This window comes from Chionomys nivalis, chromosome 9 (genome assembly GCF_950005125.1).
Source record: "Chionomys nivalis chromosome 9, mChiNiv1.1, whole genome shotgun sequence".
In the NCBI taxonomy this organism is placed as follows: domain Eukaryota; kingdom Metazoa; phylum Chordata; class Mammalia; order Rodentia; family Cricetidae; genus Chionomys; species Chionomys nivalis.
The window spans coordinates 45127960-45199767 of record NC_080094.1 but is presented as its reverse complement, the minus strand read 5'-3'; the positions used below and the strand labels follow the sequence as shown (position 1 = coordinate 45199767).

General features: G+C 45.1%; 1 protein-coding gene across 2 annotated transcripts; it reads left to right on the top strand.

Moving 5' to 3' along the window:
* The first annotated feature begins 33880 nt into the window (after positions 1-33880).
* On the top strand, positions 33881-66372 carry Stk35 (serine/threonine kinase 35). 2 transcript variants are annotated; one of them, XM_057781248.1, is made up of 4 exons: positions 33881-34870; positions 35432-36032; positions 44888-45634; positions 61753-66372. In XM_057781248.1, the coding sequence occupies exons 1-3, from the start codon at positions 34370-34372 to the stop codon at positions 45598-45600; spliced, it is 1815 nt and encodes a 604-aa protein (XP_057637231.1). In that variant the 5' UTR covers positions 33881-34369; the 3' UTR covers positions 45601-45634; positions 61753-66372. The 2 variants fall into 2 exon arrangements, with proteins under 2 accessions (XP_057637231.1, XP_057637232.1); XM_057781249.1 differs by lacking the exon at positions 44888-45634.
* The last annotated feature ends 5436 nt before the right edge of the window (positions 66373-71808 follow it).

The window sequence follows — 71808 nt, the reverse complement described above, 5'->3', positions numbered from 1 at the left end:
TCTATTCTTCCGAGTGTACTTGGATACTGACAGAGAGAGACTGTCAAGCTGAACTCACACGGTGAGGTGAGAACCCTAACTGTTAAAAAGAATGAGTCGACTTATTATAGAGACATGACTGATACCGCCGAGAACAGAGTGAGAATTTAATTCTGCAGATTGCTGACTTTGAGTGTCAGTCAAATTATCCTTAGAAGTGCATGTGAAAATTATTAGGAGAGAATAAGGTGACTGAATATAGGGACTTCTGACTGGACCCAGATGAAACTGATAATCCCCAAGTCATTACAGGTACCCGGGAGAAGCAGCCACTTTCTGCCGTATTAGGACACCAGCATTTCTTTGCTTGGCAACCTGAGGTAGCCCTATCTGAGGCACAAGGTTTGGAAAGGACATAGTTCATTCTGTCTTAAACCCACCACTGCCCTTACCACTACTGGAATCCAAACTACTGGCAAATGTCAGCATGCTCTAAGAAACAGGGACACGCCGGGCGGTGGTGGCGCACGCCTTTAATCCCAGCACTCGGGAGGCAGAGGCAGGCGGATCTCTGTGAGTTCGAGACCAGCCTGGTCTACAAGAGCTAGTTCCAGGACAGGCTCCAAAACCACAGAGAAACCCTGTCTCGAAAAACCAAAAAAAAAAAAAAAAAAAAAAAAAAAAAAAACGGACACGTAATGAACTAGAAGGAAACAGCGCGAGTCCTAAGAGAACTACAGAAATGTTCTACTATGTAGCAGCATAAACCCGAGGACCTGACAAGGGCATTTGAGGGGTATCCGACCTACAAGGGTGAGCCTTAAACACTCCTGGGAGGAAATTCACTGTCACGAGAGAGCTTACCAGGTACTCCCGATTTCAGGTTATTTTGTGTGGCTGGGGGTTTGTGTAGCTGCTCAGTGGGTGGTTGACTAAAACTTGAGCGACGGGCGATTACATCTAGTGAGACTGAGATTCGGGGAGTTCTTGGGGCTGGAGAGATGGCTCAGTAGTTAAGAGCACTGTCTAGTCTTCCAGAGGTCCTGAGTTCAATTCCCAGCAAGCACATGGTGGCTCACAGCCATCTGTAATGAGATCTGGTGCCCTCTTGAGGAAGAGACCTGGTCAGTTGTCCTCATCAACTTAGACCATGAAACCCAATATGGACAAATTTCATATACGGGCTGCCCACGCATGCGTCAGCATTGCCAGGGTATAAATTTCAAATTTGGGGGTGGGAATCATATAGAGGAAGAAGCTCAAATGCCTGGGGCTAAGATTAGAAGGTTCAGTTCCATCAGTGAACTTCCAACAGTCAGTGGTGGCAAACTGTTGTGGAAAGAGGTCTATATATTCTCCTGGGCAGGTGCTGCCTCTTGAAGGGGCAATGAGCTAAAGGCAGGAACACATAAGCAAGGACCTGGGAGTGTGTGATGCTACAGTTTCCTTCTCTGTGACAAGACAGGTCAACCCAAATGAAGGTCAAAGATGACTTTGGTCTCGGTGTGTCCTGGGCTGATTCCAGTCCTTTTAGAACGTAGCCAGGTATGGTGGTGAGTTTTTAGCTCCAGCTTGCCAGAGACAGGCTGATCTCTGTGAACTCAAGGCCAGCAAGGGCTACATAATGAGAGACCCTGTCATAAAAACAAGCAAACAAACCCAAGCAGTGGTGGCTCATGCCTTTAATCCCTGCACTCAGGAGGCAGAGGCAGGCAGGTCTCTGAGTTCGAGGCCAGCCTGTCTACAGAGTGAGTTCCAGGACAGTCAAAGCTACGCAGATAAATATTCTCTCAAAAAACAAAAGCAGGGGCTGGAGAGATGGCTCAGTGATTAAGAGCATTGCCTGCTCTTCCAAAGATCCTGAGTTCAATTCCCAGCAACCACATGGTGGCTCACAACCATCTGTAATGAGGTCTGGTGCCCTCTTCTGGCCTTCAGGAATACACACAGACAGAACATTGTATACATAATAAATAAATATTTTAAAAAAACAAATAAAAAACAACCAACGGAAAACAAAAAACAAACAAACAAAATGAAACAGCTTCTGGTCCCCTAAGGCCTTGGTCAGAAGATGGCTCAACTTCCCCCATGTTGTTATTAGTTAAGCAGTCACTGTGTCTGCCCAGCTCGATTGGAGGAGCACGTACCCTCTTCTTGAACTGAAAATGGACAAAATTCCTTACATTCATTTTCGTGTGCTACAGGTTACAGGTGTTTTGTGTTCACCCTCCAGGTCACTGTTTCTCAGTGCCCTACTTAGATTCTGCTTCTCCAAGTCTAGGAAGAACCATCCAAAGAGAATAGAGGGCCCTCCACCTAGCCAGTCAGATTCTATCTGTAATTAAGATTTAACAGAGCGGGATCTGAAGGGCCATCTCCAAAAATCCCTGAATCAGGTACCTGCTCTCATCCAGGTGTCCCCGCTTCTCTCTCCCTGCAGCTGGTCAGGGGGTAGATAACAGCTTCCTCTAAGTATGCTCCCACATAGTAGATACAAAACCTACTGTTGTTCTGGGGGAAACTGTAAGTTAGGTTAGAGAGAGACACAGGCTGCGAAGCCACATGCAGTCTTCCCAAACTTTCAGTGTCTCCCTGGCAACAAGGTCATGAAATCAGGCATGATGCTAGATGTCTTGTCATCTCAGCACTCAGGGAGTTCACATAGCCAGAGCCTGCCCCAGGAGGCAGGGGTGGGGCCCCCCTACATGTTAAAGTCATTCAGAGGATTGAGGTTACAAATAGTTGAACAGAAGCAAATCAACAAGCCACAATTCAGATGGAGTTTTAGAAAACACGCATTTTTGTTACAGAATCAGAGCACCCTTCCATCCCAGTAGGCTGCGGTGAGTGAGCAGTCGTCAGGAGACTTTAAATGACCCATGCAAAATACACTTGAGATAGGAAACTGCATGCATGCTTAACATGATTTCAGTCATGTGGAGAGCAAGGACTAGAAAGGAAGCCACTCGGATGTCAACAGTGGCTCCCATTAGAGGGTGGAGCCACAGGCAATTTCCCCCCTGCTGTTGCTGTAGACTTTTCTGGTACATCTTTACATTTCAGCAACTTATGTGCAATTTTTATAATACAAAGATATAAAGGATAAACACATGATAGCAGCTGGGTGTGTGCACCCACCCACTCCCTCACAAGTACGTCTTCCTGCAAGGCGATGCTGATGCTATAGAGTCCTGGCAGACAGTTTGACCTTGAGATGGAGTGGCGGCAGGCTGCAGAACATAGGCTCTCTTCCCCTCGCCCACTTTAATGTCAATAACAGTCCCCAGTGTCAACCAAGAATACCCCATAGCATGCAGGACCCTGTGGTCGCCTTTTCAGAGATGCCTGTGGGGGAGATGTCAGGGTGTGTGTGATTTACTTTAAATTTTCTTCAGAAAACAATTGAGGCGTGGGTATCGTCTTCTTTCTACGTTCCTGCTTGAGCAGTTTTCAAGCAAACTTTGAAACTATGCATGGTGTTGAAGAGATGGCTCAGTGGTTAGGAATCCTGGCTGCTCTTGCAGAGGATCTGGGCTCAATCCCTAGCACTCACATGTTAGCTCACAGTTATTCCGTTCCAAGAGATCCAATGTCTTTTCTGACGTTCATTGTACTGAATGTGTGCAGAGGAAATACCCATACACATTAAATAAAAATAAACAAATCTTTTTTAAAAATCTCTCTCTCTCTCTTTCTCTCTCTCTCTGTGTATGTATGTGTATGTGTGTATATGTGTGTGTCTGTGGTGTGTGTGTGTGTGTGTGTGTATCCTCAGAGAAGAGGGCATCAGATCCTCTGGAGCAGAAGTTACAGGCTGTTCTGAACCTGGCTGACATGGGTGCTATGTTCGCTGTAGGAGCCAGAAAACTCACTTAATTGATGAGGTATCTCTCCAATCCCTTAAGTATGATGTGTATGTGTGTGTGTGTGTGTACACATGTGCGTGCACATGCACACATGTATACAAGTATAGTACACATTTCTTTGTTCAAGATGACTGGCCGAAAATGCTGAATCCCTCAGAGCTGGAGTTACAAGTGTTTGTGGGAAGCCACCTATTACATGGGCAATGAGATCAAAACTCCAATCTTTATGATTGCATAACAAGCGCTCTTAACCACTGAACAATTTTCCCAGCCCCTGCTTGAGTAATTTCACAATTTAAGAAAGCAGTGGGAAACGCTAGACCTGCCACCAAATGTCCTCTGTTGGTGTGGGTCCATTGGTTGATGCCTAACTCTTCAAAATTGGGTATGACGATCAGTTTGCAACACTTACAGACAGCAGGGGTGATGGTGCATGCCTGTCATCCCACCACTTGGAACTGAGACAGAAAGCTTGAGGTCAGTCTGGACTACATATGGAGAATCTATCTAAAATAATAATCATTCAAAAAGTTAAAATCCGCCGGGCGGTGGTGGCGCACGCCTTTAATCCCAGCACTCGGGAGGCAGAGGCAGGCGGATCTCTGTGAGTTCGAGACCAGCCTGGTCTACAAGAGCTAGTTCCAGGACAGGCTCCAAAACCACAGAGAAACCCTGTCTCGAAAAACCAAAAAAAAAAAAAAAAAAAAAAGTTAAAATCCTATAGAGCAATGGTTCTCAACCTTTCTAATGTGTGACCCTTTAATACAGTTCCTCGTGTTGTGGTTACCCCCACCATAAAATCATGTCACTGCTACTTCATAACTGTATTTTGCTACTGTTATGAATCCTAATGTAAATATCTGTGTTTTCCAATGGTCTTAGGCAACCCCATGAGAAGGTTGTTCAACCCCCTCCCCAAAGGATCATGGCCCACAGGTTGAGAAATCATGCTATAGAGGCTATTTGATTTTTCTCCAAAATGTTTCTACCCCTGCTTCCTTGTCCCTAAGACAACATAAGGAAAATATCCTCACGGCAATGTGAGGACATGGCCCTTGGGCTGCCTTCTGGGTTCTGGCTTGGTTCCTGAGATACCTCTTGTCCTGTCCAATCAATGGCAATCCAATTACGTCACCTGCTGAAACCCACAGCCACAGAAACTGAAGACTTGCTCCCACGGGCACTGGCTCAGACCCACCGTTCTCTTGGGAGCCTGAGGCCTTCTGAGGCCCACCTGGTCGTTCACTATGATGCAGGCTCACCGTTCCCCATCACTCTCATAATACCCCATCTTCACAGGAGAAACGGGAACTTTGGGATTGCTCCTATGTCATGGTCATCTTAAGATGAGCCCAAAGTCATGACAAGCAAGGATTGGCCAAGAAGTGAAGGGTGAGGACAATCACCTACCTGTTGTTTGCACGCAGTGGCATCCACTTTCTTTTCAGTAGACAACTCTGCTAGTTATCTTTGTCAACTTGACACAAACGGAGTCATCTGGGAAGAGGGAACTTCAATTGAGAAGATGCCTCCATCAAATTGGCCTGTAGGCAGGCCTGTGGAGGGGGGGGGGCATTTTCTTGCTGATTGATGGAAAGGGTCCAGCCTTCTGTGGGTGGGGCCATCCCGGAGGAGGTGGTCCTGGATGGTGTAGGAAAGCAGGTTGAGCAAACCACGGGGAGCAAGCTAGTAAGCAGCTCTCTTCTAGGCTCTCTGCCTCAGTCTCTGCCTTGAGCTCCTGTTATGTCTAACACAGTTCCAGGCAAGGGAATGAAGAAAAGACAGACAGACAAACAGTCAAATGGACACACAGACAGAAAGCTGGGATTGGGTGGTCCAGACTCTCTCCTGGAGAAACTGCAACATCCTGGAAGTGCAAAATGTCTGTTATATAGAGGTGAAGAGAGAGGCAGTTATTGCACACGGCTGGACAAGGAGGTGGGTTTATTACGAACAGATAAATAAGGAGGTGGGTGTTATCATATACAGATGGACCAAGAAGACAGGTGTAGCTAATCTTGGTAGGAGCAGTCTCTGTAGGAGACCAGTCTTAAGTCGGTAAACATTCAGGTCCACATCATTAGACCCTATAAGAGAGGAGAAGGGAAAAGGAGAGGGGAAAGAGCAGGAAGGCTGGGAAGGAGGGAGCTGAGAGACTGAACCTACCGACTGTCTTACCTATCAATAGATAATCACTTGCTCAAGAAGACACACCTCAAGGAGTTTGCCTCTCTGGGGCCATCACTCCAAAGCAATCAGTCCATAAACTCTGCCCAGTCATACTGTTCTTTGGGTCACTCACCATTTTTTTTTCAATTTTTAATTTTTTTTCCATTCAAAAATTTACACTTCCTCCCCTCCTCCCATTCCCCTCCCATTCCCCCACTCACTCTCTTCCCTCCCCCTCCCTCCTTAAGAGAGGGCAGGGAATCCTGCCCTGTGGGAAGTCCAAGGCCCTCCCTCCTACATCCAGGCCTAGGAAGCTTTGCATCCAAATAGACTAGGGTCCCAAAAAGCCAGTACATGCAGTAGAAACGAGTCCCAGCGCCTTTATCAATGACTTCTCAGTCAGTCCCCATTGTCAGCCACATTCAGAGAGTCCAGTTTGATCACATGGGTCACTCACCTTTAAATGATCCAGTGCAACCTTGTAAACATTCTTCCTTAATGTCTTCACTGTCAGAATTCCAGAAGTTGTCCTCTGTCTGCAGAAAACAGCGCATGAGCTTCCTTTGGATAATATTTATATTTCTGGGGGTTACCAGCTAGCCAGTGAAGAATAGTCATAACTGACTATGCACAGAGCACTTGCTCAAATGTTTTACACACTGATACCACTATTTAGTGATGGCTTTAGTGTTATTGTTCCCATTTTACACATGCAGTTGAGGAACAGAGTTGCACCAGCTTGTTAACAGTCACACAGGGAGTAAGTGACAGGTGGCACACTCAAACCTTGAGCTCCACAGACGGTTTCACCCTTTCATATTGCCCCCACTGTGGTCGTTAGCCTAGTAACAAATTACACAGAACCTCGGTGAAACACCACGTCTTTCATCTGTACACTTTCATTTCGGTAGGGCTTTGTGGGGCTAGCCTGTCTGTCCCGCAGCACCCCTGGGTGGTGGAACACTAGCCTGAATCGCCCCGGTGAATTATTCTTTCCCTTGGCTGGCTATTGTTGCAGATCAGCAGCTGGGATCTCGGCTGGGCTATCAGCCAGGACAGTCGTATGTACTCTTCATGGGGTCTGGGCTCCTTACAGGGTGGTTGCAGTGGCAGGCTTACCAGCGTGAGCACTCCAAGAGAAAAAAAACCCCAGGGAGCCAATTACTTTTTCTTTCATTTTGTTTCTGCTCTTTGAGGTAGTGTCTCATTATGTAGCTCAAACTGGACTGAAACTCACCATGTAGCCCAGGCTTACCTTGAGTTCCTTATCCTCTTGAGTTGAGAATCCTCTTCAGAATCCTCAGTGCTGGGAAGCCAGGCATAAGCTACCATGGCCAGCTCCGGTTATCTTTCCTGATCTTAGAATTCCCACAGCTTCACATCTGCCGCTACAGTCTGTTGAGGCAGTCACAAAGACCCTTTGCGAGTGCTGGCTACTTTTTGATCGCTGTGACAAACAACATCACCACAGGTATCTTAGAGAAGAAAAGATGTGTTTGGGTTGGTGGTTACAGAGCAGAGATAGCAACAGGCAGCAGGCACGGTGGCAGGAGCAGTCAGCAGAAAGCTCACATCTTAAACTGCAGCTATGATATCCGGGTATCCCATGTAATCAGCATTAGGTCTTAGGGAGGAAGAGGCCTACCCCCTTTCCAGTGTCTCTTTTTAAAACTTTTTAAAAGATTTATTTTATCTTATGTGTATGAGCATTTTTCCTGCATGTATATATATCCACCACATACATGCCTGGTGCCGTCAGATGTTAGAACAGGGTACAGTCCCCTGGAACCAGAGTTGTGGATGGTTGTGAGCCTCCACATGGGTGCTGGGAGCTGACCCTGGGTCATCTGCAAGAGCAATAAGTTCCCTTAACCACTGAACCATTCTCCAGGTCCCTTTGTATGCCTCTTTGAAAAGTAAAGAAATATTTCCTAAAACTCCTGCGCCTGCCAGTGGATGTCTCCTGACGTTTTATTGGCCCCAAACTGTGTCACATGTCCTGGTCCCCACCAGCGCCTGGCAAGTGGGGTAAGTCTGCATGGTCATAGTTGCCCTTTCTGCTGGTTAACATGGAGGAACACTTGCAAGAGTCAACCAAATGCTATGATTTCCTGGGCAAGGACTAGACGGCCCCGTGGACGTTCCCACATGAACACAGCGCAGCTAGGACCATCTGAAACCTTTTCCTGAGGGATCTCCGATTGTGCTTAATTCACTGCAAAATTCAACTAGTGATAGAAACTCGCCTGAAATTAATCATTCCCCTTCTCTACAAAGTAAAATTCTCTACACTAGTAAAAATTCAATCTAGTTTTCATTTTTCTTCATAAATAGTTCAACTTATATATTGTCCTAGCTTCTGTTTACATATTCTGTTATCTATTGTTATATTGTTATCTATTGTTATATTGTTATCTATTGTTATATTCTGTTATCTATTGTTATATTCTGTTATCTATTGTTATATTCTGTTACATATTGTTCTAGTCTGGTTTCTGTTGCTGCGGCAAACACTTTGACCAAAAGCAACTTAGGGAGGAAAGGGTTTATTTTATCTTATACTTCCAGGTAGCAGTCCATCTCTGAGGGAAGTCAGGGAAGGAACTCAAGACAGGAACCTGGAGGCAGGAACCACATGGAACATTGCTTATTGGCTTGCTTTTCCTGGCTTGCTCAGTTGCCCTTTTTATATAGCCTGTGCCCACCTTCCCAGTGGCTAGCTCTCCCACATCAATCAGCCATCAATACAATGTCCCACAGACACGTCCACAGAGCAGTCTGATGGAGACAATTCAATTGAGGCTCTCTGTTCCCAGGTAATTCTGCTTTGTTTTACGTTGACAGAAAGGAACTACTTAGCATACATATCTAAGCCTACAGAAATTGGAACATGCTGACTGTGCCCAGCATGAGAATTTGTCTATATGACAAATATTTGCTAGTCTTTTTTTTTCTAATGACCATGATAGTCTTCAGGTGTTTAGCAGCCAAATACTTTGAGAAACATGGCCCTCGTTGACTCCTGGCAGTGAGCTATGATTAATGCAAAGAGTGGGTCTGACCCTGCAGTCTATCAAAACAACCTAAAGAATTTTAAATGCCTGCAAAGCGTCCGTCCCACCGAGAGGTGTGCACTGTGCTGCTGGGTTCAGGAGGGAAGACGTGACAGACATTATTAGCGTTCTGCTGGGTTGAGATCTACTTGCCATAACTCTTTTGGATACTAATGTTCCCCTCACCCCTGGCATACTTGATAATGGGGCACATGACCCTGTGCTGGCTGCAGGCGATAAAGAAGAATCTGACAGATGATCTAGGAAAGTTTCCCCAGTCTCAAAAGGGGATGCAGTTAGGGTCTTGTTTGAATGTATTTGGCCCCCATAATCTCATAGGAAGTGGCACTATTAGGAGGCGTGGCTTTGTCGGAGGAGGTATGGCCTTGTTGGAGGAAGGGTGTCAGTCACTGTTAGGGGCGGGTTTTGAGATTTCCTATGATCGGGATACGGCCCAGTGTATCGTCAACTTCCTGTTTCCTACATGACGTAGCAGTCTCAGCTCCAGCACCACGTCCGCCTGTACTTCATTCACCATGCTCCCTGCTATGCTGATGATGGGTTGGACCTCTGAAACTGTAAGCGAGTCACCCCAATTAAATGTGTTACTTTATAAGAGTTGCCGTGGTCATGGTGTCTCTTCACAGCAATAGAAAATCCTAATTAAGACAGGTCTTTTTGGACTCTTTACATTGCCGGTGACATAGGATTGCCGCAACAATGGCAGCCATTGTGGGCTAAGAAGATGACCCTGCAACCTAGGGATAGCAAGCAGAAATATAGGAAGAACTTGACTCTTTGATAATGGGCCATGAAGCTGAATCAGCCACCTTCAGAAACACGATTTCTGTTCTTGGGTGAAAGAACATTTCAATTTCATTTTCACCAGGTGAGCTGTGCACAGCCAAAGCTTGCTAACTAAAATAGTATGCAATTTGTTTATGACATGCTTTCTAACTTAGTTTAAGTGTCTCCCATTTAATACCATTCAGGTTTTTTTTTTTAAAAAAAAATGTTCTTGGTGAAAATGCCAGAAGGAGACCCATTATATTAAATAAGAAAAATTATAATGTATTACACATCAGTCAAAAATCCAGCCAATTTTTTAAACCTTTACTGATATTCAGTGATATGCCTATATATCTTAAAAACAGTTCTATAAATCACAGAGGAGTTTCAAGGCAGTGAAACTACTCTATGTTCCTATCACATAGGCAAACCTGAAAGTGTGCAACCCCAACATTAAAGAGTAACATGAACAATGAACATCAGTTGATTAGGATGTCTCAGTGCAGGTTCAGTCAATATAACAAATATATCACTCTACAGGGAGCTGTTGATGGTGGGGTGAAGCTGCAAATAGTAGAGGCACAGGGTGCACAAAACTAAAGATTTTCTAAACAGTAAAGTCTATCACAGTAAAGCAACCTATCCTATAAAATGGAAGCATCAGGCTGGGGAGATGGCTTAGTAGGTAAGAGTGCTTGCTGAATGAATGGGCATGAAGACTTGAGTTTGGATTCCCCACGACTCATATAAAAAAACGGGTGTGGTTATACATGCCTGGAATTATAACACTGGGGGCCTGGGTGGGAATGGAGACAGGAAGATTGCTGGAGTTTGCAGTCAGCCTAGCTGAAAAATGGCAACCTTCAGGTTCAGTGAGAGATCTTATCAGAGAGAGAGAGAGAGAGAGAGAGAGAAAGAGAAAGAGAGAGAGAGAGAGAAGTGATAGAGATGGGGCTGGAGAGATGGCTCAGAGGTTAAGAACCTCTTCCAGAGGTCCTGAGTTCAATTCCTGGCAACCACATGGCAGCTCACAACCACCTGTAATGAGATCTGGTGCTTCCTTCTGTCATGCAGACATATATGCAGGCAGAACACTGTATACATAATAAATAAATCTTTAAAAAAAAGTGATAAAGACACAGATGTCTTCTGACTTCTGTATGCATGCATATGGGCACGTGTAACCACTATATGTGTCAACATGCATATAATTCACATACACAAACACACACATATATATATAATAACTGTCAATATCATGTCTGAATTTTCAATAATTGAAACGATTGTTAAACACTTGCCTTAAGGTTATGCATGATGACATATACTTGTAATTCTCTAGGCTTTCGCCAGAATCCTCTCTATCTATCCCTCAATCCACAGCTCCCCTCACCCTGTTCAGGTCATATCTAACCTTTCTGCAAAGACAGATCTACCCCACACTCCAGGACTGAACCAGGAAGCACATCCTTACACCAGCCTAGTTCCCTCTGTCACGTGACTTCATTCCACCCAAGACATTTTTGAGCTGAGGTCCAACCCATCTGCACACCCTCCTTTCTGCCCCAACCTGCTCGATCAGACACAGAACTACAGAAGAAGTCCACATGCCCGGATCTCATTGTAAAAAATCCAAACGATATGAAAGATCAAGCTAGGATCTTTTCTCCAAAAACTACGAATCCTGTAAAAAATTTTACCAATGAGAGAGACCTAGGTGAACCCCAGGACACAGAATTTAAAATAACAATCATAAACTTCATTAAAGGGTTTAAGGAATACACACACACACACAAAAAAAAAAAAAAAAAAAAAACAGCCGGGCGGTGGTGGCGCATGCCTTTAATCCCAGCACTTGGGAGGCAGAGGCAGGCGGATCTCTGTGAGTTCGAGGCCAGCCTGGTCTACAAGGGCTAGTTCCAGGACAGGCTCCAAAGCTACAGAGAAACTCTGTCTCAAATAATAATAATAAAAAAAAAAAGAACATACACGAAGTGTGGGACACCATGAAAAAGCCAAATCTTTGCATTATAGATATAAATAAGTGAGAAGAATCCCAAGTCAATGGCAGAGACCAGATCTCCAACAAGGCCACAGAATAAAACGTCTCTAAACCAAGAAAAGACACACCCACATGTATACAAGAAGTATGCAGAACACCAAATAGACAAGACCACAACAAACAAAAAATCAGAGCTGCCTGGTGGTGGTAGCACACAAATTTAATCCCAGCACTCAGGAGGCAGAGGCAGGAAGATCTCTATAGACTAGGCTGACCTGGATGACAGTCAGAGCTACACAGAGAAACCTATCTTGCAAAACAAAACAAGGCTGGACAGTGGTGGCGCATGCCTTTAATCCCAGCACTAGGGAGGCAGAGGCAGACAGATCTCTGTGAGTTTGAGGCCAGCCTAGTCTACAAGAGCTAGTTCCAGAACAGGCTCCAAAGCAACAGAGAAACTCTGTCTCAAAAAAATCAAAAAAAAAAAAAAAAAAGAAAAAAAAAGAAAAAAGAAAACAAAATGAAAATTTAACTAACTGCCTACATTAAAAAAAATCAAAAGATAGGTGTGGTGACACACACCTTTGATTCCTGTACTTGGGAGGCAGAAATGGGCAGATCTCTGAGTTCAAGGCCAGCCTGGTCCAAGAAAACCAGAGCTACACAGAGAAACCCTGTCTCAAAAAAAAAAAAAAAAAAAAGGATTGAGCAGGACAAGAAGGCCTACACGCAGGCCCAAGGTGGACTGTCTTAGGCTCCAATGAGAAAACATGGTCCTGCCCAGTCCAGAGCCTTGCAGTACTGAGCAGACAGACACTATTATGGTGAGCATGTGTATGGTGTGGTGGGGGAGAGAGAGAGAATGGTTCATTTCTGTGGGCAGAGGCGGATCTGAAGAGGTGGAAACAGTGAGGAACTGACTGAGGTGGGTGACTGATTCCCACCCAGGGCCATAGTGATGTCTGGGCCTTGGCTACTGTCAGAGCTCACATCTGGGTTCATGACCCTTGTGCAGCAGAGGTCTATGTTGATGTTAGTGGCTCCTGATACCCCTGAAGGCTGAGAGAATAGAGCTGTACAGAGTTGGTCCCGCCCCTTGCAAGCACACTGTTGGGTAGACAGACCATAACTGAAAGAAGTCAAACTACCCCTATTTGCAATGACTTGATACTATATTGAAAGAGCTTCCTCCGAAAAAGTAAAAAAAAATTCAAATGTGTACAATAATATGACCTCCCAATGCCTGCCGAGCCACAATACACAGTCTGTTTGTTGTTGTGAAGTTTACTTTTTAATCTTTCTTTCATATAATTTATTCAGGTATTGCCTATTAGCATGTGATACACTGTTATCATTTGGTTTTAGAACGAAGGAGAAAGGGGAAATGGTACCAACCAGACTAGGAATCATGTCATAACAAACAGCTGCCGTGCTCCCGTCTGAAGCGGGGCTCCTCTTCCCTCTGTTCCTCTATGACATAGTGTGAGGATGCTGGTCTTCAGGCCTTATACCCTTACAGTTGTGTGTCGCTTGCTGTGCATCTAGCAAGACGCTAATGTTCTAGATAGGAAGAACAGGGAATGGGCATCAGAGCCAAAGAAGGCAAGCACACAGGGTCCTCCCCGGTTTAAAGGGGCCCTAGGAGTTTGATCCACTTCAGCTGTGCCCTCTGACCATAATCCTTTGAAATTGAAAGACAAGGGTCACTCAAGCTATTTTTCTATACTTCTACAAATAATTGTGATTTTTCTTTTTCTTGAAAAATAACTTTTACATTTTCTGTAGGTTTAAGATATATAAGTATGTCTTTCTGTGCAAACATTTATCAGAGAAAAGTGTTGTTATTCTCTCTCTCTCTCACACACACACATGCACACACACACATGGCGGGTGAGGGTTGGGTATCATAAATTAAAAGTATTAAAAGTGACCACACAGATATGCCTGAACACTAGAGATATCTTTCCTTCCCAAGTTCTACTTTACTTTTATCAACAGCTGTACAGCAAGCACACTGTTGAGTAGACAGACCATAGCTGGTATGTCCTGTCCTCTATTTTTGGATGCTTAAAATGTTTTAAAATTTCATCATTATCAATAAAGCTGTATTGAACACCTTTACACAAATACTTTTACCCATTTGTTCAATTGTTTCTTTCAGATAAAAGTCCTTGAAGTTAAAACCAGTGGAATGTAGGATCTACAAATTTAAATGTTCGAGACATATCGCCAAATTGCTTTCCAGAAAGATTGTACCAATTCCACTAACTTTTCCGTTGCTGGGATGTGAGTATGCATCACGGTGACACCTTGGCCTGCTTACAAGGATGGATGGCTCTGTTCGCACCGTCTTTAGAGGCCAAGAGCTTCATAATTCAGGCACCAATTACATTTGGAAATAAGATTAGTAGAAGGGATCTTCTTACTCATCTCTCTGACAGTTTCAAGGTTCCGTTGCTGAGCATGTGAGACAATAAAGCAAAACCAGTGAGATGAAGTCAGTGTGGACCCAGAACATTTACCTTGATAGATGTCTCCATTTAGGACCAACTTTCAGGGTAATTTGCCTGCTCTGGCTGGAAGAAGCATCGCTGTGCTCCGTCCACAGCCTCTCATTAATGATCTTTATCTCTGTAGAACATACCTTGACGTTATCAATTCTGTCTTCTCAAAAGAAGTCATGAGGGGTTGGAGAGAAGGCTCAGTGGTTAAGAGCATTGCCTGCTCTTCCAAAGGTCCTGAGTTCAATTCCCAGCAACCACATGGTGGCTCACAACCATCTGTAATGAGGTCTGGTGCCCTCTTGTGGCCTGCAGACATACACACAGACAGAATATTGTATACATAATAAATAAATAAATACTTTTTAAAAAAAAGTAGTCATGATCCTCTCTCTGGTCGAAACACATGCTTGAGAATAGTACCCAATGTCTAATTAGAAAAATTGGGGGAACAGGCCTGGAGAATTGACTCAGCGCTTCCTGCTCTTGCAAAGGACCCAAGTTCAGTCCCCAGCAGTCACATTAGATGACTACAACCACCTGTAACTCCAACTCCAGGACATCAGACTCCTTCTGCTGGCTTCTATGGGCACCTACATACCCACACATAGACATGCATGCATCATACATACATCCTTAAAATAAAAACAAATCAGGGCCTAGAGAAACGGCTCAGCAATTAAGAGCACTGGATGCTCTTGCAGATAACCTGAGTTCGGTTCCAATATCCACATGGTGGCTCACAACCATCTGTAACTCAAGCTTCGGGCGACCTGACACTTAATCTGGCCTATGAGGGCACCAAGCACACAGGTACCTGCATCCAGGCAAAATAATCACACCCAGAAAATTAAAATAAAATAAAATTTAAATATATATACTGCAATTTTAACGTTAAAATGTTAGGTGTTGTGGTGCAAACCTTTTATCACAGCACTTGAAAGGCAGAGACAAGTGGATCTCTATGAGTTCTAGGCCAGTGAGGGCTACATATTGAGACCCTGTCTCAAAAAACAAACCAACAAGCTGGGCGGTGGTGGCGCACACCTTTAATCCCAGCACTCAGGAGGCAGAGGCAGGCTGATCTCTGTGAGTTCGAGGCCAGCCTGGTCTACAAGAGCTAGTTCCAGGACAGGAACCAAAAGCTACGGAGAAACCCTGTCTCGAAAAAAAAAAAAAAAACCAACAAGTAAAAATCTTGAGGAATAAAAGAAAATGTGTAGTTGTTTACCACATAATAATGATCAATGATCAATAATACTATAAAGCTGGCGCTTACTGGGGAATTAGTATGTAGCTCTAATTTCCAGTTTGGGGTGATGGCAGTCACTGGTGACATCACTGAATTAGGCACTACAAATAGTTAAATGGTAAATGTTTATGTTTCATATTTACATTAAATACTTTCAGAAATGAAAAAAAAAAAAACCTCACTGACCCTGGTTTCCAGTCCTGCATGTAATCCTAATCACCAGTGATCAACTGAGCAACCTCAGAAGTCAGTTGCTCTTCCTAGAGGAGAAGGGAGAGCATGACACACTGCTATCCCAAAGCTTGAGCAGCACACTGTAGATACAGTGAACCAGGATTCCTAAAACAAAATCTCTGAGCACAAAACGGTAGGATTGCCTGGGGGTGGTGCACACCTTGAATCCCAGCTCCGGAGGCAGAGGTGGGGGCCCTCTGTCAGTTCAAGCCATTGAAGCCTCTAGGGAGTGAGTTCCAGGACAGCTAAAGTTGTACAGAAAAACCCTGTCTTGAAAAAAACAAAAACAAACAAAAAAAAAAAAAAAAAGAGGAAAGAAAGATTGAGTGCCAGTGCCAGGAAAGCCTGTGTGGTGACTGACAAGTCACTTGCTGCAGGCTCCATCTAGACAAATAAGAGTTAAAAAACAGTCCAGGGGATGGGGAAAGGATTTTTTTTTTTTTTTTTTTTTTTTTATGAGTTTCTCTCCAGATTCTTGTGACTACTGAAGAGGAAAAAAAAAAAATCCCCTCATTATTCCTGCTTGGGGATGGAGAAAAGAACCATTCTAAAATACATTCAAATGTTCTTTTCTTTACAATGAAACCTGCTGATTGCCGGGCGGTGGTGGCGCACGCCTTTAATCCCAGCACTCAGGAGGCAGAGGCAGGCCGATCTCTGTGAGTTTGAGGCCAGCCTGGTCTACAAGAGCTAGTTCCAGGACAGGCTCCAAAGCTACAGAGAAACCCTATCTCGAAAAACCAAAATAAATAAATAAATAACCCTGCTGATTGATTGCTTACTTGTATATCATCAATTAATGGGTGGACTCTGGAATTCTAAAATGCAGTACTATTTATATTAACCTTAAAGTATAATAATCTAGTAAATCCAATATGTGAAGGGCAGAGCGAGTTTGGAGGACAAAATGCAGAAGTTGCCGCTCTCCTACACGTGGGTCTCAGAAGTTGAACTCAGATTCTACCTGCTGAGCCGCCTAGCGGACCTGATAAAATATTCTTTATTTGATTCAAGATGCGGTTAGGCTACTTGGAAGGAATACATGTCTACAAAAGTTAAATAATACATCAGTACCTGTCAGAATCACATAACATAGGGAAGTGGGGAGGATCTGGATGGAACTGGTGGAAGGGAAAGAAGAAGAAAAAATACATGAGGAAAACTACAGAACTCTGATGAAAGAAACCAAAGAACTAAGTCTGTGGAGAAGCAACCTATGTCCATGGTTAGAAAGGCTTAATATTGGCAAGGTGTGATCCTTTTCGACTTGATGTATAGATTAAATGCAATAAAAAATTAAAATTAGAGCAAATAGTTTTGTGGATGTCAACAAACTAAGAGGCAGAAGACTCAGAGAAAGTGACCCTGTGTTGAAGGAGAAAAGCTAGAAAGATGAACCTTACTTGATTTCAAAATTTACTATGAAATGAAAGCAATTAAGACATTTTGGCTAGGATTCAAAAATATATAAACAAATCCATCGATTGAATCAATAGCAGGGAAGTAGGCCCACATTGATGTAATTGCACTGACTGCTCTTGCAGCCGGCACAGATTCTGTTCCTAGCACCCACATGATGGCTTACAACCATCTGCAACTCCAGTTCCAAGGGATCTGATGCTATTTTCTGACTTCTGTGGGTACCAGGCACACACATAGTACAAACACATACCTGCAGACAAAACACTCACATACATAAAATAAAAATCTTAAGAAGAAAGTGGTTTTCAACAACCGATACTGAGACACGGAGCAAGCCAAAACAGAAGGTGAGCTTAGACATAGAGTTTACAGGCTTCACCGCAATTAACTCAGGGGGGAGCCTCTGCCTGAAGGTAAAACACGAAGCTAGACAAGGAAGTCAGAACTGTGGGGGGGAGAGGGGGAGAAGGGGGTTGGCCCACCCACTGAGACAGTGTGCCTGATCTAATGGGAGCTCACCAAAGCCAGCTGGACTGGGACAGAACGAGCATGGGATCAAACTGGACTCTCTGAATGTGGCTGACACTGGGAGCTGACTGAGAAGCCAATGATAATGGCCCTGGGATTTGTCGCTACTGCACGTACTGGCTTTTTGGGATCCTAGTCCGTTTGGATGCACACCTTCCTAGGCCTGGAGGGATGGAGGAGGGAGGGCCTTGGACTTCCCGCAGGGCAGAATACCCTGCCCTCTCTTAGGACTGGAGGGGGAGGGGGAGGAGAGCAGGAAGTGGAAATTTTGAATTGTATTATTTATAAAGTAATAATAACAACAACAACAACAAAAAAAAACACCCACAAAGCTGGAAGGTGCTATGCGTGTGACCTGAGGAGAACACCACTCACCAGTCTTACCAAGGTGTGAGCCCTGTGTGCTCTAATGATGACTGGCCTGACAAGACAAGCCCACTGGCACAACAGTGGCATGACCACCATAGGAGTAGCAAACCACTTGCTGGTTAGATTTAGGTCCTACTCCACAGGATGAAACCCATACCTGACGCCATGGATGAGCCAATAACCCATGACTAGATAGGTCATGGGACCTAGGAGAAAACTTACTAGCAGTATTCTGGTAAACGGACACCATAATAAACGGACTCCTAATGACATTGTTATGCCTCTCCCAACCTTCGTTAAAGACGTTTCTATTTCAAGTAGATGGTGATTAACATAGAGTTAAGTAGTTGTGATTAGCACCACTGGCCAAGGTATAGAGAATAATATCCAGCCCTAAATGTAACATCTATAGTCCTTATACCCAGGGATCATTGGGGAAGAGGAGGTGGGAAGATTGCAAGAGCCAGAGGTAGTGGATGACCACAAGGACACGGTGTCCTCTAGGTGTTGCAGGGTAACTACACATATGAAGTCACCGCGGTTATGACATGTGCGAGACCAGTGCAAGCTCAAACCAGACCAAATCCCCAGTGTGGAGAGGGGAGGTGGAGATGAAGTCCCACCCTAGCTGAGGATCAACTTCTAGGAGAGGAAGAGTCAGTGTTCTTTAAGAGCGCTGCCTATATCAGCTGACGATACTCCAGAAGAAATAGATATAGCAGACATAGTAGGAGGCAGAAGATGCGGTCTTCTAAGGAGATGGAGAAAGGACAAAGCTATCTGGGGTGAAGGGGCACTAAAGAATCCTCTACTGCAAATTGAAGTCTGAGTACCAAGAAAGATTTCCAGAGAAACCAGCCAACTAACAGGAATATCAGAAATCAGCCCGACCTAAGAGAGAAAATCTGGCTCCGTAAAAGTATCTATGTGTACAGAGGACAAAAGGCACAAGAGGACAAACACCTTAAGGAGCACACACGGGGAGAGCGCAGAGAGACACGGTTAAGAAGTGTTCTGTCACTTCTTAGGGGCTCTCAAAGAATCATAGCCTACCCCAGAACTAAGCTGGGGTCACAGAGACACAAACACAGGCCCCCATTGCCATGGGGTGCAGGAGTTCCAGGTGAAGAATCCACTGCGCAATCAATCCACACTGAGGCACGGCAAGGGGAGAGGCAGCCGGTGCAGACAAGCACGCACTCCCAAGGATGCTGTCCGTGGCTTCTCTCGCTCAGGTTGTATGTTTGCCTCGGGAGACTGACAATCTTTATGTCGAAGGAAAGCAAGTAAAAGTTGATTGGAATTCGTTCAAATATGGAGACGGAGCTACAACTAGCATATGTCATTGTTGAGTAACTTGACACCCAGCGAGCTCTTTCATGAAGCAGTCCCAAGGGCTATGACTACTGATCTTTCATCTGGAGTAGTTCAATTTCTTCATAAAAATGTACTTCAATCCATTGCCTGTGGGTGTCTATGGGAGCCTAAATATGGTGTGGATGAGCTTAGACACCTTCACACCGACTCTTCTCACCAAAGATATTCAGAAATCTCACCAAAAAGTACACTGAATCCAGTCATTGAAAAGTAGCAACTGGATCATGAAGGCTCTTTTGGAGGTGGGGACCTGCTTGAAGGTCACTGGGGAATGTGTTCTTGGGACTTTATTTTGTTTTTGTTTTGTTTTGTTTTTTCCAGACATGTTTTTCTGTGTAACAGTCCTAGCTGTCCTGGAACTAGCTCTTGTAGACTAGGCTGGCCTTGAACTCACAGAGATCTGCCTACCTCTGCCTCCCAAGTACTGGGCGTAAGGGCGTGAACCACCACCTCGTGGCTCTGCGCTCCTATTTCTATGTGACCTGGTACCATGAGGTGAGCAACTTTGCTCCACCATACACGCTATCACCGTGATATGCTGTATCATCACACCCATAGCAACGGAGTCAACTGAACCCTCCAAAGTTATGACCTACTTTCACGTTGTTCTCTTGAGTATTTCACACTGCAATGAAAGTCTAACTAAGACAGATGTGAAACTTCTGGAGCTGGTCTTCGAGTATCAGGGCCATCATTATTCAATAGCATCACATGGAAACCTGTCAGGCTCCACTAAACTTACTGCCTTGGTTTCTTTCCTTATTACTATGATAAAAATACTCTGACCACAGAACTTGAGGCAAAAAGATCTATTTGGCTTACAGCTCCAGGCTATACTCCATTGTTATGAGGAAGTCAGGCAGCAAGAACTTGGAGTAACTAGTTATATTGCATCCACAGTCAAGAGCATAGAGCAAGGAGTTAATGGCTGCCTGCTAGTGTCTAGCTCCCTTTCTCTGCTTTAATATAGTACAGAATCCCCTGCCTAGGGGATGGTATCACCCACAGTGATCAGGTCTTCCAACCTCAATTAATGTAATTGAGCGTTTCAATGCAATGAGAAGTCTAACACAGACATGACCCTTCTGGAGCTGATCTGTGAGTACGGGGACATCATCATTCAGGACACAGCATTTCAGTTAACTCCGACGTTTAGTTCTATACTCATAATTTCCCACTTGCTAGGACTGTCTGTCATCACTGAATCTGTAAACTGTGTGCTAAGTTCCTAGTGATTAGTCAAGAATGGTGTCATATTCCAGCACTCAGGGAGCCGAAGTAAGAGTATTTCCACTATTTCAAGGCCAGCTTGGGATACACTTAAACATACTGTCTCAAAGAAACAAAAGTTCCTAGAGATTAAGCCCGTATGACCTACGGGAACAGAAATAACTAACGTCATTGCATCAAGATGCCCCATCTCAAAGCCAGTCCTGTTGCTCGGGTACCCTACTTTCCCTTCATCTTCTCAACATCTGGTTCTGCCAACTCCTGAGTCTTATAGCATTCTAGATGAACTGGATGTTCCCCAGTATCTTCCCTTCTTGGACCATCAGGGATGTTCTTCTCTCACTCTGACAGTGTTTACCATTCCACATAGCCTGGTTCCCATCTTTATCCACACTGCTTCTGGCTGAGTAATTCCCACTACCTTTATCAAGGATGGAAAGGGTGATTCTGTTGCCTGCCTTATTACCTGAGGTGCATTTAGGGAGAGAGTGGCGGAAACAAGACTCAGTCATTTTTTTATTTTTTTTAAATTATCTATGTGTATGTGAGTACCAGTTCGCCTGGAGGCCAGAAGAGCCAGATCTGGAGTTTCAGGACATTGCAGGTGCTGGGAATCCAGCTCTAGTCTTCTGCAAGACAAGTGTATGCTCTTAACTGCTGAGTTCTTGCAAATTCCCTAAACTCGAGCAGTCTTAAATCTGCTTAACAGTACTGAGCTGTAACAAACAATGATTAAGATGGTACATTTTATGTTCTTTGTTTTTAAATTATAATTAAAAACAAGACAAGCAAAATATCTGCCATTTAAAAAAATACTCCCCATTAAATTTCTGTAAATTTCAGAAAGCAAACACAATAAGCCATGTTCTTTTGAGTCTTTCTACACAGAACGCGTCACCAGTTTTCTGCTGCTGTTTGCTACAGTACCTGACAAGAGTAAATTAAAGATAGGGCTTAGCCAGTTAGGGGTGGCACACACCGTTAATTCTAGAGCTTGGGAGGTAAAGGCAGGTGGATGGACTGTGAGTTCAAAGTCAGCCTGGTCTACAGAGAGAGTTCCAGGACAGCTAGAGCTACACAGAGAAACCCTATCTTCTAAAAAAAATGGAAAGAAGGAAGGAGGGAGAGAGGAAGGGAGGGACCGAGAGAGGAACGGAGGGAGGGAGGGAGGAAGAGAGGGAGAGATGGAGAAAGAAAGGAAGAAAGGGGCTGAAGAGATAGTTCAGTGGTTAAGAGCACTGATTGTTCTCTGAAAACACCTCCATGAAGAATACCCACGCACATACCATGCCCAGTTTTTTCTTTTCTTTTTTTTTTTTTTTTTTTTTTTTTTTTGGTTTTTCGAGACAGGGTTTCTCTGTGGTTTTGGAACCTGTCCTGGAACTAGCTCTTGTAGACCAGGCTGGTCTTGAACTCACAGAGATCCGCCTGCCTCTGCCTCCCGAGTGCTGGGATTAAAGGCGTGCGCCACCACCGCCCGGCTGTTTTTTTCTTTTGTTATGTGACGCTAACCAATCAAATCACTGCAGTGGTTGTAACACCAACCCCTGCAGAGAGTTAGCACATTTCAATCCCGTCTACACCGTTTATTCAAGTTATTACAAGAACTATCAGAAGTGGAACTTCTCAAAATGTGATTGTGTTGAGTCACGGTGACAAAATTCTGAGGTAAAACAGCAGAAAGGAGGAAAGTTATTTCTTCCAATTCATCATTTGAGAGGCAGGGAGGGTGTGGCAGGGTCAAGTCGCTACCAGCAGCAGGGAATAGTTATCCTGTGTTCTGCCCTGTTACCTCCCTACCCCCAAACCCCTGACCTATGGGATCATACTTCTCCATATTCAGACCGTGTTTTCTTCCTTAGCTAACCCTCTCTGTGTCTCCATGGACACACCCAGAAAGGTCTTACATCTCTCCACTAATGGAGCCAATAGTCACCAATACGGCTCCTAAACCATCAGTAGCAGCACGTGGGAACTTGTCAGAAGAGGGAATTATTCGGTTTCTCCCCAAGCCTACTGTCTTGGCTTCTTTTCTTGTTGCTAAGATAAAATACACTGACCACAAAACTTAAGGCAAGAAGGTTTATTTGGCTCATAATTCCAGGTTATTCTCCATCAGTAGGGGGAAGTCATGTGACAAGAACTTGAAGTAGCTAGCTAGATTACATCCACAGTCAATGCACGAGAGTATTTAGCTCATTTTTTCCCTACTTTTTAAAAAATTTCCTTATTTTTATGTGCATTGGTGTTTTGACTGTACATATGTTTGTGTGAAGGTGTCAGAACTTGGAGTTACAGTTATTAACAGTCATGTGGATGCTGGGAATTGAACCTGGGTCCTCAGGAAGAGCAGTCAGTCTCTTAATAGCCCCAGGTCTCCCGTGCCTAGGGAACAGCACCACACTCGATGTAAGCACAAAACCTGTTCCCCCAGGTGATTCCACATTCCCCCTAAGAGTCAAATCAGCAACTGAGTTTTAAGAAGCCCTCTACAGTCTGACCAACAGCCAGGGAGTCTACATGAGACTGACCTAGGCCCTCTGCATATGCGTGACAGTGGTGTAGCCTGGTCTATTTGTGGGACTCCTGGCCAATGGCTGTCCCTGGAGCTCTGGCTGACTCTTAGGAACCTATTCCTCATGTTGGATTGCCTCGTCCAGCCAGAATACAAGGGGAGGTGCATGCTAATACAGCAGCTTAATGTGCCATGCCTTGCTGATGCCCATTGGAGGCCTGCCCATTTCTGAGTGAATATGGAGGAGGGGTGAGTTCAGGGGGAGGTGGGGGAGGGGTGAAGGAGTGGGAGGAGAGAAGGGAAGGGAGGCTGTGATCAGGTGTAAAATATATAAATTTTTTTTTTTTTTTTTTTTTTTTTGAGACAGGGTTTCTCTGTAGCTTTGGAGCCTGTCCTGGAACTCCCTTTGTAGACCAGGCTGGCCTCGAACTCACAGAGATCCGCCTGCCTCTGCCTCCCAAGTGCTGGGATTAAAGACGTGCGCCACCACCGCCCGGCAATATATAAATTTTTTAAAAAAGAAAAACAGAAGCCCTCTACAATTGATTAGACATCAACTTGGGAAAAAGAATAAAATCAAGTACAGGTTGAACACCCAAGGAGAGTTCCACTCCCCAGCCTGGGAAGGAGGAAATGATGAAAGAAAAGGGACCAGCATCCTTCCAGCAGCTGCAGGTGCCAGGGGACATGCTTGCCAGTGTATGTTCTAATCAATGTTCATTCTCTTGTCCTCGAAACACCTGAAGTTTAGGGAAGGTAGGTAAGTTAGCTAGTCAAGGAAAACTAAACCATTAATCCATGAGTAGAACCATTCACCTCCCAAAAGGTCCCACAGATCGAATACCATTAATATGTGACTTCCAGGAATTTTGAACTCATGAAGTTTGAGGGATATATCCAAACCATAGCAATGTTCATAAATGAATATAAACTTCAAGCCTTATAAAAATCAAGTCAGACTGCATCAAAGTAAATTTGTCACCATGCAGAGAAAACAATGGGAGAATATGAAAGTAGTTAGATGACCCCAAAAGCATAACCCGTCAAAGAAAAAATGATGAGAACTGACCATTCCAAGTGAAAACCTTTGTTCTGGTAAAGATCCTGTGAAAGAGTTAGGACCAAAGGGAAAGCATCTGCAAACCACTCATCTGACAATGTACTGAAATGAGCACAAAGGATTCTCAAAATTAAAATAAAAAGCAATCAAAGCAGAAAATGGACAAAGGCTATAAGACGTTACTACCCTGGAAAATACCCATAGCTGCCGAGTAAGCGTGTGGAAGGATTCTCAGCATCGTTCCACGTTAGGGCAGTGCAAATCAAGGCCAGCGAAGGACCTGCCATCGCTACCAGGACTCTCTAAAAGACAGAGGTAACTCCGAATGCTGCTGGGGAAATGAGGAGAACAATGGGGAACCGGAGACAAGTGAGGAGGGCTCTCTCATAACAGCTGGGGATGTTAAGTGGCTCAGCCAGCTGGAATAAAGCATTGTCTCATAATATGACCTGGGTGTTCATAATACAGTCAGCGAGGGAGATGAATTGTTGAGGAGTTGTTGAATATAAGCACACACACACATATTAATTCATGTCCAACATGAACCTGGAGAAGGTAGGTGGGTTGTGTCCGTGTCAATTTTGTGGTAGTGGTATAGTACTAAATGGAGGTAAGGTGTTAGTTCCAGGGCAAACTGCTCTACAGGACTTCCTGTCTTGTTTCTTACAGTTGCATGTCAGCGTACAGTGGTCTCAAAAATCAAAAATATTTAAAAAAATGTTTTGAGACCCTCAATGATATTTACTACATTAGAAATTAGGCTGGGTGGTGGTGGCACACACCTTTAATCCCATCAGTTGGGAGGCAGAGGCAAACAGATCTCTGAGTTTGAGACCAACCTGGTCTACAGAGTGATTTCCAGTATAATAGCCAAAGCTACACAGAGAAATCCTGTCTCAAAAAAAGGAAAGAAAAAAGAAATTTAGTAACTTATTTTTCAATTAATAAGCACTTACATATTAATTCAAACATTTTTATGAGCTATAATTATATTTGGCATTATTCTGTAGTTTTTTTAAGTCTGTTTAATGTCTGATTTCACAAAGAACTGGGTCCTCCTTTTCCTTCCACAAAAATCCATGCCAAACAGCCTAGAAGGTTCTCTGGGGATGCATACACATACAGAGTGTGTAATTCTGGGATAGAATGAAAGGTAAGCAATGCCTTATCGTTACTATAAAAATAGTTTTCAGCCGGGCGGTGGTGGTGCACGCCTTTAATCCCAGCACTTGGGAGGCAGAGGCAGGCGGATCTCTGTGAGTTCGAGACCAGCCTGGTCTACAAGAGCTAGTTCCAGGACAGGCTCCAAAACCACAGAGAAACCCTGTCTCGAAAAACCAAAAAAAAAAAAAAAAAAAATAGTTTTCAACCTCAAAGACCCCTTCAAATAGCCTCAGAAAAGCCTGCATTATTGTGACTGTCCACATTTGCTCCTGCGTGGATGGCGAGTGAGGCTGAGACAGTGAGCTTTCATTTCCTATTCCAAATGCCTTATATAATTCTTGGTGTTACGTAGATACCAAATAAACATTTGATGAACCAATGAAATATTAATGACCCATTTGCCAAGGACAGGGAGACAGGGAAAGAGAGTGGCCTGTTTGCCAAGGACAGGGAGGCAGGGGAGAGAGAGAGAGAGACAAAGAGAGAGAGAGAGACTGCCAATCTGGTTGACAGTTTATTACTGTAGACTTCTAGTTCTGAGTCAGAATAAAGGTCAGAATGTCCTGATCTAGCTTGATCCAGGGAACAAACATTGTTCTGAGAGGCTCCTAGGGCATAAAAAACAGGGTATGTAGACCGAGTGGCCTTTTGAGAAAGGTCTCCCCAGTGGTTTTCAGTCTTCCTGTTATGGCCTCTCCACACCATTCAGAACATGCACGAAGAAAAGGGATTTAGCAGTTTCTGTAGAAACATCAGGTATGGCTCTCTCCGTTATATACCTCTCTGATACTCCTGATACATTGGGTTGCCCCGCAAGGATCCATTAGCGGCCAAGCTCAGTTCACTGAACCCTCAGCCGCTCTAGGAAAAAGAATTTTGGGGTGCAGTTCAATTTTGAGTTTGTTATTTGTTCTCATCTAACGTATTAACCAAAGTTTAATCCAGCTGGGGGCACAGGTGAGGGTGCTGGCTTAGAACAACACTTGCAGGCACCCACTCTGCCGGTGAGAGGGTCCTGTGGGAAAAGCATCAATCAGGCTGGCCAAGTTCAGACCCTGCTCAGTGAAACCCCGTCCTCTGAGGGTGGGGACTCAGTCATGTTGGCTGTGATAAAATAATCCTCACAAAAAGCAGGGTGGTGGTGGCACATGCCTTTACTCCCAGCACTCAGTAGGCAGAAGCAGGTGGATCTTCAAGTCTGAGGCCAGCCTGGTCTACAGAATGAGTTCCAATACAGCCAGGACTACACAGAGAAACCCTTCACAAAACAAAACAAAAAATTCCAAGAAAAGTAATTTTGGGGAGACAGGATTTATTTATTTTGTTTTTCCAAGACAGGGTTTCTCTGTAGCTTTGGAGCCTGTCCTGGAACTCACTCTGTAGTCGAGGCTGGCATCAAAGTCACAGAGATCCGCCTGCCTCTGCCTCCTGAGTGCTGGGATTAAAGGTGTGCACCACCACTGCCAGGCTTATTTTGATTCTTAGTCGGTGGGTAAAGTCCATCATGATGAGGAAGTCCTGACGGTAAGTGCTTGTGAAAGGTGGTCAGGAATCTAGAGTGGAGAGGACAACTTGACTCCTGCTGTCTACCTCCCTTCTCTCCTTTTTATGCCATCCAGGACCCAAGCTCAGGGGAGCTGGGGGGGTGGGGGGAACAATGCCTTCTCAAATCATTTAACCCAATCAAGATCACCCCTCAGGACATGTCTAGGGCTAACAGCCTAAATCGCCCTCCCAGGTGTGTCTGGAGGCCTGTTTCCTTGGTTATTCCAGATCCTGTCACTTTGGTAATCAGCCTTAACCATCACAAACTCTGAAAGCTTGGATAAGCACCTGTGGAAGACAAACCAACTCTTCTGGATTGAGGAACAGTAAGATTTGATTTTTGTCCTGGAAAGGAAAAGATTGCCATATTGTAACTGGAGGTTTCTCTCCCACCCGCCAGTTTCTGAATAACCATTCTGAGGCTTACTATTAATTACAAGCTGTTTGGCCGATGACTCAGGCTTCTTACTGACTAGTTCTATGTATAAATTAACCCATTTCTAATAATCTGTTTATTGCCATGTGCCCCCGTGGCTTACTGGCAATGCTCTGGCATCTTACTCCTCTGGCAGCTGCTGGTATCTCCCAGACTCTGCATTTTTTCCTGTATCTTTGCTTAGATGTCCTGCCTGGCTCTATTCTGTCAGGCTATTGGCCAAATCAGCTTCTTTATTAACCAATGGCAATAAAACATATTCACAGCATACAGAAGGACATCCCACATCACCATGTTATCAGATTTTAAAACAGCCAGATAAATCAGGTGTTGGTAGCACATACCTTTAAACCAGCACTTGGGCAGCAGGGGAAAGAGAATCTCTGAGTTTGAGGCCAACCTGGTCTACAGAGTAACTGTACAAAAAAAAACCAGGGTTGTACAAAAAAAAAAAAAAAAAACAAAGCCGGGCGGTGGTGGCGCACGCCTTTAATCCCAGCACTCGGGAGGCAGAGGCAGGCGGATCTCTGTGAGTTCGAGACCAGCCTGGTCTACAGAGCTAGTTCCAGGACAGGCTCCAAAGCCACAGAGAAACCCTGTCTCGAAAAACCAAAAAAAAAAAACAGAAAACAAAACAAAACAAAAAAAACAAAAAGCAAAAAACAAAAAAACCCTGTCTTGAAAAATCAAAACAAACACAACAAACAAACAAAAAACTGTCTTTGTCAGTGTTCTATTGCTGTAAAGAGACATCATGACCAAGGCCCCTCTTAAAAAGGAAAGCATTTAATTGGGACTTGCTTGATGTTTTAGAAGCTTAGTCCGTTATCATCACAGTGGGGAGCATACTGAGAGCCCCATCCTGATCTGCAGGCCCAGAGACTGAGACTGGGCCTGGCGTGGGTTTTTGAAACCTCAAAACCTATCCCCAGTGTCACTTCCTCCAACAAGGCCACACTTCCTAATCCTTCTAATCTTGTAAATAGTTTCACTCTCTGGTGACTAAGCATTCAAATATGAGCCTGTGGGGGTCGTTCTTATTCAAACCACCACCCTATACTAGGGTGTTCTGCAGAGAGGATGAAGAGTCCTCTGCTTAAACGCACATGTAAAGTAGCAGTAGGCCAATGCAATCAAAGCTTCTTTCTTCCTTCCACCCTTTCCTCCTACTATGGCCCAGCCAACACTCTGTTATACCCACGATCTGGCCTGTGTCTATTTGCAGGCTCCAAACATCATCATGTTTGTATTCCAGCTAGATGGGAAGGGAGAGATGACTGTGCTCTTCTCTCCTAAGAAAACTATTTCAAAGTTGCATACTTCGCTTCTGCTCACATCCCATGGGACAAATTATAGCTGCAAGAGAACCTGGAAAACACAATTTTGAAACGTGGGCTTCATTGCTAATTATGGTACCACATACCTGTGAAGTCAGCACTTGGAAGGTAGAAGCAGAAAGATCACAGGCCAGCCTGAGTGACAAAGGGAGATGCCATCTCAAAAACAAAATCAAGGATTTTGACTGTATAGATTAGAGGTAGATGGCTTACCTACAGAGTACCAGGACCTGAGATCAATTTCCAACACCACATACACACATATATACACACTTAAGAAACTTAATGTTATCTAGGCGTGAAATGCACTCCTATAATCCCAGTACTGAGGGAAGCTGAGGCAGTAGAATCACAAGTTTAAGACCAACGTGGGACCCCAGCACAAAACAAAAGTGAGAAATGGACTGGGGATACGGTTTTGTCATATAGTGCTTGCCCAGCATTTACAATTCCCTTGGTTCAGTCATCTGCCATCTACCTACCTATCTACCTGTCTGTCTGTCTACCTGCCTGCCTATCTGTCCATCCATCCATCCATCCATCCATCCATCCATCCATCCATCCATCCATCCATCATCTATTATCTATCTATCTATCTATCTATCTATCTATCTATCTATCTATCTATCTATCTATCTATCTATCTATCTTTCTATGCAGCCATCCATCTTAAACTATGGGTTTTCATTGCTGAGGAACAACTTGGGGTCAACTGGAGACATCTGCTTGAGCCTAGACGTGAGAACAAGGACTGTCTCAGAAAGCTGGAAGCCAGATCATGCTTAGAACTTGAGCCATGGAAGAACAAACTGGTGGGAAAGGAAGGTCCAGGCACCTGATGGGAGGTGGCCAGCTGAAGGTTGTATTCTAGAAACCATCTGCTTCCCCTGAAAGGTTATTAGAGTCCTAATGGCTGGGCCTATGCCCAAAGCCTCTGACTGTACAGTAAACCTTCAGAAGATCTGAAAACACACATTTCTAACTAGTTCCTAGGTACTGCAGGTACTCAGGTCCAGAAAAACCTGGAAGAAAAAATGGCGGGGGAAGGGTGCAGAAAGTTCTGGAAAGGAAGGTAATGTCTGTAACTTAGAAAGCAGAATCTGTAACTGACAACATGCTGTACCGCAGCCTCCAGTGTTTCCTCTATCCTCGTGTTCCCATGAGCTAGCACTCAAGAAAAACAGGGCTAATAAAGAGCCTGCAAAGAAAGAGCACAAAAGCCCAGTGCCCAAGGTCCTCCCCCCCTTTCTAGCAGGGTTACAGTGCTAGGCACCACCTCTCCCCATCACTTCTTAGCTCTGAAGGAAAGCTTATTAGAGATGAGTGGTGTTGAGCAAGTCCTTGTCCCCACCACCACCAGTAATAATGCTGGAGTTCAGTTTAGGAACTGAACTGCTATCAGGTTCCACAGAACAGAAATGTCTCATGGCCAGGGGAACTCAGACACTTACCTAAATTGCCATTTGGAGTGTAATCTAACACATACCCTGGAAGGGAATCTGACAATCAAATCAGAATTTAAAATGCCTGTATTCTTTGATTTTGTAGCTCCGTATCGAAGAACTGAGTCTGTAGAAACATTGATTGTTGGGCATGGTGGCACACACCCTGCAATCCCAGCACTCTGTGGGTAGAGACAGAAAAGATCAAAACCAACCTGGGATACACAGAGCCTGTCTCAAACAAAACCAAAAATAAAATACCCATGCTTCTCTGCAAATATAAGGTTATTCGATGTCTTAATAAGCTTTCTATTACTATAATACCAGATACAATTAATTTATAAAGAGAAAAGAAAGGTTACTTTGAAACCTACTCCAAGATTGAGGGCCTTGTGGCTTAAATGTGAAATGTTTTAGACTCCAGATGGTGACATCATTTGGGAAGATTGTGGAACTTTTAGGAGGTGAAGCATTACTGGAGGAAATGGGTCATAATGTCTCTGCTGTATTGGCACTAGGAATGCACACAATGATACATACAAGTCAAACAGTCCGCACATACAGGGTAAAAGTAAATCAATCTGTTTAAAGAAAAGGAAAAGAAAAAAATAATGATGGGGGAGGGATTTTTGCTAAGTGGCAACTTTACAAATTAGCAATTTCTTTAAAGACAGCGCTTCCACTGTCTTGTTTAAGCCTTTGCTAGCAGAGGTGGCACATCTCCTTCATGGTTCTGATGGGTAGACTGTTCCTTTACTGTTACTGATGCCCCATCTGGAATGAATAGATGCTTGTTCACATATCCACAGGAAATGTCACACCATAGCTCCTAATAACCCTCTTCGGAATGATGAAATATAGACTGGGGAAGACCACAGTTGTTGAGGGAATATTATTTTAAGGCTCCAAAGCTACAGAAAAACCCTGTCTCAAAAAATTCAAAAAAATTTTTTTTTTTAAGTAACCAAGGATTTAGCAACCACTATTCAGCAACAAATATACAGACACATGAACTGCAGATAATATTTGCGCTGTCACCAGATTGGAAGGGATGAAACGTTGATGTTTTATGGCCTTTCTGATGGCAGATATGGAAGAATGTTTGGAATTAAAATCATCCAAGTTTGGGAGCCCATTGGCTGCACCTACATCTCTGTTTTCTGTGACGCGCACACTCATTTAATGAAGAAGAGGCACTCTCTGTGGAGTTTTACTAGTAATCTCTTTAACCCGGTGTGTGATAAGGGTTGCCTGGCAGCCCCCAGATGAAGGTAGGTGAAACAGCTGTACCGCTTGGCCAGAAGTCATCAGCATCACAAAGTGGGAAACCTACTTTACTGGATGTACACCCTTCTTAAAGAATGTGTGTGTGTGGTGGTGGTGCGCACGTATGTGTGCATGCATGCCACAAACGTGCAGGTGCTGGAAGAAGCCAGAAGAGGTTGTCAGAGCCCCTTCAGCTACACTTAAAAGCAGTTGTGAGTCTCCTGCTATGGATACTCAGAATTAAACTGGAGTCCTCTAGAAAACCAGCAAGTGCTTTTGACCACTAGGTCATCTCTCCAGCCCCTACCTTTATTTTATTTTATTTATTTATTTATTTTGGTTTTTCGAGACAGGGTTTCTCTGTGGTTTTGGAGCCTGTCCTGGAACTAGCTCTTGTAGACCAGGCTGGTCTCGAACTCACAAAGATCCGCCTGCCTCTGCCTCCCAAGTGCTGGGATTAAAGGCATGCGACACCACTGCCCGGCCCTACCTTTATTTTAATATCTATTTTAACTCAATGAATAAACATATAAGAGTTAGATATCACTATGGCTTGGATACTACCAAGGGACTAGGAGTTAGATCCCTGGTAGGCAGCAGGCAGGGGAAAAGGTTCTACGTAGATCAATGTACCGTTTCATTTAAACCTTTAAAATAGCTGAATTCCTGCTTCTTCTCCTTCTCCAAGACAGAGACTTGGGAGGTTTTTATTGTTTTGTTTCCCCCACAAGCCCAGAAGGAATTGTTCAATGGGACTGTCAAACCTCCTGGGTCCTATCGAGAGAAACAATCAGTTACTCTTTGATTTATTTAATATTCTGGAATAACCCAAGCAATCCAATTCGGAGAAAGGCAAGGAATTCACTCACTCCATCCCAGTAAAAAGCTTTAGCTTTGCTAGACAAACTTAGACACCATCTTTGGGTTCCCTCCTCATTGGGGAAACCTGTCTCTTGTGTGCTTCAAGGGATGTGTATGTGTGTGTGTTATTTCTTTACATTTTTTTTAAGGTTTATTGTATTTTGTAAGTATGAGTATCTTTTCTACTTATACGTATGTGCACTATGTGTGTGTCTGGGGCCCTTGGAGGTCAGAACAGAGCATTGGATCCCTTGGAACCAGAGTTACAGATAGCCCTGACCAACACATGAGTGTTAGAAACTGAGCCCTAGTCCTCTGCAAGAACAAGTGCTTCTTTAAAAACAACAACAAAAAAAGGTATCATATTGGACTGGAAAAGAAAGGAAATGCATATTATTATTATTATTATTTGGTTTTTCGAGATAGGGTTTCTCTGTAGCTTTGGAGCCTGTCCTGGAACTAGCTCTTGTGGACCAGGCTGTCCTTGAATTCATAGAGATTCGCCTGTCTCTGCCTCCCAAGTGCTGGGATTAAAGGTGTGCGCCATCACCACCCAGCAGGAAATGCATATTAAATAATAATATGGTATTGTTGCCAGATGGCAACTCAGGAGTTTGAAGTCAGCCAAGTTCACAAGAGCTAGTTCTAGGACAGGCACCAAAGCTACACAGAGGAAACCCTGTCTCAAAACCCAAACAAACAAAAAAACAAAAACAAAAAACATGGTATTGTTAACGTTCTTTTTTTTTTTTTTAATCACTGTATTGAGATTGTGAAAGAGACTATCTTTGCCCTCAGGAGATAAAATATATAGATGTAAAGGAGTGTGACATCTAAATTTAAAAGGATATACACATGCCGGGCGGTGGTGGCACACGCCTTTAATCCCAGCACTTGGGAGGCAGAGGCAGGCGGATCTCTGTGAGTTCGAGGCCAGCCTGGTCTACAAAGGGAATTCCAGGACAGGCTCCAAAGCTACAGAGAAACCCTACCTCGAAAAAAACCAAAAAAAAAAAAAAAAAAGGATATACACATATACAAAATGTGTATATATATATATATATATATATATATTTGTAATTCTGACAGAAAGGGGAGACCTCTACTATTCTTACACTTTGTGTATACACTTGACACTTAACACACACAACAGTGAGAGCTTTTCGGTGTGTGTGCTGTCTTAAGTGGTCTGTCCTCAAATTCCAGAAACTCTAGTCCATTCTTTTATGGTACATTTAATCTATCTTGTTTAACTACAATGTCTACCATTTATTTTGCAAATAAATGTTCTGTTCTTAGTACTTTAACTCTGTAACCTCTATGAAGACACAAGGTTGATTGTCTCCTTCAGTGGCAAAGAACCACAATTAAGGCAAAGAATGTCAAGCCCACTGCTCTTTCCCTAGACTTAAAATAGCATGGAGCAGAAACTCTAGTTATGTTCTTCAATCTCTGAAGATTCAGCTAACAAATATTGGACATCTTGTACGCACTGGGGTACAGAGCAGGGCAGAAAATATTTAAAAATCCGTGCCTACGGCTAAGTGCTTGCCTAGCACGCACAAAGTCCTGGGTTTCATTCCTAGCAATGTATAAACCGGGTGTGCTGGTGCACGCCTTTAATCTCATTACTCAGGAGATGAAGGCAGGAGGAAAAGTTCAAGATCATTCTTAATTATAGACATTGTGTGCTCCCTCCCCCTACAACGGGAATCCAAAATCCAAGCCCAGAGCAACTTATATCGGGGCACTCAATTAGCCAGCCATCATATTTCATTTGGTCCTTTGCAAGCTGGGAAGTGAGGACCACCCAGTTTGGCAGAGAAGGATACTGAGGATTACGTGAGGCTGAGATCACTAGGATCATTAGTGGGCGTGAGGATTAGCATTCTAACCCAGGCCTGAGCTGTGAATCAATCAAACCGAAGCCATTCATCCAATCACCATAAACTGCCGGCGTGGAGTTACTATGCAGGTCAGACGCCGAGCGGGGTTTGCGGAGTGCGGACGACTCGCGAGGGCCCTCTGTGCAAGTCGCGGGATTTTGGCGCGCTCTTTTTGTTGGTTGGGTGTTCTCGCCGGTGATTGGTTCCGGGCTGTCGCGGCTGCTGGGTCGACCTCGGTTGTACAGAGGCGGCGCAGCCTTCGGCTGGCCTCCTGGGGGATGGGCCACCAGGAATCTCCACTGACCAGAGCTGCGGCAGGAGGTGCAGCTTACATAAAGAGGTTACGTAAAGCGCTCAGCTGGCGCGAACTCGAGGACGGACACGGGAATCTGGAAGCCGAGGCCTCCCCCGGGAGCGTTGCTGTCACTCCAGGAGCAGCGCCGCGACCGGCATCACGTCCCGCCCGGTTCACCGCCTCGCGCCCTACTCGGCTCGGCAGACAACCCCGGCTCGGAACGGACCATCCTCCGGTGCGGGCTCCAGGGGGGAACCGGTCCGCCCGGAAGTGGAGGAGCGCCGGCCAGGTAAGAGTGAAGGGAAGGTCGAAGAGGGAGACCCCAGCACACCACAGCACTCGGGGACGGCCGTCGGGGTCTCGGCTGGTTCTCGGAAGCCCAACTTTTTGCCAGTCTCCACCCGCTATCCCCAGAGGCTTGGGTCGACCCACTGGGCTCGGTTGGGTTTAATTCAAAAGCACTGTTTACACCGGGAGAGCTCGGGGTAGGACACGGAGAGGGGCTGTTGGGAGGGCGCTGAGCACCGGGAAAGTTTAAGCAGGCCGAGCCGCCTCGGAAGACGGTTGTCCTAGATGGTGAAGGCCCTTACTGCTTTTTCCCCCCTACCCTTTGACGGATAAATCAATGGAGAAAGGGGACGGTTTGTGTTTCGGCTTCCGGTCCTCCCTCTGTACTTCCCGGTGGTTCCGTCTTTCCCGCTTTCCTTTCCCCTCCCCCGATCAATCCGAGGCGGTGGCTCCTTCTTAAAGGGGCCGTGACCGGCGGCGGCGGAGGTGGGACGCTGGACACTTTCAGGTCCTTGTCTGCCCTTCTCCGCCTGGTGGTTTTAACTGATTCTTTCGCCCTCAGATCACAATCCAAGGTACCGCTCCTCCGCATCTCGGGGCTAGACGGAGGGATGAGGCAGGGGGGGCCCGGGCGGCGCCGTTGCTGCTCCCCCCGCCTCCCGCAGCCATGGAAACGGGGAAGGAGAACGGAGCCCGCAGAGGGACAAAAAGCCCGGAGCGGAAAAGGCGAAGCCCAGTGCAGCGGGTGCTTTGCGCGAAGCTGAGGCCGGCGGCCCAGGCCATGGATCCCGCTATGGTCGAGGCCCCGGGCGAGGCCTTCCTGGCCCGGCGGCGGCCAGAGGGAGGCGGCGGTGGTGGTCCCGCGCGACCGCGCTACAGCCTCTTAGCGGAGATCGGGCGCGGCAGCTACGGTGTGGTTTATGAGGCTGTGGCTGGACGTAGTGGGGCCAGGGTGGCAGTCAAGAAGATCCGCTGCGACGCCCCCGAGAACGTGGAATTGGCGCTAGCAGAATTCTGGGCCCTGACCAGTCTCAAGCGCCGGCACCAGAATATCGTGCAGTTTGAGGAGTGCGTCCTGCAGCGCAACGGGTTAGCCCAGCGCATGAGTCACGGCAACAAGAACTCACAGCTGTACCTGCGCCTGGTGGAGACTTCACTCAAAGGTAGAATACAGTAGGGAGTCCTGCCCTCTCCTGGACCCCCTTGTTCTGAGAACCATTCAGCCCCAGTAACTGTCTCTGGCACACCCAGGCCCTTGCCCTGACTTTAGGACCTTCTCTGCTCCGAATGCTGCAAAATCAGTATGTTTACTATCATTCCTTAGCAAGCTCACTAAGTGTTCCATGATCGCTCTTGTACTCAGTAGGTGTGAGCTGTAAGTCTAGCATTTTAAAGAGGAATGACGAGTAGGATTCAAAAGTTGTTGGCAGAACTGCAGAGTCCCCAGATGTCTTTCAAAACATTGAGGAAAATAAATCTTAGCGGACCCACCCACCCACCATGCTCTCCTGGGTTTTAGTTTCCTGATACCATCCAGCTCCATTCCCAAATTCTTGCTTCCAAGTGTGGTTTCCTCTGAGAATCCCAACCCTTCACCCCAGGGCAGACAATCATTCAGTTGGTTCTCGCTTAGTCCCGGAGGTGTGCAGGTAAATAACTCACACAGAGTAATAACCCCCACAGGTGGGCCAAGAACTTCGGATAACAAAACAGGTTACGTCTTTTCCTGCTATTTTACTATCTCGGTAGTTTTCATAACCTCTAGGGATGACAGAGACGTGGTTTTGTAGACAGTGTTCCTAGGTGAACTGTAAGAGGTGAGGGGCAGGCAGTGGACTAGGTAAGGCCGAGGTTTCCTGGGGCGAAGTTGCGGAATCTGAATCTCAACTCTAACCTGAGCTCTAAACAGTTTAGTTACTCTCTGTAAGAGTAAGTTCTGTCTCCATTCTAGAAATAGAGAAACTGAAGCTTAGAGGGGAACAAACACAACTTGATGGACCTCAGCTTGGAAGGGGTGGGGCTCCTGACTTCAGGTTTTTCTGTCCCTTGAAGCAGAAATGTTTTGAATCCAGACTGATTTGTCCTCAAAGTACTGTAATGCTGCCTTTCCTACCTAAGATTGACCTTAAAAGAATGGGCAGGATTAGATAGGGGTATTTCCTAACATCTTTATGTAGTGTCTTTCGGATTTGCTGTAAGATCCCGGGAGAAGCCCTTGTAGAGTTTTGAAGTAACTTAACAGCGGATTGGCTGGTGAGATCTAATTCTCTGGGGGCCCTTTCCCCTCCTGTTTATCCATTCTGAAAAGGACATCATTTTCCAGCAGGATGGATGCTTTTTCTGTTTTAAAGACTTAGAGTTTTCCTCTTTGCCTGCATTCTCATCCCTTATTTTCTTAGTCTTTTTTTATACACCAATTTCTTGATGTGTGCAAATGAATGAAGCACACTTTGTGAGTGGTTCATACTTCAACAGCCTGGAGTTCGGGGCTTACATGCAGTCCTGGGTTGTCCTGAACTGATACATGACACTGGACATGAAAGCCCATGCGAGTCCCTGTAAGATGGGTATCTCTGTCATGAGGTTGTTCTGCATGCTGGGGACGTCTGTAATATTCCCTAAGGAATTCACTGCCACATTAGCTTTGGATGACTTTGAATTCCTTCCATCTTCATCCTCTTAGAGATTCGGGTTCTTATTGAAGTTTCCAAACCCTGGCTTTGGACCACATTTCCTGTGTGGTCAGAATAGTAGGTTGAAGGCAATGCTAGGTTTTTCAACTTCATTTGGCAGCTAAAACTAGAGAAATTAATTTTTCCCCCTTTGGACCACATACTTAATATTGTTTATTTTAGTTTGGAGTCTTAATATGCATTGCCTCTGTTTATGAAAATGACAATGAAATTTAATGTCATATGCCAGCTTAGCAAAGAAAATAGTACCTAGCCAGCTTTTGCTTGCTAACTCTAAAAGTATCTGTCCTATGGCCCTGGGTCTTTAGCATGCTACCCAGTGATATCAGAGCTGAAAGGAATTCCTGAGATAACCAGGGATAACTTTCCTTAAACAGAAAAGTTCTTTACAACCTTTCATTGCCCTGTTTCTTGTAATTCAGAATTATTTTGAGATAGGCCAAATTATTGCCTACATTTTTTTTGCTTGTTTGTTTGTTTTATTGAGAAAGGGTTTCTCTAGCTTTGGAGCTTGTCCTGGAACTCACTCTGTAGATCAGGCTGATCTTGACTCACAGAGATCCACCTGTCCCAGCCTCCCGTGTACTGGGATTAAAGGCGTGTACCACCACCACCCACCAATTGGCATCTTTCAAACATACTTTTTTTTTTTTTTAAACTGCAAACCTCTGGTAGTATTGGAAGGGAAAAAAAAAGATAAAACACATTATGGATATTTGAAAAGTTCGAAGGCATAAATAGTAATCAGGGTCATTCTTGAGTGTGAGGGGTTAGCTCATTCACCAGGGCTTTGTAGAGAAAATGAAGAGAAAAAGAGAAAAAAGAGTTAGCAGGAAAGGTGATCTTGAAAGGATCTTGAAAGTGAGTGGCCAGGCCTTAAATGGCAGAGTACTAGAGCAACAAAATAATTATTTCCCCCTCTTCCCTCAACTTCTAGTGAATACACAGAAAACAATTTTATAGTTTACAGAAATAACAGGATATACAAATAAGTACCCATAATAAATTAAAAAAAAACAATTTTGAAAAACTATGTTCTTGGTCATATCTCACTCTGTTAGCTTCTGTGTATCAAATTCATCTCTTCTGAGCATGGACCGAATGAGTGTTATCCAGAGTATAGTACAGTCAGAATCTCAAATCCCTCCTTTAGCCTTTTGTGGGGGCATACATTATGGGGGTAGAGTCTCAGGTAGCTCAGGCTGAGCTCAGATTTACTATGTAGCCATGACTTTGAACTAAGGACACTCTGCCTTGAGCACTAGGGCTAAAGGTATATGCCATCATAGTTGGTTTATGTGTTGTTGATGATTATACCTAGGACTCTGTGCATACTGGGTAGACTCTCCCAACAGCGGTCAGTCCCTAGCCCTTAGCCTGTTTCACAAGAAAGAAAAAGGAGCTCTGAAAGGAGGGCAGAATTTGCCTGAAATGAAATAGTGGCAAATACCAACCAGCTTTATGGCTTTAGAAATGTATTACCAGCCCTGTAAATTTGATGGATGGGTTAGTAACTGTGTCTTCTACTTTGAAGTCCTTTAATGAAAAGGGAACTAAGGCATCAACAGTTGCTTTTACCACCTAGTTTTCCTTTTCCATCGCTAGAAACCCGTCCTGATACCTACCTAAACAAAGCTTAAGGTTATTGCCAGTTAGAAGATAGCAAGCAAGCCGCACTTTTTTGCACCCAGGAATTTGTTGCCCTAGTCTAAATTCTTCTGACAAATAGGTAAAGATTGACTCCATGTATACTAAATACATAAATTCTGCATTAATTTTCATAGATATTTAGATGAGCTGGGAGGCCAGCTTGTTATAAGCTGTGATGTCTATTCCAAATGCTTTTGGTAGCACAAGGTAGGTCTGACCTGGGCCTTTGGGCAGCAGCCCTTGCTGCATATCAATGCTGCTGTAAGCCAGGCTGCTGTTTAAGAGGCTTTTGCAGGCTTTCCTTTATAAGACCTGTACACCTAAGTGATTATGCTGCAAGGTCACAGTGGTGGCTTCCTAATAAACAGGTTCTTGGTGAGAATTTTATTAGTGACCTAGTGAAGCAGGAACTGAAGTAGCTGACATGAGACCTAGTGTAGGGGACCTGAGTCTGGAAATGAATTAACTGCAAATTTCCTGGCCATGGAAACCAACCTAAGGGGTTCTGAGCAGGGTTGCCATCTTTTGCCCAGGCTTCAGCAAAGCAACTCAGAATTCTCTACTTCTGTGGCTTGACCTTGGAATTTATTTATCTCTTTATTTTGAGACAAGGTTTCTCTGTAGCTTTGGTGCCTGTCCTGAAACTAGCTCTGCCTGCCTCTGCCTCCCAGGTTCTGGAATTAAAGGCTTGAGCCACCACCGCCAGGCTTGACCTTGGAATATAGAGACCCTCCAGGGTTCCCGTACAGACCTGGCTTGAGTTGTCTTTTTTTTTTTTTTTTTTTTTTTTTTGGTTTTTCGAGACAGGGTTTCTCTGTTGGTGCCCGTCCTGGAACTAGCTCTTGTAGACCAGGCTGGCCTCGAACTCCCAGAGATCCGCCTGCCTCTGTCTCCCGAGTGCTGGGATTAAAGGCGTGTCCCACCACCGCCCGGCTAGAGTTGTCTTTTAACTGTTAAGGAGTATGCTTGAGAATGTAGCTTCAAGTTCAGATAGTGTTTTGTTGTTGTTTTGGTTGTAAAATGTGTGTAATTATACTTTACTAATAGGATTTAATACTAATGTATTAATACATCCTAATTGCTACTGTTTGTGTTGAATTATGTCTTATCGGTGCTTACTGCACTACTTTCTCTTGGTGCCTTCCACATATCTCAGTAGCCAAAGACACTGCACCTGCTTTCTGACCTGTTCTTGGATGCCTTGGGGCAATTGCACAGACTTTTCTCTTGCTTCTGAGTGTTTTCCTTCTATGTAGGGATTTTAGGAACCAGCCCCAGGAGATAGAAGCCACCCTGGTTAATTGGGTTGCATTGGGTAAGACTTTTTATAGGGTAAACTCTCAGGGAGAGCTTACCTTCCCTCGTAGAGTATCAGTTCACCTTGAATTTTCCCTTCAGCCCTATCCTTAGGGCTAGGGATGCTCTCGAGTGACTCAAATTCTCCATCCTTATTTAGTTGCATCCTGACGAGGAGCTCTCACAAAGCACATTTAAGTCCATCGAAATCCTGCACCATAAAAAGGAATCTCTATTTCCTATAGTTGGATAATCCAGCACCAGGGACTTGATGAAGCTTAAGTTGTTTGGTGTATGCAAGAGCCTGCATATAAGGAGCTTGTGTAGCGAGAAAAATGGGTATTTGAGTGTGAAATTGCTGCTAGCACCATGAAACAGTAGAGCTTTGAGTGAGGACTTCTGAATCTTCCCCCAGTTAGCTGTCAGACTATAGACAAATAGTTAATCTCTTGAGCCTCAGTCTTCTCACCTGAAAGTAGGGTGTAATTATCAGGATTAAGGGTGTAGTTATCAGGATTACAGTTTGGAGCAGAAACAGTTGGAGTGAATGCTTTGAATTCTTCGATTATCACAGGAGATTAGTTACTAAATTCTGATGAAAACCTTTAAATCTTTCTCCCTGTCCCTTTCCAGCTTCCTCCCTTCACTGTCCTCATTCAGTTTCAGAGCCTCCTGATGATTTAGCCTCTCAGCCTTCATCCATTGTCCACGATAGGCCCTAGCACAACCTCACCTCTGGTCCAGCTAGCATGTAAAAATGTGGTGTGTCCTAAATTTCCTATTTTGCCTTTCTTTTTTTTTATTTTATTTTATTTTATTTTTAGCTGAGGACTGAACCCAGGGCCTTGTGCTTGGCACTCTATCACTGAGCTAAATCCCCAACTAAATTTTCTATTTTGAGTAACATGTAACAATCTATGGCCTGTGTGGTACTGGGAAATAATTTCCAAGGTGAGTGTGGCTGCTCATCTGTAATTCAAGTACTGCGGATAACCTGGATGGATACATATCAGGACTGTCTCAAAAACAAACAAATATCGGGGCTGGAGAGACAGTGCAGAGGCTAACAGGATTTCTTCCGGAGGACCTTAGTTTGGTTCCCATCGTCCATGTCAGGTGGCTTATAACTGCCTGTAACTCCGACACCGGGGAACATAAATGCCCTCTCTGGCTTCTGCAGTTGCATGCCACCCTTCCCCAACCCCCTCATCCCCATTTTTTTTTTTTTTGAGGGACCTGAGTTTGGATGCTAATGAGGATGTTAGTGATGGTCAGTAGATAATTCTCCAAAAGTATTTTGTAATCTGCAAAATTTGTTCCACACCTGTGACTTAGTTCATTGGAACTGTCAGGTAATGTTAAGTAATCAAATTTGATGGGTAAGACTTCTGAAGCTCAGAGTTCAGGGATTTTCCTAAGGTTCTGGTTGTCTACCATTTGTGCTAATGAGCTAATAATTCATTAGACTAGAGGGTCTAATGTTGGGGTCTGCAGTCACTCAGACTCTATTCCTGGTCTCTGCTTGCCTTGTTCTCTTTATTCGACTTGCTTTTCCATAGACATTCACTCAATACCAGACATGTTTGAGTCTTGGTCATGAGTTAGCAGAGGCCCAGGCAGGTAGTCTGCTTGAAGGAAGGACTGGAATCCTAATACGTCTCTTCTGTGTTCCGGTGAACAGCTGGGACTTGTGCATGAAAAGATGCTGCAGAAAGCCGGGCGGTGGTGGCGCACGCCTTTAATCCCAGCACTTGAGAGGCAGAGGCAGGCGGATCTCTGGGCCAGCCTGGTCTACAAGAGCTAGTTCCAGGACAGGCTCCAAAGCCACAGAGAAACCCTGTCTCGAAAAAACAAACAACAACAACAACAAAAAACAAACAAACAAACAAAAAAAACGAAAAGAAGCTGCAGGAAAGCATGCTTCCCCTGAAGGAAGCCCAGACCCTTGCCTGTTCAGAAAAGTAATCCTGCAGTTTTTCCATGTGTCTTGGTCAGTGATGTTGCATGGATTCTGAGAATGCTGCTTCTGCCTAGCTTTTCTCTCAAATGGCTCCTCTTGGATCTGCATCTTCAGGCTCCGTCTGCCCCACCCATAGACTAGCTTAGGACACTTTTTACCTAACGTTTTTCTCTTCCTGGATTCTTTTGTTGTTTTTGCCTCCCCCAGACCGGTTTCTCTCTGTAGCTCTGGCTGTCCTGGAACTCACTTTGTAGACCAGGCTGGCTTCAAACTCTCAGAGCTCCACCTGCCTCTGCCTACTGAGTGCTGGGACTAAAGGCATACGCCACCACTGCCTGGCTCCTTTTCCTAGATTCTTATAACCTAGAACTGTGTTCATTCCTTTGGCCAACTTGTTTTCTTTTATTCCCCTTAGTTACCATAGTTACCAGCTTTGTGTATTAAATAATAATTTCTCTATCCATGTCTCTTATTAGATGTTTTGTTGCTATCTGATGTGGTCTTTGCAGGAGGAATTTGATGGCTTTCTTCCCTGGCTGTACTGTCAGGGAACATTTCTTGCTGTCCTTTTTCTGTCTGTTTCTTTTACCATCTAGATGGGTTTGAGCTTCAGATTGTGGCTTTATTTTTCAATTTTTTTTTTTTTTTAGGTAGACTCAGCTTGCTTGCGAGCGACCAAAAAGAGGATTAAAGAGCAGGGGGTCAGGGTGAGGGAACAGTTCAACACAGATTGTAAAATGAGGCCATATGCCCTGAACTGGTTCTTTCAGTATTACTTTGATTGTGACTAATATAACCAAACTATACAATTACAAGGGAAGTGAGGTCTGTCAGATTGTGGTTAAAACCAATAGCTTTTGTCATGTATTCTGTGTCTCTGGCTTTGGTAGGCTTTGCCTTAGTCACTTAAGCAGAGACTGATCTGGCTTATTGAGTCACTGTGTAGCAAATGGGTAGGAAAATGAGCCTCCTTCCAGAGGCTGAGGAAGTGTTAGCCTGTCTTTTGGGACATAGCATACTCTGAGCTACGGGGCCTGTTTTAAGATCTCGACTCACTTAACAAATGACCAGCCTGTAGTCTGTTTGTCTTCCTTCCTCCTCTTTTTGTTTTGTTTTTGAGACAAGGTCTCAACTGTGTAGCCCTTGGCTGTCCTGGAACTTGCTATGTAGACAAGGCTGGTTTTGTACTCCAGAGAGCTGCCTGCCTCTGCCTCCTAAGTGTTATCATTAAAGGCGTGTGGTCTGCACACATAGAATGGTCTTCTTTTTGTCAAAATAAGACATCTGCTTTTTTGGACTTAGCTGTAGGGCATTTATCATGTAATAACTTTCACAAAAGGACTCTGTTTCATCAGTTGCTTTATAAACAATGTTGGGATTGACAAGAAAGTGCCAGTCACCAGCTTTCCTGGTTTTGAACCCCACACCCAATACTGCCTGTGCATCCGCTTCAGATCTCACTGTTTCATCGGGTTATGTTTTCCTGCCCAGATCTCCCATTTATTAGACCGTCCTGGTCCACTTGTCCCTGTGTCCATGTCTTTTTCATCTCTCCCTGGAGTTCTTGCATGTGTGCTGATCTTTGATAGAAGTTGACCTTATTACCAGCATTCCACTTACGATAATTGCTGTCAGGAACCTGTGCAACCAAGCCTCAGAGAGCCAGAGGCTTGGTACAGACCTAGCTTGGACTAGGCATATGGTGAACTAGCAGAAGGTGTGCATGGGTTGGAGTGTACATCTGAAATAAAATTGTAATGTCATTGTGTTTGTGTTAATGCAAATGCTTAAACACATCAGGAAAGAAGAGAGCAAAGAACATGTGCTGGGTATGGATTAGCTGTCGGAAAAGCTGACCCAGTACTGAATGGTAATAGCAGAAACAGCCCACACTTCACAAAGCTTTTCTGTATGCTTCTTATTCTTATCATTTCAGCATCCCTACAAAGAATAGATAGGCTTGCTGGATGGTGGTAGCACATGCCTTTAATCCCAGGAGTTAGAGGCAGGATCTCTGTGAGTTCGAGGCCAACCTGGTCTACAAGAACTAGTTCCAGGACAGTTAGGACTGTTTCACAAAGAAACCTTGTCTCGAAAAAAAACCAATAAATAAATAAATAAATTTTAAAAAAGATAGGCTTGTACACCAGTTTGAAAAATATAAATAAACAAAATGACCTCAAAACCAACTAGATAACAGTAAATAAGTTCTTAAATTCGAACCCTAGGTGCTTGACACCAGGCCCTAATACCTCTGCCATACCTTGACTTGTTCTGTTTGGGTAGAAGTGGACTGTGTATAGAATTTGCTTGGTGCCAGTTGGATCGGTCCTCTCGGCACAGATACTTATCACCGTCTTCTTTCTTTACTCTAGTGCTGTGAATGTCCACTCAAGCTCTTTCCTGTCCTTTGGTTTAGGAGAAAGGATCCTGGGCTATGCTGAGGAGCCCTGCTATCTCTGGTTTGTCATGGAGTACTGTGAAGGTGGAGACCTCAATCAGTATGTCCTGTCCCGGAGACCAGACCCAGCCACCAACAAAAGCTTCATGCTACAGCTTACAAGCGCTATTGCCTTCCTGCACAAAAACCACATCGTGCACAGGGACTTAAAGCCAGACAACATCCTCATCACAGAACGGTCTGGCACCCCCATCCTCAAGGTAGCAGACTTTGGACTGAGCAAGGTCTGTGCAGGGCTGGCACCTCGAGGCAAAGAGGGCAATCAAGATAACAAAAATGTGAATGTGAATAAGTACTGGCTGTCCTCAGCTTGTGGCTCAGACTTCTACATGGCTCCTGAAGTCTGGGAGGGACACTATACAGCCAAGGCGGACATCTTTGCCCTGGGCATTATCATCTGGGCAATGATAGAAAGAATTACTTTTATTGACTCTGAAACCAAGAAGGAGCTCCTGGGGACCTACATTAAACAAGGGACTGAGATCGTCCCTGTTGGTGAGGCGCTGCTAGAAAACCCAAAGATGGAGTTGCATATCCCCCAGAAACGTAGGACTTCCATGTCTGAGGGTGTGAAGCAGCTCTTGAAAGACATGTTAGCTGCTAACCCACAGGACCGACCTGATGCTTTTGAACTTGAAACCCGAATGGACCAGGTCACATGTGCTGCTTAACTCCAGGGCTGAACGTCTTGGTGTTTTAAACTAGGTGAGTGCTTTCTTGTTATTGTGCATACACACTCCCTGGGCTGGTTGTGTGTCCTGTACTTGTTATTGTGCATACACACTCTCTGGGCTGGTTGTGTGTTCTGTACTGGGTTGGACCCTGGAGCTGTAGAGAAGATGCAAGGCCAGGAAGAAATAAGTCTTGTTGCTGCAGGTTGGCCCCCAAATCTTGGTGAGTGGAGATAATTCAGATTATTTGAGTGCAGAATGAGAAGTGAAATCTTTAAGAGGAAATTATATGAGGCGGAATTTCCCGAGATCTTTAGAAACACCTTTTCTTTTTAGCAAATAATAAATTCTCCATGCAAAATGATGCTGAAAGGAATGCAGTTTTCAGAGAAGGAACTTTGTCCCACCTGTGTTTTTGCTGTTCATCTATCAGTTCTGTCCACATGGGACCTGATGCTGGAGGACTTGGAGAGAATAGGCCAATTGGGTTTAGTGTGGAATATAGATAATAGAGATGAAAGGACAGGGACCAGCTAGGATAAAGAACAGAGTATCCAGAGATGTTTGATTTTTCTACCCAGAACAGTTAGACTAGACCAGAGACTGAGGTGTGGACAAGACAGGGTATTAGAAATTGACCACCATATATGTGAGACATTACACATACTGTAAGTCATTCTTCCCATTTCCCATTAAATTAAGGGTAGGTATATCTTACCTAGTTTATCTGTCCCCTTGCCCTGGATTACCAAGGTGACAAGTAGAAATAAGCTGTACTTAGAGTTTGCTGATGTCTTGAGATGCAGTAGTGGGGGGGTGCTGGTTTCATCACCACAGGGATAGGCCAGGGGCACAGGCTTCGCTGTTCCTCCATACCTCTGCAGGCGCTGACTTGTACTGAGCCGAGCAGCTTGCACCTGTCTTGTTCTCAGTGGAGCTGGCTGGCTAGTTATGCTTTCATTGTATTTCTTACCATAGCTTTCTGTTTCCATCTCAGCCTTTGCATTTCAAAAAGACCTCTTAGAATTCAGATTTTTCTTGTATAAGAGAAAGGTTGCATTGGGAAAAGGACCTGAATTTAGGTTAGGATTATGTATTGTCTCAATTGAGATCTGGATCCTTACTTGGATTAGCACGAGATTTGTACTGATTTACAGAGCAAAGTTCTATAGCTAAAGAGTAGAGACTTCATCTAAAAGAAATACGTGACCTTGAGAGGAAGGGGGGAAAGGTTAGGGACTTGTTTTTGGGTGCTCTTTGGTGACTAGTCATTGCTTTGTCGTCATGCCAATTTGACTGGCCCGTTTTGCCCTGTCCTAGCAGAACACTTTGAGTTGTGGGCCTGACCCAGCTCTGTGCCTGGTGCCTCAGGTTTCAGTCATGTTGTTGAGCCATATCTGCTTAGCTAGACACTCAGAGGCTAGAGCTAGAAAGGGCCTTCCACCTAGTTCCCCCTCCCATTGCCAGACTAATGCCAGTGTTGTTATTGAGAAACATTTTGCTAGCTAGATACTGTTTCAGGCATAAATGATACAATAATGGGCAAAACCAAAACTACACTTTCAAAGTTCACATTTCATTGTGAAAACGGGCTGTCAACACAGGTCTTCTGTTAGGAAAGGCTAAGTGCTGTGTATAGGTAGGGTGTTTTAGACAGACAAGATCAGGGCCACGCCCCCCACATTTCTTCTCCCCAACAGTGCCCTCTGAGCACATGAGAATAGTTGAGAGAGAGCATCTTGAAGACTTTGGGGGAGGGACTGTCTCAATGATAGTTAGTGTTATACTGATCTGAAAATTGGATAGTGAGCTAGGAGAGGAGGATGTATGTACAAAACCAAAACGGAGTCAAGTAAGCATTTTGTGAGTCAGGACAGGGTGATTGGCCCTGGAAGCTGTGGCACCTGACCTAGGTGCCAGGACCCAAACGCAGCTCCTTGGGAAGAGCAGAGGCCGCTTAACTACTGAGCGCTCTCTCCAGTCCTAAGAAGCATTTTTAAAGTTCTTTTCAGGTGAATGATTGGATTAATAACAATATACAAGTTAAATATTGTCTTAATTATGTTTTATGAAAGATAACTCTTTTCAAAAACTAAAACCATGTGACTAGCATGGTTTTTGCAAATCTGTTTAATTCTTGCCTTGATCATCTCATTGGCTTCTTCATTATAACATGGTATAGACAGCTCATCATGTAACTTCTGGAATACTCCACGAAAGTGGAAAACATAAATGCTATCCTATTGTCCTCATGAAAAATACAGCTTCATAAATTCCCAGACTAGACGGCGGGCTGAGAAGCAGCAATGCAGATGGCTCTTGCTGAGGAATTTTGCTGTGAAGAGGAACTGAGAAGTGTGTGGTAGTTAGAACCCTACAGAGAAAGGAATTTGTCCCAAATGAAGGGACAGAACTTGAATACCCTGGTTTCTAGGTAACTTTCTGTTAGACTTGTTGTGGCTGGAGAATTTAAGTATACTTAACCCTAGTACCAACATGAAAAGATGTTATTCAGCTGACACTCAGGTAGGTGCTGAATGAGGAGTTAATTGTTGCTGTTTCTGTAACAGTGAACAGAGGGAGAGACTGCCCTTTGGTCTGGAAAGGTAGAATTCCTATGGAGAGAGAATTGGCTGCAAATACTGTGGGGATTTAGTCTTTTTTTCTCTGGTTTATTGGCTACATGATCATCGGGTAGAGTATTTTGCCACTCTGGGCCTTGGTTTTATTACCCACAAAATGAAATGAACCATGCCTATTCTAGGGGGTGCCCCAAACAAATTGTTTCAGTCAAACACTAGGTTTTAGGTGTGTACTCAGCTGAGGTGGAGGCTCGCTGGTGCTTAGTAGCTTTCTTCTGTAAGAACATTGGGTGGTTTGCCTTTACAACAAAGCCAGCTTGTCTTGTCGATTGTTCTGGAAAGGCACAGTCTGTATTTAATGAGTGCTCAATAAGGCCTGTCTTTCTCCCTTGTCACTTTTAGAAGAGTATTTTTAGTGAATCTTATCAGCCGCAAGCCTTATCCCAAGCAGGAAGCCAGCCAAACTGATGCTCCTGGTGCCATCGCCAAACTGTACCAGGGAAGGTGCTGTGACATGAGCACCGCTGTGTTAATGACGAAGCCCATGGTCCAGTACACAAATGTTTTATTAGGGCCTTTTGAAGCCACACTCTGGGTGATGTATATTTGGAATAGACAGCTAAAGCCTGCTGAAGGAAATCAGATACCAATGTGACCCAAGGTGCCTGTGAAGGGGTGGGGTCATAGAAAATATTCTTCACTCCATCTGAGGTCTTGGTAGTTGCTTAACATTGAAGAATTAGTCCTGGTTTTTGTTTTTTTGAAGGTCATAGAGCTAATAAGGTGTATAGATTTTAACTCAAGTCTTAAGATATCTTCATAGTTGAATTCAGTGAATAATTTAGCATGGACCAGCCTAACTTTGGCTGTCTAGCTCTAAGCATTCTGAAGTGCAGGCAAGGGCAAGAGAACTTAGTAGTTTTCCCTTGGAAGGTAGTTTCTTCTGTGAGAGTTAGTGTCCTGATCCAAGTCAGGCCTCAAGGAAAGGTGTGGTTGCTAAAGGGCCAAGGCCTTTGGTTTCTGTCCCAGAAGCTGATTTAGCCACAGTCTCTGGAGTATTGAATTACACACACACGCACAGCCTGTGGGGTAGGGGTAGGAGGAGGGACTTGCCACTCTGTGGCAAAAGTACATTATTGCCTCCATAAGAAGTATGAGGCATTTATTTAAGCAGAAAGAGGATTCATTGATTAACATTTTTTTTTCTCTTGGGGGTGGGGTTCAGGCAGACTTGGAACTTGGCTTTTCTGTCTTGACCTCTTTTAAGTCACTGTCTGTAGCAGGGTGAGGGCTGTATCTTAACTGGCTCTCACTAGCACTTCACAGAGCTGTGCCAAGAGAAAACTTGGGGAGGGGGGGAATTGTCAATTTTAGTTTTTTTTTTTGTTCCAGGAAATAGAACTTGCCTTTGACTGTGATGACTTTGTGATTGCTTAGGTACTAATGGCACACACATGTCTCTTGGGGCCTTATCTTTCTAGGTGTTTTGGAGTTTTCCTTCCAGATGGGGAAGGCTGGTATCAGGTCCAGGCAGCTTCCTGGGGCATCCTGTTGCCCCCTCTTGATGGCTCCTGCTCTCAAACTGGAGGAAGCTGAGCTGCCAGCCCTGTAATGGGTTGTAGACCCACCCGGGTGGCCTTTGTTTCTGCCCTGGGGCTGTTGGTAGCAAGGCCCAGATGCTGCTCACATGGCTCTCTCTGGCATCCTTGATTCAACCCAGCAGAGATCGCATCCCTTGGGCAAATCTGAGGGATTCTGATAATCTTCCAACTGCCAGCAAAGCTGTCCGAAGGTTTAGCTTTCTTCCAACTCCCATCTTTTGGTACCCCAGGGACATGAAGACCCTCCAACTGACTGAAGTAATAACTTCATGTTATCAATGAAGCCTACTTTGGGGAGGGGGGCTGTGAGTTAGGACCAATGGCCCTTCATTTATATCCCTGAATTAACTTATCCAGGGAGTAAGTTTTCATTGTTAGGTACTTACTGTTTTACATCATCTGCCTAGTTAGGTGCTAGTCCTCATTCTGTACATGAGAGAGCAGCAGTTGATTAAGAGTCAGAATCTGATACAATGTGTGTGGTGGAGGCTCCATCCTTCCATTCTTCAGTCTCTTGAAAACCACGTTTGTGTGGGTTCATGCTGAGGAGGTGGTGGGAAACACTGTGCTGAGAGCCCTGCTCTTGGCTCTGCACCCCACAGCAGGATGACCAGCCCAGCCCTTGCATTAGGTGATGTCTGCCTGTGTACAGATTTCTTCAGGTTACTCTGACACTGCTCTAGACATCGACAGGGGAGGGGCTAGGATAGAGACACCCATATAACCAAGAAGGTTCTCGTTTAAGTAGTGCAGTAGCCCCTTGAGAAAAGAGAATCCTGGCTGAAGCCTATTCCCAAGATTGAGCCAGAGATTTCAGGTAGCTGAGGACCCAAAGCAGAACGGCAGTGTTAATAATTCTCAGCGACGGACAAATCTCCCAACTCTATCAAATCCCCACTGAAGCTTCAGGTGCCATCATTTTTGTCTGCTCTGATGGGTGGGGCTGCCTGCAGCCCTGTGTTGAAAGATTCTGGGGCCAAGTCAGGTTTGGTAGGGGAGCCATCTTAGTACCTGGCAGGCAGTTGCCCATTGGTGACACTGGTCATTTGGAATTCAGCGTTGTCTCCTGAGAACTTGCAGTTTAGTTGTAGATGATGACTCTGGAGAGCAGGGAAGCCTTTGTGAGAAATCTTAGGGCTGGTTCTTGAGGGAGTTTGGGAATGTCTTATCAGAGTTGGATGAGAAGCGATCGCTTGGGTATGTCCGGAGGAGGCTTTGCTCACTCAGGATACGCTGCTGTGGAAGGAAGGGAGGTGCAGTTCCTGAGCGGTGATGCTTGGGTTCAGGCCCGGGGAGAGGACCCAAGATTTTGTCTTGACAAAGTGGGCAAGAGCAGATAAGTTGCCAGCCCCTCTTTATTTTACTTAATACCTCATGATATTCCAAATCAGACAAAATAGAGACCTCTTTCAGCATTTCTAGGGCTCAGAGGCATGGCAGGTCTTAAAAATGCCAACCAAGTTTAAAATAAATCAATACTATAAAACACTGCCGTGAATTTCCCAACTTAACGGAATTTCGCTTTCAGTAAGAGGTGCCAGGGGAAAGCTGTACTCAGCCTGCAACATAAACAGGTCAGAGAGAATGCTGTATTTTGTTTCTTTGTTAAAGAAAATGATGCCTAGGGACTTGGGAAGAATGTATTAGAACCACCCAGGTACCCCATAAGGCATAGTAAGGAAGATAGAAATGCTTGTTTTCCGGCTACAAAACTAATCTTGATTTGAAGCTGGGTGAAGGAGTCTTGTGAATGATGGCTGGCTGGATTTTTTTAGTTTGTTTTCTGAGCTCAGAGGCATGGTACTATAACAGTGATGGGAGAAACAGATTGCCTATATCATGTTGGGTTTTAGTATTTATCATATTGTTCAGTAAGTAAAGCTACCAAAATGATGTGAGTCTACTGGTTGATTGTGCATCTCTGTCCATTCTCTGGGGAAAGGGACACCCTTAGCATCCAGATAGAGCTGGCACCCCTTTGCTTTTCCTTTTCTACTTTTTGGACTTGCCTAAGACATGCCCTTCTAGAAAGCTGAAGTCTAGGACAAGCCTCAGGCATTTAGGGGTGTGCTGCTGTTAGATCCTGGCAGACTGCACAGACACTGCCAGCAGGACCCAGCCCCTTGTACCAGACATAAAGAAAACTGGAAGTTGCAAGTAAGGGCTCACTCGTTTGTTGTTAGTAACCAGATTGCCTGTTTGGATCTGGTAAATGTTTGGAAGGAATTCTCGGCTTGCATGGGGCAGCAGAAATGGGTGTGAAAACTGCCACACCCCAGACAAACAGGGTGACATTTTACCTTTCTGCTTGTTCTGGGGTTTAAGCCAAGTACCTAAAGTGAAGTACAGCTGTCACCACTGACACAGTCCAGATGTCCTCCTCCCTCCCCAGACCATCTCAGGGCCGAGGTTCATTCTAGTGTGGTATAAAAAGCCTTTGGAGACACAGCACACAGCTCCTTCCCACTGTTACAGAAAACCAGAACTCCACTTGCCCACCTACTTGTAGAGATGAGATGGGGTTGGTGCTGTGGGAAGACTAAACAGGAGTCTTCTGCAACCCCATTCCTTGATGTTGGGTTAATGGAGCTATGGTGGAAGGTGATTCCAATTGACAGTCCTTGCTAAGACTCCATAAGCAAGGAATTTCCTACTAATCAGATTATAATTCTGATCAGATAGAAAGAGAGCTTCAAGCCGTCGTCACAGTCCTCTCAGCTGTCTTTAGGACACTTAAGTACAATTATCGAAAGTGTAGGGTCCTCCTTCTGTAGCTGGTGAAGAAGAGGCCTCTTTCTTTCAGCATCTTTTCACACCTTGGTTTGAATGATACACGATACAAAGGAGAGGCAGGACTTGGCAGTAGAACCCAGGAACCCCTAGGTCCTTTCCCTTTGCACTCATGAGCAGATGCATACTGGTGGTCTTGCATTTTATTGCTTGCTTTTGCAGAGGAGCAGGCCTGGGACAAGCTCACTTCTTTTTTTTTTTTTTTTTTTTTTTTTTTTTTTTTTTGTTTTGTTTTGTTTTTTCGAGACAGGGTTTCTCTGTGGTTTTGGAGCCTGTCCTGGAACTAGCTCTTGTAGACCAGGCTGGTCTCGAACTCACAGAGATCCACCTGCCTCTGCCTCCCAAGTGCTGGGATTAAAGGCGTGCGCCACCACCGCCCGGCACAAGCTCACTTCTTTATCATCACCTTGCTGAGCTTGCCTACTCAGTATTCCTTTGTGTCCTTGGTATTGCTGTCCATTCCAGACAGGAAGTGATTGAGCCCTGGCAAGGGCTAGAGCTCCAGTCCAGGCCCTCCTCCATTGAACTCCCCAGGAGAGGTCAGATAGTCAACCCCAGGGGGATCCTGAGTCCACTCAAGGCCAGTAGTAGCTCAGAGAAAAGAGTGCTGTCTTTTGTTGAGATGAGTGACAGCAACAGATGGGGCCCACTCACCTAGCCCTACTTGGAGAAGGGCGTCCTGAACTGACTGCAAATCTAAGGAGCTATCCTTGAGCCACCAGGGGCTTTGTCAGCCTAAAAAAGAGGAACTTGGTCTTGCAAATAAGGTGGGGCTTGAGAGTGGGTGGAACAGTGCCCCTAGCATTTTAGGAGGGTGGGTCCGACCTGGGGTAGAGCTCCAGTAACACACCTGGCAAGACAACCTCTGTAGAGGGCGTGAAGCTACACAGTTCACTAACCACGTCGGAGCATGGAAGCTTGCTTGCACAGTAGTGACATTTAGGGACATGCTAGGCAATCTTCGTTTAGACCGCACTCCACTTGCTGTATCAGTGGCTTTGGGCATTTCCTCTCTCTGGGCTGGTTCCCTGTGGGAAATGCTGCCTGGTGCGCACAGTAGTCTCCATCGCAGTTCAGCAGCAAAACCTCACAGTGGCAGTGCCACATTTTATCCGCGCCGTGGTATTTGTTTTTGCAAAACCTTCACAGACTGCCCTTGAGCTTCATTTTCTTTCTCCCTAATAATGTGTGGAGACTTTTCCCCAAGAAAGCCATAGACTCCTTAGAAAGAGCCCCAAGAGTTTCTCTTGGCGTGCCCGGCTTTGAGCTTTAACTGGAAGACCATATGGTCTTTCTTTTAGACCATACCATTCTGGCCTTGGGTCTTTCTTTTTATAACCACGAATTACGCTGTCACCACATGGAAGAGTGACCTCGCCTTTAGTGACAAGGACTTAGGTGACTTCCCAGTGGGAAAGTGTCCTTTGGGGAAATCCCAGGATCCCAGACTTTCCTCTGGATCCCTTTTTCTGCCAATCATAGCCACTACAGTTGAACCTGGTTCTGTGGGGCCCAACTGAGGCAGTTGGCAGTTTTTATTTCAGCCCTACACTTAAAAAGCTTGAGGAAGGGTATTATATCTACCTATCTAACTGCTGATTTTATTAGTTGTTTCTAGGAACAAAACATTGTCTCTCCTTTAGTCTTATTACATTTAGGACCTGCTTACTAGCTAAAGTGCTGCAGGAAAACACCAGCCCCAGCCCCAGACCTATTGAGTCAGGCAAGGCCAGATCAGAGGTCTCAATGAGTCCAAGTTCTCTAGCACATTCAGGATGACTCAGCGGGTGGCTCTGCCTACTGTTAGGTCACCATGGAGCCTTTTAACTCGAGACTCGTCCATTATGGCCAGTGATTCCTTCTTTTGAACATTTGGTGAACTTTTTTAATACTATTAATTTTGGCAGCACACTTTAAGGAATCAGATGGCCTAAAATAGTATTGTCAGTAGTACAGTCAATGTGACCACTGCCTTATTATGCCTTCATGTGTAAGAGCTCCCTGATTGTGTAGTTGCCATAGACTCACTTAGTGCCCCTGCGGAGCCTTCTGACACAGTAGAGGAAAAGCTGATGTGTTTTCAACAGCATGCTACTATCCTGGCTTTAAATCTGTTCATGTCCTTTCTCTCACCGGCTCCTGCCCTGACGTCTATTGGGCCTGGCAGTGGTGCTTCAAAACTGTGTTTCTTAGGGAGCAAGGTAGCTGTGGAACCAGCTTCAGATGATAGGAGAGGAGATAGAGCCCATGTCTCAATGGTGTCATACCGTTAAGAAGGGTCTCAGGTTCTGCTTGAAGACTTCAGAGAAAAGCAAAGGCTCAGCATGTTGAGCTGAGACTCGCCTCACCCTTTCTCCCTGACATGCTTCCTCAGCATCTCTGCCACACAGGCTGTACTGTTTACCTGTGCCTACTCCAGAACTGTGGGCAGTTCCTCTTGATATGGTGCCTCTGGTTAGTTTTTTGTCTGCATAAGTCAGGCTCCTGGCGGATTTGTTTCAGGATCTGAATAGTGAGATAGTCTTCCAGAAAACTGCTTCTGACTTACTGAGAGTTTGAGGCCCTCGGGGATTCTTGAACTTGTGCTACGTTCCTGAGATTAGAAGGACCTTGGATTAAAAATCCCCTCCCTGTTGTCAAGTTCTTCATTGAGCACTTGGGAAAGCAATGACACTGGAAGCCAGGCCCCTTTTTTCTCTTTCTCCTCCTGTCACCCTGTAGAGATGCTGATCCTCCACTGCTGCTGAACAGGCCTCCACAGCTAAGTGCAAGACTTAGTGTACTGCTACGGCTTAGGTGGTCGTGTGGAGGCCACATCCCTCTCAACAGGGTGGGTGTGGGATCTAGAAGACGGGAGGAAGCTGCTGTCTGTTCACAGCCACCCCTCTGACATCGTGGATTACGAACGTGGAGTTCCAGTCCTTCTAGCACTGCCAGAGCTCTGTCATTACCTCCTGAGCTACCTGCTAGCCTGGGCAAGTAAGCTATTTTAAAAACTAATTACTATTTATTTGCTTGCCATCTTACAGATAGATAGTTGCCAGCTTCTAATTTTGCTCTTGTCATGAATCATGACAGCTTTGCCACTCTGGGTTCCAGGAGCTCTTTCCACATGAGCGTTGTGTGGAATCTGCTTTCTCTTTGAGGGGATTTCTCCTGATGAGAAGTTGGAAAGAAACGGTGGAGCCAGGAACCTCTTTCTATAAGCAGTAGACTGTCTAAATGTTAGAAAAATCCATGGTCTCTGTATGCTTTGTTTCTCCTGTTCAGCTCTGATGGTGAGAGAGCCAAGGAATGGCTTAGTTCCAGAGTAGCGCAGGCATCACGGTTGGGCACAGTCCCAACTCTGTCCCTCACCAGATGTCAGAGAGTGGAGAAGTAGCCCAACCATCATAGGTGTGAATAAGCTTTCCTCCATGCACTGACTGTTCAGATGCTTGCTGTGCATGTAAGCACTGGGCAGTGGGCTAGGAGCTTAGTCACAGGCGGAAGTTCTTATAACCATATTTTCCCCTTAAAGTGCTGTCCTGTTGAATGTCTTAGAAGTACATAAATTAGTTTTATATTGCCATGTACACTAATTTGAAAGTTTCTGTCAGCCATTCAGTATATGAGCTTGTAGCATTCGTCACCACCTGGTAATTGATAGCCCTCAGGGAATTGGCAGACTCGTCTAAGGGATTGTGAGGTAGTAGAGGCTGACTGTCAGGCCTGGCGGCCCACCGCAAAGCAGCGTCCTTGTAAAGATTGTTCTTTGGACGTGCTTCCTGGGAGGAGGTACAAAGAGGGACCCGGAATGCTTGGTGACAGCTAGATGAGGAAGGAAGCAGAAGAGTGGGAGCTAAAGCCTAAAACAAAGAAACTCTCACCTCGGGAAGGCTGACTCCAGACCAAGTTGTAAATTTTGCTTTAACAAAATGACTATTGGGAAACTGGACATGGTAGTGCCTGCCTGTAATTCTAGCACTGAAGAGGCAGGAGGATTGTCTCTGGGATCATTATGGCAGAGATATATGTGCTGTGAACAGAGCTCACCACCGTTAATCCTTCCACCAATATAGAAGATATGAGATAGTTCCTGAATTAAGCCTTGATGAGTGAATTCTAGGCTAGTCATGATGACTCTTACTTGTAATCCCAGTACTCAGGGAGGATAAGGTGGTCTTTACCTAGAGACCAGCCTGAGTCTAACCCAGAATGAGATCCTGATTCAACAAAACAAAAAAGTTAAGTTCTAGGTATTCCGGTCTGATGCTCTAAGAGCCCAAATGACCATTAATGCTTGAGAGCATGGTAGTTTGAGAGCCCGCTCCGCCAGCTGAGCAGTGAATAGACGGGTATAAGTAGACAAGATGAACCGCTGGCAGTCTACTGGAGTTCCCACTCCCCACAGCAGAGTGTAAATTGTACTGTCTGCATTTCCAAAAGAAGGGAGAGCGGAAGACAGCGATCATGACTGTGACCAGGAGGTAGAAGCCAGCTTCAGACGCTCAGGTGTTTCCTGTAAAGCCTGTGCCTTTCCTTCATGGAGTCTGGGAACGAGAGAGCTGTATTTCATGTGCCATGTTTTTAAACATATTTCTTAAGATAATGCAGTTATCTTATTAATTAATAAACTAGGGGACAGTGGGGGGGGTCAGTTTTTCAGTGTTCCTACTATTAAACGATACAGACACACAGGGAGAAAGGCTGTGCTTTTAGATTAAGGGACATCCTTTATTTTGTGTCTGTTTAGGAATAGGGAGGGCAGGAGATGGGCATCTCTAGCCACTTCTTTCCATCCCTTGCTCACCTCAGCTCTTTCTAGTTTCTGTGCTCTAAGATACCACTGGGAAAAAAACAAAACAAAAAACCTAAACCTGCCAGACCACCTATTCCAAGGCCATATCTGCCATAAAGTCCATTACAGATGGTTAGTTACCATTCTTCATTATGCTTAGCAGATATGCCGTTGACTTTCAGAAAGGCTCTGTGCTTAGGGGTCCCACCGAGAGCAACAAGGAAAACCCTGGTTGATGCTAGGTATCAGAATCAGACCCACATGCTCTAGCCTGGTCAACAAGGGAGCCACGGTTTTGGCATCGGCTAGGATGAAAGGTGATGAACAAGAGCCCACCAAGGCTGGGACCTGCACTCTTCATCATCGTCTGCATTAATGATGGGCTGGCTGCTTTGACTTCAGACCAGATAGTCTTTACTGTTCTTGTTGAGGTAGCAAAAAGTGCCTCCTCCATCTTCCCGTGAGCACACTGTGCTGTGGCTTCCCTGGGGAAGGTATACTTGTCTGTCTTCTGCTTCACCTGTTCATCTACTGAAAACAAAGCAGAAAGCAACAGGGAAAAGCTACACGAGGCTGGAATGGCTGCCAAGTCATCGGGGAGTGCATGAGTTTTTCCCAGCTGAAGCCTGGGAATAAGTCCTCAAACGAATCTTTGGGGGAATCTTTTAATTCCTATTGCTTGCTAGTAGGGGAGCAGAAGCATCCAGTGAAGGGGTAGGCCTCAGAGATCTGAGGTTTTTCTCCAAAGTACACGCTTTTTATCATAGATTTTGGGTCTGGTTAATTTTGGTGCATGCTGGTTTTGTTTTTGATTTTTTTTTTTTGTTTTGAAAACTTTTTTCCATATAGTTACGATCATGGTTTCCCTTTCCCAACTTCTAGATTCTCCCACCTCTTCACCCACCAAACTCCATTCCTTTTTCTTTCTGTTCTTAAGAAACAGACACATTAAAAAAAAAAAGACAAAATTTAATTAAAACAGAACAAACAAAAAACCCAGAAGAAACACATATGTACAGAGATACTTACACAAAAGACACACATACACACACAAATTCCCCAAGTTGGAAATTAATGTGCAAGTGGAAGACCGACCAGTAAGGTACAAAACAAAACAAAAAAGATGCAAAAATAGTCTCCAAAAGTACCAGTGAGTTTGCTTTGTGTTGGCCATCAACTGCTGGGCATGGTAGGGGAGGGGCCTGCCCTTAAGTGTAGTTTATATACTCAAACTCCCTTGGAGAAGACTCCCTTGGAGAAGACTAGGTTTTCTTTGGCAAGCTGTTGTCACTTGAAGATAACTTTCTGGTTAGGGATGGAAGCTTTGTCTGGTTCTCCCTCTCAGTGCTGGGCCCTATCTGACTTGGACCTATGCATGTTAGCACAGTCCAAGTTCATATGTTTATCCTGTGTCCTGTTGTGTCCTTGGTGTCATACATATCCTCATTCTCTACGCATGGTCCAGTTGTATGTCTCTTTGTTGGGTCAAGTCAAAAATGTCTAGTGAGGGCATTTCTCCTCCATTAACTGGTTATTACATTTAGATTTCTTTCATATATGTATATGTTATAAGAAACTTCTATAGTAGGGCTAGAGAGATGGCTCAGTGGTTAAGAGCATTGCCTGCTCTTCCAAAGGTCCTGAGCTCAACTCCCAGCAACCACATGGTGGCTCACAACCATCAGTAATGGAGTCTGGTGCCCTTTTCTGGCCTGCAGGCATACACACAGACAGAATATTGTATACAAAATAAATAAATAAAAATATTTTTTTAAAAAAAACTTCTATAGTAGTAAGTTTCTATATGAACCCCTCCAATGGCCCATAATGTTAGTTGTCCCTCCCCATATTCCCTTTATTGCCCTTCCCCCCCCCCCTTTTAGTTTAATCCTCCCATCCCATTCCCCAATTCGTCTATAACTATATATTCTATTTCCCCTTGCTTGGAGATGCCTCCCTTACTCTGTACCTAACCTCTTTCCGGAGTGCATGCTTTTATGTATAGACACTGGGTCTGGTTAATTTTGGTGCATTCTGGTTTTTATGTACAAGTTCTTTGTTTTAATAATAGTTTATTAAAAGTAAAGAAAAAGGGTAATTCTTGGTCTTGGGTCCTAAGTCAGAGGTCCATCTCTGAGGATGGCCCTTCTTGTTGGCTGTCTTTTGAGGCAACATGGAGAGCATCATATATTAAGAAGCCTGTGTGTGTGTGTGTGTAGGATCGCCCTTTTTTTTTAGATTCTTATGTGAATGACTGCTTTAACTACATGTATGTATGTGCATTATATATGCCTAGTTTCCATGGTGGATGAAAGGGTATCAGATCCTACGAAACTGGAATTATAGATGCTTGCTAGCTGCCATGTGGGTACTGGAACTCAAACCCTGGTTCTCTGGAAGAGCAACCAATGTTCTTAAACCACCGAGTCATCCCTCTAGCTCCTAGGATCTTAAACAACCACCAGAGCTTAATCATGGGATCCCACCCAAATGACTTATGTATTCCTAATTACCTCCCAGAGGCCTCATCCATCCAAACACCACAAATTTTCACCTATTACCTCCATCCTGAGCTGCAGAGACAAACTATATTTCTGCTTTCTACCATGCAGTGTGTAACATATGTATCCCACTTGACTCTAACAGGCTTCAGACTGATGCACCAACGCCACCCAACTCTCATTTTTTATTATAACAGTGAGCTGATAGATCATTTAGTCTGTTAGTTTTGGACATTGGAAGTAATGTCTCATAATTTATTCTCATCTTTGTGAATTCTTTTTCCATGTTTAGAGTTAGCAGTGAAGCTAAGTTTCTAGAAGCGGAGCTACCAGGCTGTCTAGCTCTTAGCATATCTGAAGTTCTTAAAGCTCTTCCAGCTGCTCCCCACAGGCTGTTTGCACTCCTCCATCAGTGTGGGGGGATGCCTTTCCTGTGGCACCTACAGCCGCTTGTGATGGCCGAATGACTGCAGGTACATTGAGAGTTTAGCTGCAGACACAGGCAAAGGAGAAATGGGCTCATTGGATATGTCAGAACCTTCTGTAGGCCTTATACTTTATACTCATTCTACTCAGAGCCCAAAAGAGATGGAAGACAATCGAGAAAGAGACAGAGGCAGACAGGCCCAGTCTGGTGTCAATGAGCTAGGGCACCTGTCAGACTTGAGATTATGGGGCCAGTGCTGTCTGACTGCACTGACCACAGCTCCGGTGAAGAAGGTACTCTGGGCTGGAACCAGAGCATACTTCTCAAGCCTTAGACAATGGACTTGGTGTGTTCATGGAACAAGGAAGTCACTGAAGGGTTGCAAGCATACAGGGAAGGGCTTGTTTGGGACAGTCATTTAGAGTGAAACTAGACACTTTGAAAACTTTAGAACATTGCTGCCCAGATGACCTGCCCTGCCCAGGACAAAGCTATACTAAGCTATGAGATTAAGTAGCTCAGAATATAGAGTTGCCCCAAGACTAATCTCTATAGACTTCTGTGTGCTAGGTTCTTTGAAGGGCAGCTTCTTGTCTTATTCCCAAGGCCTGGCACCAAAGTAGTTCCCAGGTAGCAACCAGTGCTCACAGGACCAGGCATTCTTCTAAGTAGTATATGTACAGTTAGACAGAATGATGCTTCAGGAAATAGCAGGCAGTATACAGCGGTGGTCCCATAGAATACTGTCATGCTCAAGCAGTTCTACATTTCTTATATCATTAAGCCATGCACAACTGAATTTATGTAATCTCCAAAACAACTTGTGACATAGGTGTAGATTATGAGACCAAAGAACATAGTCAGCTGGCAGGGCTGTTGTTTGGTCTCCAAAACACTCAGTTACAGCTCCAGTAGATGTGGCTGTGGGCAGAGAGGGATCTATTACTTGCTTCTGGGAAACCTTGCTCTGAGTTCACCTGACCTAGGAGGAGAAAATGATGTCTCTTTAAAACTTGTTGGCTAACTTAGTATAAGTTCTCCGATGCTGAAAACCCTTTTCTCATTTGTAAAGAATAGGGAAATTATATAAGAGTTGTTGTGAGGAGAGAAGAAAGACTAAATAGAACCAAGACCGTCAGGGTCTGTTGGGAACATTCTATTTGGAATGGATCCTGTGTAGTACAGAGAAGCTGGAGTGGGAATAAGGTGTAAAATTTGTATCAGATTGGTAGCTGGACCCAGCATACTACCTTAGCTCCCTCTTCCAAGATCTGCCCTTAGTCATTGTGACCTTGAACACATCAGTTACCTGAGCCGTAGGAGTGTCTTTACAGGTGGCTCAGCTTCCTCCACATACAGTATTTAGAAAACCTGGCACACATAACTGCAGGGTCAGTTTGGTCTGGATGCTGGCTCTGTACCCTCACTCACTGATCCAATGTCCACTCCTTGCCTACCTTCTGTCTTCCAGGTCGATCCTTCGGGACCCACAGTCTCATCATGTCTCGGACAGGATGGCAGAGGGTACAGGTGGTGGCGATCTCCTGACAGCTGGACCTCCCACAATGTGAAGCTTTTGCTTGGGTTTCCCACGCTGCCCTTTTGTTTTTCCTTTATTATAATAATAATAATTATTTTTTTAAACATTAAACCATCAAGACTTCTGAAGAGCAGAAGGCTACATTCTGGACAGGCACCTTTTTATTGTTTGGGTTTTTGTTTCATTTTGTTTTTAAGAACATTGAATGTGGGCAAAGCTTATGCATATATTCACTGTTAGTCCGTTAATTTCTTAAGTTAGGAAGCAATTTTGGTTTTCTCTTTCATGTTCTGTTTCTTTCGTACACATCTTTCAGTTGCGCTCTGGCATCCCATTTCCCAAAGAACGTCTCTCTGCCCAGAGTTTGTTTCTCCTGCCAAGGGATACGAAGATCTAAGGAAGCAGCCTCTGAGTTACTTCCCTGCCAGCCGTGGGAGCTCTTGGACTCCTTGGGTGTGTTGGTCCTGGCCAGCCCTCAGGCCTCAGTCAGGATCAGAAATGAAGAACCTCTCAGAAGAGGAAGACCAGGGTTTGCCAGAAGTACTCTTAAAGAAGACCTAAAGCGTGGGTTTGGTTCTTTCCAAGTTCTTGGGAGCCCCAGGTCATGCCATGACTCACTGTAGTTGGAATTGCTTCCTTCTGTCCTTTCCAACCGGTCTTCCTGAGGAAGGAGACCAAGAGTGATGACCCCATCACTTGGGGATAAAGACACCCCAGCCCACTTGCACACGCCTATCTTCTATTAGGACTGTTGTGCCAACTCTCTGTTAGACTTGGTCTTCCTTGGCCTCTTGTCACTGCAATGAGGCCATTACTTTTTTACCTTCTGCCTCCTGGATTATCTTCCCAGTGTGCTGCAAGTCCAGCTTGTCACAGAGACTACCTGGCCCCAAAGTCCAGTTTTGACCATTGCAGATTACCCTCGAATGGCTGCTGCCATCATTTCCTCGCAGTAAAAGGTGTGCCCTGTGTACCAGGATCCATGGTGTCACTCACCACTGGGTGATACTGTCAAGCGCCATCTCTTACCCCCAGGGACTTCATGTTAGGTGATCAAACTCTTTGAAACTGTTGTCTGTTGAAAGAGAAAGGACCTGCCTTGAATAGGGAGGTATGAGGCAGACAGGGATGCCCATGTGGCTAGCAGAGGGCCCATATAGCAGCTAGCCATCTTAAAGCATCCCCAACCTAGATCCCTGTGACTCTGCTGCCTCTGTTTGCATAGTCTTTCACTCTTAACTCCCTTGCAGTGTTCTTATAGCCTCCTGAGGGAAGATAACCTTCAGCTCCTTCTTGATGGACCCCATCATTCTCTCGGCTGCATCCCTCTACTTGGATGCACCTTTGGTTGCTCCAGTACTTTCTCAGCTTTTTCACCCTGGCCACATGGGATGGGGTCTCTGGATAAGGAAAGAAGGTATCTATGTGTTCATTTTGTTCATTCTTCCTAAACTAGCATAGGATGGATAGGGAAATGAGAGGCCAAGGGGAGCTTTTCTTTGAGCAGCTGTAGTGTGGGGAAGGCCAGAGCAACACTGAACCCTGCTTAGCTCTGTCCACTAACACTTTCCAGCCTTCTCTCAGGCAACTCAGCACCAAAGTTTCTTTCTCCTCTTGGCCAGAGGTCAGCTGCTGTTCCTGTTATTCGCGGCTGCAGACCCATGGGTACGCAGCTGCAGCTCGTAATGCAGGCTCTCACCTCGCTGCACTGTGGTAGCATCTTGTCTTCTTGAGTTGTTAAGCGGCCTCCTGAGCTTAATCAGAGTGGCACCTGGGAGGGGGCTGGGAACAGCAGCATCCCCTAATTGCAAAGTACATTCCATTTCTGTTCCACCCTCCTCTCTTCCTCTGGGTGCTGCTGTCTCTTTGTGCCTGAGCAGATGGGAAAAGCAGTCTCTGAGCTCAGTACCCCACTCTCCGTGCTATAGTCCTGCTGGGTTCCTGGTAAAGGATCAGGCCTAGCAAATCACTATATACCTACATTTTTCTCTTCTCCATCTCTTCGCTCTCTGCAATCAAGACTTTCCCATCATACTTTTCTTTGACACATATGGGGTGTCAAAGTAGCCCCATAGGTTGCAGGTGGGTAGCCTGGTGAGGGGTAGCCTGTTTCCCTGCACCTTGTCTTCCATGACTCCCAGCTGGTTCTGGCCTGGTGATTGCACCTCTATCTCTGGCTCAGATGAGAGCCAAGTCTTGAGCCCCAAGTGCCTGTTCCTGTGTTCTTCCCTCCCTGTCCTGCAATCTATGCTATCACCTGCCAGCCGAATAGATGGACACTGGCCCGGTGACATATTTGCTGTGCAATGGCCAGTGAGTCAGCCCCTGGTGGGCTCTGTAGTCTTCTCTAAGCTCAGCTGCCTGTCCCTCTTGGGAATCAGCATCCTTCTCTGTTATTTCCGCTCTGCCTTTATATGGGTTGCAGGCCTGCCGGTAGCTCTGTGGAGCATCATCTCAGGTGCCTCCAGTTTGCTAGACCTGCTCACCTTCTAGACGTGTGCAGAACTCCTAACATTTGTCATTTTCTTGGGTGTGAGGATTGCTGTTGGGAGACTGGCCTGGCCTGAGTTCTCTGCACTCAGAGCTCAGCTCCCTGTGCCTGAAGGGAGTCATCAGGACAGATCATAGTGCCTTATTCCATTGTCCTCCCTGTCCAGACTCTGCCAGAGCAGGTGGCTGTCTTCTGTGTTCATTTGTCACTGGTACTCATAATCTCCCACTTGTATATAGCCACAGGGAAGGAAGACTCTGAGCCCCCACCCACCTCCTGTGGGCTGTAGCCAGACACACCTCCCTCTTGCCTCTGTGGCCCTCACAGCAGCTCTAGACCAGGACCAAATGCTGCTGCCCACATATGCACACTGCCTTTGTTCCTCCCTGTTCTTACCTCTAGCCAGAAAGACACTGACTGCACCATCCAAACTGGCTCCAGCTAACCCCCTCCTGGTCACAGGAGACTAAGGTTCAGGCTTTAGCCTCACCTAGCTCTAGCGCATTGGGGCAGGGAGTAGGAACTCTGTTCCCACCTTGTAGAGTTTGCCCTTTGACTGCCTGAGGGATGTTTTAATGTTTACTTAAAGAAATACCCTGTTTACAGCTGGAGAAGTGCACCAACACTAGGTGAAGATCTGACTCTGGAGAGGGCCTGGCCTCCTTTGTGGCACTGCCAGTGGGAGCTCCAGTGGCAGTGAAGGCAGACAGACACCTGAGTGAGCAGAGGCCCTTGACTCGCTTCCTGACCCCGTGGTGCTAAGACCACTTCCTCACCTTGCCCCAATAGTTCCCACCTCCATCCTTCCTTCCTCCAAGATTCTCAGCTCTTTAACATATCACTATTTTAGAAAAACAGTGTTTGCAGCAATAAGGTTATTGTTTTTGCGTGAATATTTTTCCAAGAAGAGGAAAAGAGCATTGTGGAAATCTGTTTATGCTATTAGCTGTTTCCTGCTTGAGAAGACAGCTTAAAAGGATGTGGATTAAACGTGGGTTTTAACCTTTAGATATCTTTTGGAATCTTGGGAAGAGTGAGAGAGTGTCTGACTGCTATCCTCCCAGGAGGGGAATGTTCCTACCCTGCCTTACTCCGTTGTCCCTCCCAACCCTGTTGTCCCTCCCAACCCTGCTCACTGTGAGCTCTTTCCACCTTGTCTCTTCCTTGTGTGCCCCTCTTCCACATCTGGGGACACAGTGGCTTCACTCCCGGTGGATCTTTGGGTTATCCCTCCCCTTGACTGGCATCTTCTTCCCTGTCTGGCAGCTCCAGACAACTGTTGGAGTCTACCTCAGAATTGGCTGAGCTTGGTTCCTCAGCTCTCCAGGCCAGCAGACAGCAGACTGATTTCTGAGCTCGTCATACAGCCTTCAGGTCTGCAGAGGTCTGGAGCCTTGTCTGGAAACATGCTCTGGGAGGGGAACCCGGCAGTAGGGACTCTATGGCAGTGGCTGATGTCAGCATCCACAGCCATCACTGAGGGACAAGTCTACTGCCATTGGTTGCCTAGGGGTCCTAGGGGTCCCTAGGATTAGGGAGAGTACCGGAGGAGTGAGCCTTTTTTTTTTTTTTTTTTTTTTTTTTTTAAATCAGATGAGATCATAGGAAGAAGGAAACCTACTTAGGGAATATTTAAAAAAAAAAAAAAAATGACACCCCAAAGGCTGCCTGCCATCAAACCTGGAGGATATTTCAGTTACTCATAATGCTCACATGGATCAGACTTGGTTTTGAGGTTGAAAGCCAGGCACAAGGTCAGTTTCAAATACTAGTTAATCTAATTTTCCCTTTCTTTTTTTTTTCTTTTCTTGTTTTTTTTTTTTGTTTTTTTTTTGTTTTTTTGGTTTTTTTTTTTTTTTTTTTTGCACAGAAGCTGGTAATATAGGACCTATGTGTGAACAACTTTATATGGACATTTTTTGTACTTGGCTTACTTGGGTTGGTATGATACATTATATTTAAGTTCTTTGAACACTGTGGATCCCCCTAATGTGTATGAATGACTGAAGCTTTGTAAATTAAGGGACGTTTGTGTGAATAAAGTTATTTGATGGGATCAAAAAGCCATATACTACTTGGAAATGAGTGTTTGTGATTTTGTTGCTACCGGTTTGGACAGCATTGTTATTGGAGTTGGGGTTAGAGCCTGGGTCCTGTGACACCTAGGACAAGCCAGATTTACTGACCTGCCCTCAACAGACCAATTAAAGTAATAATGAAAAACTTGCCAGCTGGGACACATAGCAGCCTTTCTGTCGCGCCATCTTTCCTAAAGAGTCAGCTTTGGGATTCTAGTAGAGTCTGGAAAGCTGGACTCTAGCTTTCTTGGCACCGTGCAGCGCCTGTCTAGTAAAGGTTAATGTTTGACATACAGTCTACCGTCGTGGGTCTTTCCCCAGGAGACCTGTGAATCCCCGAAGGAACAACAAAAACAAAAGGAAAGAATTAGGACACTGGAATAGTGTTCAAGGAAAAGATCTCTGTACAAACTTGGACTGTAAACTCCATCCAGACCCTGGTTGTAGGGACAAAGCAAAGGATTCTTTAGTTCTTGACACTTGAAGAGGGTAACCCACAAGTGGGTAATGTTTGTGTTTCTGTGTGTTTGTGTTCTAAGATTTTGTTTTTATTTTATGGGTATGAATGTTAAGATTCTTTTTTAAGAGGCATGCACTGCCAGACCTGGCTTTTGTCAAACTTTCAAAGAGGTTCTACCATTTGTAAATTTCAATAAATACATTTTCACATCCCCCTGTCGTTGAGTAGGCATGGCATGTCGACCGCCTACTCCATTGTGCAGTGACAGGGAGGGAAAGTGGGGAACAGTCTTTAGATTATGACTCACTGACCTAGGAAGTAGGTGCACAGCCCACGCCCAGGATTAAAGGGCCGCAGAGCAGCCTGCTGCTGACTAGCCCTTTAACCTCGGGGCGTTTCTCCAACTCCGCTTTCTCACCCACAGAGTACGAAATAACCACATAATAGCGTGACTAAAGGGACCAAGAAAAGCCTTTTTTTTTTTTTTTTTTTTTTACAGGAGGAATGTGATGATGCTCTTTCTCTCCCATGGGTATTCTCTCCCACTCTTGGACGACACTGGAGTTAGGGCAGTATTTAAAAGTTAAAGTGTTGTGACATGTGTGTGGGCATGGCTAACATGGAGCACGACACCTGTAACACGGTAGTAAAGCACCAAGCACCTTGCTCCTCCAGGATTACCGGAGGTAATTTAGATCTAGATTACCCCAAAGGGGATAGATCTAAAACACCCAATGTCTTACTTACTTACTTGGCACTATGATAAAATACCCAAACAGAAGCAACTTAACAGGATGTGGTGGCACACGCCATTCATCCCAGCACCAGGAAGACAGGCAGCTGGATCTCTGGGTTTGATCTAGCCTGATCTGCTTAACAAGTTCCAGGGTAGCCAGGGCTACAAAGGGGGGAGAGGGGGGAGTGGGGCACAACTGAAGGGTTGGCTATTCTGACCTAGCTTAAACTTTAAAGGTTGAAAGTCAAGCTGCAAGAGCTTCAAACAGCTGCCAACATCTACAGAGGAGGTGGGGGAGCAGTGGATGTATTCATGCAAAGGCTCTTGTTTTCTCCACTTACAGAGCCCAGGATCACTAGTCCACAGGGTCGTCCCACATCTGTTAATGTAACCGAGAAAATCCCTCACAGTGGTGCCCAGACTCCCATCTTAGTTGATTCTGCAGTCTGGCAAGTCTACACTGACCCCATCTCTACTCCTTGCCAACTTAACACCTCACTGTAAAATGCATTCAGTCCCATTCAAAAAGTCTCCATAGTTTTTAAAATCTTTTGTGATTGTGTGTGTGTGTAAGTGTGTGTAGGCATGTGTGTTCACACACATGTACATATGCCTGTCAGGGTACACGTAGAGCAGCTAAAGACCTACTAAGCTACCTCATGACCCCCCCACACAATCCTTTAACAATGCCAATGCTTTAAAAGTCTAAAGTCTTAACTGCCCAACTTAGAATGACATAGAATAGATATTCTTTCTTCCATAAGGGAAGAATCTGGGCATAACAAGGAATAGTCATGCCAAAGCCAGACCTAAACCCAGCCCAGCAAATGCCAATTCTGCAGCTCTCTACCTGGTGTCCTAGGCTGGAATGATATTGGCTGATCTCCAAAGATACAGTAGCCACACCCCTTCAACTCTGGCTTCTCCAATTGATCCCAATCCATTCTTGCAGCTTGCCTTGGCTGACATCCCACAGTCCTGACATCTCCAATATCCTGGGGTGTGTGTGGGGGGGTCTTCATTGCTTTGCCTAAATAATTGCAAACAAATGTCCATTGACCTCTTTACAGGGATTCTGTCTGACCCTATTGGAGATTACCTGGCCTCAGCTGCTCTCAGTGAAAAACCCTTCAGTCTTGGGTTTTTCGTGCCTTCAAAACCAGTTGGACAGTAATGCCAACAGCCTTGTTTGGAGCTCTGATGGGGACACCTGTACTGTGGTTCCCGTGCAGCAGAGGTTTCTGTTAATGGCTCTTCTCTCTAGCAGTTACGGCTTTCTGCTGTCCACATATTCTCTGCCCGAAACTTGAAGCTTGCTCACACACCTATCCTCTGGCAAACAAATGAGTACATAGTCTTTACATTGCACTTCATTCTGCTTCTTAGGATGTGGACAAAATGAAGCCAGACTCTTGACTAAAATATCACATGAAAGACCCCCTAGTCCCGTTCCAAATAAAGTCCTTTGTTCCCCTCAGAACTCATGTGATGGGCCTGCACTGTGATTCATGGGATTTTGGTCTTCTAGGCTCCCATCAGAACAGTCCGTTTTGCTTTTAGACTTGGGGGCTTTCTAGTCCATAGGCTCCAATTCTTCCACAGTTCTCCCCTAAAACAGTTTCAAAGGCCCGAGAATCACCGGGTCAGGTTTCCCGCAGATTGGCTGCACTGGGTACCAATTTGTGTCTTAGTTTCTTTCTATTGCTATGGTAGAATACCTTGAGAAAAGAAACGTAAAGGAGGAAGCTCACAGTTAAGAGCAGGAAGTCAGGGTGGCCAGAGAGTGAGACAGACGATCACATCCCGTCTAGAGCCAGGAGGACGGACAGTGACTGCATGCATGCTGGTGCTCAGCTATGTTTGTCCTGCTCAGAGAGCAGCCCCACCCACCACTTAAGCCGGGCCTTCCTACGTCTACCAACATAAAATAATCCCTTAATCTGCCAAGTTAACACCAGTAGCCATCACACCCAACTAAGTCATGCTCATGTCAGTGGAAGGAGCCACCCAGCACCCCACTAATCCTGCCCCTGCCCCAGTTCTGTCTGCTGGTCAGCTTCAGCCTCTGGCTGCCTGCTCACTGCTGTCCAGAGGATGAACCTGGGAGAATACAGGCATATTGGAGTGGCAGGCTGGGTCAGAGGGAGACAGAAATGAGGCTCTGGAACATCTCGGGGCATGGAAGAGACAGGGCTCTGGGTGACTGCTCTGCCTACTCAACTGCCTAATCCCACTTCAGACCTGCGGAGCCTGAAATCTCAACGGCCCAAGTCTCCCTTCCTGTCTTCCATCTTAGAGCCGTGCACCATATCCATGCCTGAGGTTCCAGAGGAGTTCCTATGTCATTGAGATCATCTTGGTCAGTATCCACACAACTTCCTTCTAAGTCAACAGAGCAGGCCATACAGTAGCTTGTATTTTCTTCTGTTTACTTCTCCAGCCTTTCCACCCAGCATCCTCCATCTCTGCTTCCAAATCATCTTGTCTTTCCTGCTGTCCCTAAGCACAGAGACCATTTCTACCCTGAACCTTTACACCGCTGTTCCCTCTGCCTGGAATACATTGGTAGTCCTGCTTCATACAGGAGATCTGTTCATGTCACTTAAGACCCGACTTGACTATTTAAAGAAACATGGCCCCACCATCATTGACTCTTTAACATGCTTCATTTTTTCCTTAATGTTAGGAATATTTCCTAACGCAGGCTCTCCGCCGACGCAAATTCCCAATCAAGCCAAATCAAAACAAGCCAAATTAAGAAATATCCAGGTTTAATGGAAGTCCTGTGCTCTCCGGTGGCCCCAAGGGGGAACCAGGAGGCTGTGAATGCGACCACCAGGAGGAAGGAAAAGGGACCTTGTGTTCCTCTTTTGGGAGTTCACTTAAATACTCTATGGAAGTGGCATCCTGGGATTTGGAGTCCAGACTGATACAAACTCTCAGACCTGGAGGCTGGAGTAGATGCAAGGGCCTGGGGTCTATCCTTCCAACTTAACACTTAAAATATATCAATACCACAGTTTACAACATAATGTACATATCTATAATTTATACACAAATGTATATAAGGCATCAAGATATAGCTATAAATATGCATATGTAAAGCCCAGTCCCAACTGATACGTCTACAACACAGCCTTTTGAGCCTAAGACTCGGGTCTCTGTGGAAGAGAGCCAGAGAACAGGGAGTTTGCTGTGATAGTGTGTCTTGAAGCTATACCTATACAGCCTCACCGACATGATTGCCTGAACAGTAACTGAACAAGGACAACGACAGACACGCTAACACTGATGCAAGAAGGCTCATGGAACCTCAGCCCTACACAAGAACAGACCATAAGGCATGCTGAGTTATGTGAACACTATTGGCTCAGTTCAATTTCTGTCATCTGGATGGCGGATCAGCAAACTTGTCTGATCCACGATCCAGAACTATGTTAGGCTTTGTTGGCCATAGGGTCCCTTGACGTCTTTCAGCTCTACTGCTCTGATGCACGACTGCCATTAAGAATATGTGCACACCTGGTCTACAGAGCGAGTTCCAGAACAGGCTCCAAAGCTACAGAGAAACCCTGTCTGGGAAAACAAAAACAACAACAACAACAAAAAGAATATGTACACAAATGAGTGGCCTGAGTGCCAGTAGAACTTTAGTTATGAACACTGAAATGTGAATTTCATATTATTTCCAGAGTGTCAGTTACTTACTTCAGCTGCGTAGAACCATACACCTACCAGGCATGGTGGTGCATGCCTTTAATCCCAACACTTGGGAGGCGGAGCCAGGTGCATCTCTGTGAATCTGATACCAGAGCCTGGTCTACATAGTAAGTTCCAGGCCAGCCAAGGCTACATAAGTGAGAACTGGTCTAAATAAAGAAATGTAATAAATAAATACATATATAGATCAAACCACACGCCAGATGGTTGAGGGCTTGCTTTTGTGAGCGGAGTTGGTGATCTACATAATGGCTTATGAGATGGGGCCAGGTCCGTGACTCACCCATGTGTCACGTTCGCAGGAATGAGGATGGTGCCTGTTAAACATGGGGAGGGTGACCCAGACCCTGAGATCTGCTTCATGCCCGCCTGGCTCCTTGGTACAACTCTGAGTAGGGACAACGGAAGTAAGTGGCAGCCACTATACTAGCTTCATTCTGTGTGTAGTCAGTATCATGGCAAAAGAACAACTTGAGGGAGGAAAGGGTTTGTCTAGTTAGAT

Coding starts and splice junctions, on each gene's coding strand:
- Stk35 (XM_057781248.1), top strand. CDS start 34,370: ATGCAGGTCAGACGCCGAGCGGGGTTTGCGGAGTGCGGACGACTCGCG. Junction 34,871..35,431: donor AGTGGAGGAGCGCCGGCCAG/GTAAGAGTGAAG, acceptor TTTCGCCCTCAG/ATCACAATCCAAGGTACCGC. Junction 36,033..44,887: donor GGTGGAGACTTCACTCAAAG/GTAGAATACAGT, acceptor CCTTTGGTTTAG/GAGAAAGGATCCTGGGCTAT.